General features: G+C 46.5%; 3 protein-coding genes and 1 pseudogene across 5 annotated transcripts; 3 read left to right on the forward strand and 1 right to left on the reverse strand.

Annotated features, from left to right (window-relative positions):
* The first annotated feature begins 3,306 nt into the window (after positions 1-3,306).
* Positions 3,307-35,192, forward strand: LOC144113643 (uncharacterized). Of its 3 annotated transcripts, none has more exons than XM_077646830.1 (13): positions 3,307-3,692; positions 4,833-5,140; positions 12,693-13,102; positions 14,913-15,156; positions 17,516-17,767; positions 20,076-20,421; positions 22,076-22,259; positions 22,352-22,595; positions 25,715-25,966; positions 26,869-27,311; positions 28,839-29,022; positions 29,115-29,358; positions 32,866-33,211. In XM_077646830.1, exons 5-8 carry the CDS (start codon positions 17,739-17,741, stop codon positions 22,393-22,395), a joined length of 603 nt encoding a protein of 200 aa, XP_077502956.1. In that variant the 5' UTR covers positions 3,307-3,692; positions 4,833-5,140; positions 12,693-13,102; positions 14,913-15,156; positions 17,516-17,738; the 3' UTR covers positions 22,396-22,595; positions 25,715-25,966; positions 26,869-27,311; positions 28,839-29,022; positions 29,115-29,358; positions 32,866-33,211. The 3 variants fall into 3 exon arrangements, with proteins under 3 accessions (XP_077502956.1, XP_077502957.1, XP_077502958.1); XM_077646831.1 differs by having other exon boundaries at positions 3,361-3,692; positions 17,516-17,758; XM_077646832.1 differs by lacking the exons at positions 3,307-3,692; positions 4,833-5,140; positions 12,693-13,102; positions 17,516-17,767 and adding exons at positions 34,742-34,925; positions 35,018-35,192 and having other exon boundaries at positions 14,958-15,156; positions 28,863-29,022.
* On the forward strand, positions 35,139-41,930 carry LOC144113644 (uncharacterized). The gene is made up of 5 exons (XM_077646833.1): positions 35,139-35,261; positions 38,391-38,642; positions 39,547-39,989; positions 41,513-41,668; positions 41,761-41,930. The coding sequence occupies exons 2-3, from the start codon at positions 38,399-38,401 to the stop codon at positions 39,756-39,758; spliced, it is 456 nt and encodes a 151-aa protein (XP_077502959.1). The 5' UTR covers positions 35,139-35,261; positions 38,391-38,398; the 3' UTR covers positions 39,759-39,989; positions 41,513-41,668; positions 41,761-41,930.
* Positions 41,931-45,027: 3,097 nt separating this feature from the next.
* Positions 45,028-50,766, reverse strand: LOC144113645 (uncharacterized). Its single transcript, XM_077646834.1, has 6 exons — positions 50,653-50,766; positions 49,154-49,240; positions 48,992-49,069; positions 48,828-48,905; positions 48,588-48,710; positions 45,028-48,462 (listed from the first exon to the last, which is right to left on the reverse strand). The coding sequence occupies exons 2-6, from the start codon at positions 49,212-49,214 to the stop codon at positions 47,705-47,707; spliced, it is 1,098 nt and encodes a 365-aa protein (XP_077502960.1). The 5' UTR covers positions 49,215-49,240; positions 50,653-50,766; the 3' UTR covers positions 45,028-47,704.
* Positions 50,767-60,360: 9,594 nt separating this feature from the next.
* LOC144113583 (uncharacterized) lies at positions 60,361-62,379 on the forward strand (annotated as a pseudogene).
* The last annotated feature ends 8,668 nt before the right edge of the window (positions 62,380-71,047 follow it).

The raw sequence follows: 71,047 nt of genomic DNA on the forward strand, positions 1-71,047 counted from the left end.
CCAACGGACTGACCGAGCGCCTGAACAAAACCATCGCCGATATGCTCGCCATGTATGTCGATGCCGAACACAAAACCTGGGATGTCATCCTGCCTTACGTCGTCTTCGCCTACAAACCACCGCAGTTCAGGAGACCACCCAGATGACGCCTTTTAGACTCGTCCATGGCAGGGAGGCCACGACCACGCTAGACGCCATGCTGCCCAACGTTACAGAAGAAGGGAACGTCGACGTTGCCGCCTACCTTCAACGCGCAGAAGAAGCTTGAAGGCTTGCCCGATTACGGATCAAAGATAGCAGCGGTCCGACGCCAGACGCTACAACCTACGAAGGACGCAACGCGGAATACAAGCCAGGAGACCAAGTCTGGCTGTGGACGCCCATTCGCCCGCCGTGGATTGAGTGAAAAGCTTTTTCGCCGCTATTTCGGCGCGCACAAGGTCTTCGTCGGCTAGGTGAACTGGATTATGAAGTCATCCCTGACGCAATGACTGCATCCCAGCGACGCCGCGTACGGCCAGAAGTTCTCCATGTAGTCCGTCTGAAGCGGTATTATGCGCGCTAAAGGGCCGCTGCATTTCCATGCTCTATTTTCGCAAAATCCGTTTGTTTCTCTTACTAGTCGCATTATTTGTTATAATGCATCGGGTCGATGCTTCTTTCAGAGGGGAGTAATGCCGCGAATATTTTGCAGTGTTTGTTCGTTTTCAAATCTGCCGCCACTCCACCTTATGGCTTTCTATGCGACGCAAGACGCGACTAGATTTATTTCGATTGACCGCAGCCAGGCAGAGCTAATTCTACGTTGTTCCGGAATGTTCTAGTAACTTTGAACGCTTTATCTAGAAAGTTCGCTATCAGCTTTAAACTGAGCACCGGCCGACAGCGGCGGGCATTCTGTTCAACGACCGCCGAGCACGTTTGTCGCTTCGCCGCTGCCGAGTGATTCAGTCCATTTTGGGTGCAAGTCAGCCCAATAAACAGTTTTCTTTTAGAAGACCCTTTCGTCCGTCTTCATCGCTGCTTCGACTGCCGTCACCAATACGTGACAATATTAACTTCTTCATTACATATTGTGCCATCATTGTCGCAATAATAAAAATTGGGTACATAGTAAAGATCTGCAAGCATTGAGGGATTTGTTTTTAAATTCTGACATCATTATGGATGGAATCAATACAAAGTAGAAAAAAAAGTGTAGTGCAGCACATATATGATTGAAAGTGAAAGACGAGTGTTGTTATGTGTTAGCCTATCAAAAGATGACACATACCCACACTGGGCGATCGGCCAAGAATCCGCGGTGGCTATTCACCTGTACTCAATTAATAAAAAAGAAAACCACGGGGAACGCAACACTGGTGGTTGTGCTGAATTTCAGGAACAAACAAAAATATTCCTAAATAAGATTTTACATTGCATAATGAACCATGACTGTACCAAAGCAATGAGACATAAGTGAAGCTTTTCATTCCTTTCGTGACAGAAATGAGTTATGAGTTTTGTTGAACAATTAAAAAATTGATTTTTACACGGGCGCCTTAGCGTTTTTTTTTTATAGAGGAAAAACGCTAAGGCGCCCGTGTTCTGTGCGATGTCAGTGCACGTTAAAGATCCCCAGGTGGTCGAAATTATTCCGGAGCCCTCCACTACGGCACCTCTTCTTCCTTTCTTCTTTCACTCCCTCCTTTATCCCTTCCCTTACGACGCGGTTCAGGTGTCCAACGATATATGAGACAGATACGTGCACTGTGCATGCAAACACAAACACAGAAAATAAAAATAAAAAAGGCGACAAAACATCCGAATTCGGGAAAGTGTCGTGGGGTGGGGGGGGGGGGGGGGGGGGGGTGGGGGGTAAAAAGCATGCTCGGCGCCGGAACAATTATACACACAAACGTACCTGCAGTCCACCCAGCGCGCGAACGACTTTCCACCGGAGGCGAAACGTCTCATCGAAGACCTTCTCAGGATACAGAAAACGTTGCTGCCAGCGCCATGACACTGCAGCACTTGAGATGTTAGGAGGTTATATGGCTCGCGTTGTTCAACAAAAAATTGATTGCAGCAGCTGCACTGCTCTTCTTACTCGACCAGCCTGATCTGCGCCCAGTGACAGTTTGATCCGTCGTCAGACAGAGGAGGCCTCCTTTATCCTTCAGTGTAGTTTGTGTACGTTCTGTACGCCCTGAAGAACGTACTAGCTACATTACTAACTGAGTCATCATCATCACCATAATTTATTGATCTCTTAAGGACCCTTCACAGGGTATTACATAAGGGGAGGGGGGGGGGCGACGTACGTAGGACAATACAAGAACAAAGCCAAAGAGGTTGAATAAAAGAAAAACAAATCTAGTAAAACATGCATATAGACATACAATGAGGGCAATTAGGACAACCGAATACAATCAGTAACATCAAATTAGAACAAAATTAAAACAGTTACAAAAAATCAATCGAGTTGATAAGGACATTTACAAACGAGTTGCTCAAGCACATCAAACTAATGGCGAGAAAAGAAAAATAGACAAATTTACAGTATACTAGGTGTACGTCGAGGTATTGCTCAACAAAAGAAGGTTTTTAGCAAAACCCCTGCGAGCTGCAGTCAACAATGCAGTTGATGCTCTTGCAGAACATGGAGCACTGAAATGTGAGCTTGCTTGCAGTGATCACCACGGCCAGCTATTGAAACTCATCTGCACAAAGTTTTTCGGCCTGTTTTTGTGAACTATGTGTTATCACTGACTGACAGGAACAACGTACCGAAGCCGCTCACATCAAAGCCTCAATCCAGAAAGCTGTTAAAGCTGTGAAAATTTTTTGCGCATGTATGTTTTATTTTATAACTACGTACGACAGTAAAATTTTTTCCATTCATTAATTCATCGCTCACAAAAATGCTTCCTTAATGTTTCTGCTTATTTATTGGATCAGATACGACTTGTTCTTAGAATGCGTGTTTTTGTGCAAAGAGGCACACTAATAATTAGTGTCGATAAAGTTGAAAACTGAGGAATTCATCTCGATACCGCAGCAACGTTCGATCTGTATGCCCGGCCACCGCTTTCATAATTTCTTTGATGAGCAGCTTTTATTAAAGTGCATGTGCACATGGCTTAACAAAAACAACATAGCACTTTAACGATCGTGCCCGCATATAACTCTTATTAAGGAAGAGGAGTATACACAGTAGCAGAATTGCGCGCCGCGTTTTACGGTGCGTGCAACTCCTGCCGCGTCGTCTGCTCCATCCAGGGCTGCGCGCGCCACTCGTCGGCAGCTTCGCGTAGTAGCGCGAACGCCGCCACGGCGTTCCCCGCGGTTGAGCGGGCATGAAAAAAATAGAGGAGGCTCGTGATGCGCCCCATCCAGCGCCTCCTCTATTTTTCCATCTAACCTGCCAACACGATGTAGCGCATTTTGATTCATATGGGCCCCGTCGTTTCATTCAAAGCCTGATCAAAGCGCTGTGCTTTTACTGTCGGCTTGGCGGCACGATCGGGTGGCTCGTGGCTCGAGCCTCGCTCCACCGTACCTCGCGGCTCGAGCTCGCGCTGGAGTTCCAGACTCGGCGCCCACTCCAGCTGGCCACGCTAACAGGCGCTTACAGCCACCCTCGCTTTATCATTTCGGACCGGGCCAACTCCGAAGAAGCTCGGGGACCACCTTGGAAGGCTTCACGTTAGGTAAGTGCCTCGACTACGTTGCGCAGGCTACCTTTCTACCGACCACGACACAAAGAGCAGATCTTAACGCTCGCTGGTGCCCTGTACTCTGTCGACGTCCGTGTGCAAGCCAGTCTCCCCCATGCACCCCCTCAGCAGCCGTCGCCAAGTGGTTGTGCCGAAATGGGAAGCCTTGTCAGCGCCTTTTAGCGTGGCCAACGAGTGAGCGCCGAGTCTGGAACGCCAACGCGAGCCTCGCTCCTCCGTGCCTCGCGGCTCGAGCTCGCGCTGGCGTTCCAGACACGGCGCCCACTCCAGCTGGCCACGCTAAAATTTTAAGGCGCTGACAAGGCTTCCCATTTCGGCACAGCCACCCTCGCTGTAGCATATCGGACCGGACCGACTCCTAAAAAACTCGTGGATCGCCTTGGAAGGCTTCACTTTAGGTAAGTGCCTCGACTACGTTGCGCAGGCTCAGTTTCTCCTGACCAAGTTACAAAGAGCTAGTCTTAACGGCCGCTGGAGCTCTGTACTCTGTCGACGCTCGCGTGCAAGCCATATTCCGACCACCTTACGGATGATTTAATTTATTTACTGCGGACTAGGGCTCCTGGGTGAGGGCTTTACATGAGTGGTATTGCTAAGTAAGCAGTTGCGAGAGCTCGCCTCACGCATGATGAAGCGCGAGGCATTACCCTGAGTGTTGGAACGGAAGAAAATTTAGCCATCCTTGAGACGCCGGAAAGATTGGTGGCGGCAAAGCTTGCTTCCATTACCAAATTAGTACTTAGTGAAAAAGAATACCCTGTAAAAGCATGCATCGCCGCCCCGATCAACTCTTGTACAGGGGTGATCCATGGAATTGCACCGGGTACGCCCTCGGAAAGGCTCATGAATCGCCTGAAGCCAGGATCTTGGCAGCGAGAATGATAGGAAGCTCAAAAACAGCGATCATTACTTTTGCAGGGAGCACTCTCCCCAGGGAGGTGCTATACAAACACTCACCATTCCAATGTGAACCACATCGTCCGAAAGCCTAATTCTGTAATAACTGCCTTCTCTGCCCCACGAAAACCCTGATAAGATGTGGTAACTGCGTCAAACAACTCGAACATGCTGACATGGATCATGGCTGCTCCTTACTCTGCTTTCATTGTGCAGGGAAACGTTCCAATGACCCAGAATGCCTCGTGAGACAGGCAAAGGACCGACGTCTCTCAAGAGGACCTCCTTTCTATAAGTGAAAATACCCCAGGAGAAAGAACGGAGAACTCCGCTGGATTTAATTCCTGCACAAAGCCTTGGAACACCAAGAAACGAGCCCACAAACAGTTCAACATAAGAAACCAGGAACCCTCCCCTTTCTCAACGGAGCCCAGGAAAGCGTACCGGGACACCGCAGCAGGCATCTTTGCTTGGACCTACCCCAATACCTCACCTCCAGGCAACTAGAACTGCCAAATACGCAGGTAAGACTGTTACTCGAAAATGACCGCCTCAAGCCTATCCATTACCAAGGATTCGGGACAGTACCCCGCCAGTGCAGCTACGCCTATCAGCCTAGTGTGTTCTGTTCTGCAACCACTCCATCACTTTCTCTCTTTGTTACGTCAGGAATGATGTTGCCGCACAATTTTTTAAATGTTCAAAGCTATGAGCAACGTTGCGGCAGCCATGTGAACAAGAGGCGCTTGTGCCGAATTCCTCATAATGCTTATGCTCAGCATGCAAACTGGCACCAATGTTTGGACAGCAAGGGTCACAAGTGAGCTTTTACTGCACGAGGCGCATTTAGGGTTGATTGACGGCGGAACAGATCACTGGCCTTTCAAGGCAACAATTTGGTCCAAGGCCCTCTTCCCAATCATCTCGCCCCAGAAGAGCTGAGCACCAGGCTGGGCGAAATCTTGTACCCATTAGAAAGCCAGTGGGTACTCGATGGCACTGGGGTTTGAACCCAGCACCTCACCATCCAAATATCCAGCGCTGCCCACTTACGTGACGAAAATGAGTACACTGCGCTCAGCCTGGCACAGCTGGAGATGAGAAGACTTACCACAGAATCACCGATAGCGGCCTTACCCCTTTCGTCCTCAAGGAATATAGAAAAGGCACTGCACCAAAGGCAACTACATATTTTGAGAGCCAAAGTCGTCCTAGCTAACACCTCCTGTGACAAAATGCAGAGGAGCATTAGCTGCTGCCTTCATTTTTCCTACCCCTCACAACCGCATTATACACACCTTAGGGCACTTTTTGTGACTCTTGAAGTACCTTTACATTAGGCGCACTCATTGTGAATAATGCTTCTGAAAGCCAATCTCATTTCCGCTCCACAATTCTCTGAACGCACACATAGACTGCATAAAGGCTTTATGCCCCACCCGAAATGAACACCTAAGTGAGAGAAAGTGCACAGTTACAAGCTTGGCTACAAGCAGACAAAGAGAGACGGATTATCTGGGCCTCTGTGGATATGGACACGGATGGAAATGAACATGACTAAATTATAAAACATCTTTAAAGTCGTTTTTAGACATCTATATCTCGCACCCTTGCATTCGGCCCAGAAGAGAGTGTTGCCCTTTCATACATCTTTCACGCTGCTGTTTCACAAAAGAACCAGCCCGAAAATGAGAAAACGTGACCTAAAGGAATTGGGGTGAATCACACACTATTACTGCCGAGTCATTGGCATTTTGGTGCTGCTTACACCCCTATACTCATCAGGAAATATGCGTGCAGTGGGTTCATAATTTGTTCCCACTTTAATTACTTTCCTTAAGGGTTCTTTAAATTTACCATTATAATGCCTACAAAATGTAATATACCTGTACTACTGGAGCTCTTCATTGCAGTAGACAGGTTGTGTGCATCTTCGGAAGACATTCATTGATACGCAAATCGCAATACTGCAGAAATGTGGAAATTTTTGTTATCAGAACAAAACACATCCATAAACAAAACGCAAGAAGCTTTACCAACGAATTTCCTAGTGCCATCCAAGGAGCACTAATGCAATAATTTCCATGAACAACTGCACCATATCTGCTTTTATCAGTGTTATGGTGCCGCAAAAATAAGATTCCATTGCACTTGTATCTACCTACTAATTTAACAGTGGAAACAAAATAAAAAATTCACGCTTGGGCAGCATTACAAACCAGCTTGAGGAAGGCTTCGACCGTGACACTTACTGCCAGGATTAAGAGTTCAGATGCATAAGCTTGTGCGCAAACTTAAGGTAGGTTACGCTGAACATCCTAATCCTGACATTATGGCAGTTGTGGAGTTTGAACTGCATTGGTGAGCCTGCTGAGTAGTCATCCTCTCTTGATGAACAAGTTCTCAGCCTCCTCAGAATTTTCTTTGGGGAACGGCATGCATGATGCGAGTCTGCATTTTACACAAAAACAGTAAAGCATTTCATATCAGCTCACATTGCTCAATGATCCTTATAAAATGCCAACACAACTTGCTGCTCATCACATATTCCTCATGTGTGATGTTATGCATGCTAACCCTAACAGAAAGAATAAAATCTGCCCATATGGCAAACAAGCACCAGCTGTTATTCTCTGAACCATTCCAAAGAGGCTATTGTGGTGTCGGAGATAATAGCTCCAAACAGCATTATATAAACAATATTTTAGCTAAAAAGATACCTGTGAGGAATTGGAATGAAGGCTGTCAGGCCATGCAATTAATACTGCACGAACTGCTGTAAGCTAGTGCAAACCACTGGCCTTGCAGGAGAGGATCCACAAATGGCACAAAACACCATGACAACAAAACCGAAGATAATAGTGCACTTCATAATGCTTTAGTTGCACCAACAACAAATCAGGTGTAACATTACTGTGACAGCAGAAAACATACTATCTCTGTCAGTCAGCAACGCAACCCCTTCCATAGCAGTGGTCCGCTGCAGCGCAACACAAAGCATGCATTATTATCCCAAGTATGCGACATCTTGAAAGGCAGGCAACTATGCTAAGTAACATATCTCCCGTGTCTGCAGCCAGTAAACTCAAAGGCATCTAGAAAAATTTGTACGAGGTCACTAAACTACTTCACGGAAAGCAGCCGGACCAGTTGGTGCATGATTCTTAGCAAAACTGCACAGGTAACAGTACACAAAGAAGACATAGCTACAGCACTGATTAACATATGAGGAATTTATTGCTTTGCTCACAATAAATACAGGAGGCATCATCCAAAATACAGAGAAGGAAAGTCATGGAATCGTCATTTTGTCACATCTGTTATATTTTTTTATCCAGATAGTCATTTCTTTTTTCCTTAACATTACTGATGTTGTGCTCACGCAGGCTGAACAATTCTTATGTATGATGTACACTTCGTATATTTTGCGCATGAGCTGTCTATTATATATCCTCAGAATTTTACGTCGTCGAAAGTGGGGAATGCACTTAGTCCGACACGCGTCTTGCTAGCTTGCTGCCATATGCCATATCCTGTCTCAGTGTTGCCGACATGTTCCGTTAGACGGATGTTCACACGCGAACCTTATGTCCTAACATATGACGCTCCGCATGACAGAGGGATCTCGTGAACTAAGCCACTGCCGCATGCTGTGGATTTGTCTCTTTGCTTTGTCATACACTAGGCTGTCTTTGAAGCACCTTTGCGGGGCATGTTGCATACTAAGTTCACACAAGCCCGCCCGACCAGTTTCTTTAGAGCGTGGCTGACATTGTGCACATATGGCATGACAGCGAACTTCTGTTATTTCTGAAGCCTCGTTGGGGTAGATTGGCAAATTCCTTTCATTATCTTGAGGCCAAGGCTGCAGATGAGGTCATCTTGGAAACCAGCTTCACGTAACCGTGTCAGTTGGTCCTCAAAGCTTTCCTGCTGACGGTCAATATACAATCTGCTTGGGGCATTTTTCAGTGCATCTGCGGCCACAGCCTTTTTTTCGACCGTGAGAAATAATATCAATACATGTCAACCTCTCTTAGGTATAGCCATAGATCGAGAAACTGAAGCTGTACCTCCACTGGCATTTCTTTGGTTAGCTCAAAGTTGGCAAGAACATCGAAGAAGGTCTTAAAGATGTCAACAATGCTCTTGTGTTGCCCTGGGTCAGGAAGCTTGTGGATTACTTGGAAGTCGTCCACAAGCAGGAACGTCGTCATCATATTGGTGCATGCAAAGCTTCTTTTAATTGGCTATGTTGACAGGCTAGCAGAAGGTCACTGAGAGTCAGTGAAATGTAGGAACAGGTGGATACTCCTTGCCATTGAGTGTACAGATCATTAAACATTACATAGGCAGAACGCAGATAGATGCTTATCAATTCCAGGAATTATCTGCATTGGTTCTGGAATTGTGCTTCCATGGAATCAATGCCTTCTCTTACCATCTCAAACAAGGAGGTATGTGGCAGCTTGTAATATAAGTCCTTGATTACAATAGAGAAGACACTCCTTCTGGACAGCTGTTCGAGAGGAATGCGGACATTTCTGACTTCTTTACCAGGAAAGGATCTGTCACAGTGAGCAAGGAGAGCAATTTTCGCAGATACCACCTTAAAGGTTGCTGCCGCGATCCATGTTCAGAGACAATTACATTGAAAGGCCAGTTATCCTTGTGTGTTTTTGCTGTAAAGAAGGCATTCAGGCATAGGCCGTCACTCTTCTTCACACCCAGCCCTAGTTTGGTCAAGTTGTTGGCTTCACACAAGTTTTTCGTTCTTCACTGTTTGGCGCTTCACCTTCTTTTGCAGCGTGCAGAAGTTCTTTGCGATGGCTTCATTTGTTTTTGCAGAAAGTAGCTGCACTTAGTATGCAACGCGCCCAGCAAAAGTGCTTCAAAGTCTCAGCCCTGTGTAATATGGAGCACAGATACAAAGTCACGGCATGTGACAATGGTTTAGTTTACAATATCCCTCTTTATGCGGAGTGTCATATGTTGGGAAGTAAGGTCCGTGTGTCAACATTCATCTAATGGAACATGTCTGCAACACACACAGGATATGGCAGCGAGGTAGCAAGACGTGTGTCGGAATGTGTGTTCCACAATTCCGCCGAAGTAGAATTATGAGGAAATATGATTGATAGCTAGCTCATGTATGAGATATACGAGGCCTACATCATACACAAGAACTGTTTAACCTGCATAAGTACATCACCACTTACTTACATTAACAAAAAAAGAAATTGACTATCATATCTGGATAAATAATCACAACAAATGTGACAAAATGAGGATTCCATGACTTTCCTTCGCTGCATTTTGGATGATGCTTCTGCATTTATTCTGAGCAAGGCAATAAATTTCTCAGTTGTTAGCATTGTATCTGTCTTGTCTGTGTCGTGTTACCCTGCGTTCTGTTCTGCCAAGACTGAAATACTGTCAGACATTAAGAGATTGTCTAGATCTGGAAAACGACCCCAAGGGGTTCCAAGCTGATGTTTCCTTTCTGCACCCACCCTTGAAAAAATACAGACACATAAAAATGTGTATTTGGAAATCACAAATGCTAGCTGTGGCAACCTTATGTCCACAACAAACTAGTCAGGCTAATTTTTTACTCAGGAACGGGTTCTGATTCTCTTTCTTAAGGCATACGTGCAGCATGTAGTGAACAAAAGTACAAACTAGATAAATAGAATGAATCATTTTGCAAATATCGCTACTGTAAAATGGTGTTAACGAATGGCCACATTAATCCTTAGGACAACATTTCATCTGCCATTACATATGAAACTTGAAAATACCAAGCAGCCAAATGAGTGCATAAATGTTTCCCAGAAAGTTATCAAGGGTTCACACAGTCATACTACTCCACAGGTCCAGTTGTGTATGCTGCTCAGGAGCAGCAGTATCCATATGGGGTGAATGCGTGCAGCAAAAATTACGGTAGTTTCAAGGCAATATGTTTGCGCACAAGGAGCAAAGTAAACGGCATGATATGGAACCATTACAATTATGCAGGCAGTGCAAATTGCATTCTGCTTACACTGCAATATTAATCAAGGTACAAAAATATCATAAATGCTCCTTCAAACCAGCACACAGTTGGCATTTAAATGTCATTGGGTCATTCAATGCCAACTGATCTAGACTTAGCACTTGACCATCTTCAATAAAAAAAAATGGCTTATTGACAAACATTATCCAAGCTTTTTTTTGGTGGAATAAATTTTTCCGTGTCGTGGCCATCATCTCATGTTTGTAAGCAGTAGCCAAACGTAACCTTGCAAAAAATTTGTAAAAAACATTCTTACACATGACTATGAAACTTTTTTATATAAATAAAAGGCATTCCGCTTCCATATGCAGTAAATTGAACTTATTTTGTTTTAAATAAAACATGGAAGAAGGTACAAAATATGAAAATTTGAAATCTTTTATCAAATGTTATGTGCTTACAATAACTACTGTAACTTCAATTATTGCAGCTATATTTCTAAGCTGTCCAGAAGACAAAGAAGGTGATAAAAATGTTTCAGAGAGCAAAAAGCGTAAGGCATGCCAGCAAAAGAATACTAATATTGAGAAAATTTGCTTTATTTTGAGACATATTCAGCAGTCTATAGCATAATAAGGTGATCTTAATTAAATTGTGAACCACAGAAAGTTGCACTGTACCCTTTAATGGCATTTATTTCTAGAAGTTTAATCGGACCATTTTTTGTTTCAAGTGAGAAAACAATTTTGCTAGTTGTGTCCCTGCATTCAACATCGACATTGCTCTGTGCTTCCTCTTCACTGCAGCACATTTTTCTGTTGGCTGTAAATATACACAAGACCAGCACTCCACTGCTGGAATATAATGGTGTGCTAGGCTTCAATGCCACCAGCTTTGGCAGTACAGAAACAGGCTGAATGCTACGTTTACAAAAAGTAAAAGTGAAGTGCCTTCATGGCAGAATGACTTTTGTTCAACACAAACAGTACTGAGCCTCGCACGCTCTGTGGGGCTGAGGTCGCTGAAATGCAGGCCGGAGTTTTTGCGAGAACTTCGTCGTCGAGTCCGGGAACGGCATCCATCGTAACGTTGGCAAGACGCCGGTGCAAACGTAAACGAAGCGACTGTAGCGACCCCCGATAGATGCCTTCAGCGTGCGGCAGCGGTAGGTTTCATTTCGGCAGCTGCTAGACTGCACCGCTAGCCACCAGAAATCACTGAGTCTGCGTTTATGTCACGCTTCACGTCACTCCGTCCTGTGATGTCATAAGAGCTCGCCGTGATGTCATAAGAGTTCTTGAGTTTGAATCGGAGCAGCGGGAAAAACTTTTTCAACTTCGAATCCAAATTTCTTTGAAATAAATGCATCTTTCGCTCCCGGACAAGCGGCAACAAAGTCATGAAATGCCGAACTATCAGATTTTGCTAACAAAAAAAATTTGAGTTCTCCTCACTGTCCTAATTCTTGACTTTCGGAATGGAACACAAGGCGACGCGACCCAGGCTGCATACAGGAGCAGCGGCTACACGGGACTAAGCGAATGCTGCATCATCATCATTAGCATCAGCCTCACAATGCCCACTGCAGGGAAAACGCCTCTCCCATGTCTGACCAGCTAACCCGTTACTTTGCCAGCTGCGGCCACTGTATCCCCTCAAATTTCTTAATCTCATCCGCCCGCCTAACTTCCTGCCGCCCCCTGCTGCGTTTGCTTTCCCTTGGAATCAACTCCGTAACCCTTAAGGACCAGCGGTTATCTTCCCTTTGCATTACATGCACTACACAAGCCCATTTTTTCCTCTCGATTTCGACGAGGGTGTCATTAACCTGTGTTTGTTCCCTCACGCAATCTGCCCTCTTCAGGCCACTTCTAACAATACACCTATTATTTTTCTTTTCATGGCTCGCTGTATTGCATATATGGACATTAACCCATTATCGCTATCCCAGCAACTGCCATCCGTGAACACACTATCTGAAAACCAGAATGGAAGTGGAAACCGAACTGCTAGCACACCTAATTCTCATCTCGCCTAACTACGCTAATCGGCCATCATTTTTTTTATCTTACCCACTGTAGATCTCAAGATGATGCACGAATTGGGTGGCCTGGGCCACTTCTGCGGCTTAGAAGACCACATTCTACAGCCGAGAGTTTTGCCCCTGGTTGCGACATCCTCTGCGGTAGACCACGTCGTTGCGGCCGTTTTTGCTGCCTGTGTTGCCTTCGACTCTTCACGGCCGTCCACCTCTGCCGCCCAGAGTTCCTTGCCGATCCTCACACAATGGTGACTGGGCACAAAAGCGACTACGTCGTGAACTGGGTCAACTGGTTCCGGTCGGCAGACGATCTCGTCCTCCACCACGACCTGCGAATGCAGATGTTCCCGGAAGGTTGGGAAAGGCTCATCGCAAGTGCCCCTAACGCTGGAATAGACAACTTGTTCATAGCCCGAGGCCTTGCGTCCCTTTGTCTCCAGTTGTCCGCAAGTAAGCATCTATCGTTTCTGACATGCTTGGGCACTGTGCGAAATCAGAACCAAAAAGGAAATCAGGTTTATTCAGGATTGAGTTTTGGTTGCTGCTGAGAAGGTGGCGCTAGCTGCAGGGCCTTGTTAAGTGACGAGAATACGGAGATATGGCACGACGCGAAGATTGGGGGCTTTGCCGCTGTGCGTATACGTAGCAGTTCCTTAGTTGCATACTTTTGCAGTGTATTGGCTAGCTAGTTTGGTTTACATCTTTTTAATGTAATCTAGTTGAAGAACTGACCATGCACAACCCAGAGTGTCAATTTTTTTTTCCACTGGTTGTGAATCTAGATCAACACCCATTATCATTCTTTGGGACAGAAGTGGACAGCTCCCGTAAAAGTGAGCGCTCAATAATACAAGTGATAAAGGAGGCAGAAATTAAACTACGACAATCCTTCTCCACGCAGGCAGTCCAGTTTTGTTGAGAATCCTCTACACCATATCTTTATGCGAGGCGTGAGCATGTAAAGATAAATATATGCCACTAGAAAAACAATGAGTAGAGCATAACGGTGGGTCCTTGGCGTTGTCGAGAAAACGCGAAGCCAAGTCGATGCGGCAATTGCTTCCTTACAGGGCTGTGTGCGATGTGGCGGGATTCGCACGAACTAAGGTCGCTGCTCAGATTTATGGAGACGTAAATTTGTTTTCTGGGAAAATGAGACATCCCAGCAAAAATCAGGAAATGTAGCTGATAATCCACTTTCAGTGGTACTAATTTACTCGGTTTGGATTTTGTGTAGACACAGCGCCGCTGATGAAGTGGTCAGATGCTAAGCATTTGAGCAAATACACCTGCGATCCATTTGGTTTAAAACTGGTTTGGAGTGCATAAACCGAATACCCCTTATGCTTAAAACGAGTTCCTGCTCTTAATGATGTGCTACTTGATAAATGGTGTGCTGCTTGAATGGAGTCTACTTGATAAAATCAAGTTCTATTGGCTGACCTTAACATAAATGATTGAGCTTTGTACAGCAAAGTCCGTTCACCTGCTTCGCAGAAATGCATTCCCTTTGCGCAGTCTGTTAGATTGCTGGACACGGCTGTTCCTCTTTGGCTGCCAAGCACTTTATAAATCGATTCTCATGTCCCGACATGCCCAACGTTCTCGGACAAAAATTTTCAAGATTGAAAAATTGTAAGATACTGTTCTAGAAATATTGAAGGTAATGGTTCATTTTACTGATGTGTAACAGTAGAACGTTAACGTTTCCATCGATCGCATCGAACAGTGAAGACTAGCATTGAAACACAAAAGGGAACGCTTTTGCCTATAGCAAAAGCGGTAATAGGAAAAAAAAAACATTTAAGACTGCCGAGGGGTGGTCGGCGGATATATTGATTGTTATACTGAAATCTTATATGAAAAAATTACGTTCATAAACTTTTCTCGTTTTAAAATGGTTCTGTCCAGAATTGTTGCGTATGGTAGTGGAAGTTTGAGTTTGGACAGAGTGATGTTGAAAAAAGGCAGGATAAATTACGTGTGAGTAAACACTGATAATGCTGATGATGGGTGCTGTGATGCTTCCATTTCTGTAATGCCAGCTGCTGCAACGCTGGCGCCTACAACTGATGCGGCGAGAGTTCCCGCTATCCAAAGTGGGAAAGGCTTCGCGTCTCCAGCCAGGCGCAGTTGGTCGCCATGGCGGGGCCACGCACCTCCGCTAAGCAATGAATCGCACTGATATTTTGCTGAGAACGAGGTCATATTACAACCAGCTCACGTTTAGTGCGTTTTCTCACCATGATGTTTCTTGCAGCTCCGAGAGATGCAGACACCCATGCACGACCTTCTGGAGCCTGATGATCCACTGCTTAACGCATGGTGTTGACCAGACGTCCCTGTTTGCTGACATCGCCAAGCATATTCCTGGGCTTGAGTTTTGATAGTCTTCGTGGTAGGAAGGCCACCGTGGAAGACCAGCGATGTGGAAGACCAGCGAAGTAACGCCAAACGTCATGGACCGCGCAAGCAAGCTGTTCTCGGGTGTGCTACGTCTGGAGGTAAGCCAGTCTCCCAATGTTAGCCCTGCTATTATTGTGTTGGCATTAAACAAAGTGTACACTAAGGGTGTAATTACTTTTTGCACCATCTGTGCTCAGCCCTTCAAATCGTTGATGCACACGGACTGGCCCTGCCATCTGCTAGGCTTTCAGGTTAGCTGAGATGGTAGACTGCCTGCCGTGGACAGGAGGTGGATCTGGGCTCGATCTTCGCGACAGGACGAATTTCTTCAACTACGAAGTTTCGGAAAAAATTGTTCAGCTTCCTTTTGTAGCTGTATGGCGGCGCACGGCTGGATACTGGTGTGGTATTACTTAGGGATTGCCTTATGCAATCAATTAAACTTTAAAGTTCGGGCTTGGACTCCGTTCCAGTTCTTTCATTTGTTTTCTCTTGACTTGCGACCCGTGAGAAAACGACCGTCTCACTCAGCCCCCTACTGGAGTAAAACAGTAAACCAGCGAGTGAGCATGTTGGTGAATGGTCACTGACCGCAAGAACGCCTACGGGAACGGAGCTCTTGCCTTTGGTAACGCAGTTTCAGCCCATAAGTTGAGCGGCAGCGCTGGTTAGATCAATCGCAGACTTCCCCACGTCCTCCCCAAATCCGGCTACAGAATTACGTCACTGTGACAAGGAGATGGAGCTGCAGTGAACAAGGACGGGGTCCTTATGGAGCGACAGCTCCTCTCTATGAGCTGAGACTTTCAAGTGAACAATGTTTCACTTTGACCTTGAGCCAGGCCTCACATGCCTGACGTCATACCACGTGACTGGCCATAGCTGGAGTCGAGCTCCGCTGCGCTGCTCAACGCTGCGCCGACCCTCCGCCATACCAGGTGACATCACCACTTGATTGGCCGTATATGGCGCGCGGCTCGCCGCGCTCACTTCAGTCAGAGCCCTTGGGCCTTGACTGGGCGGAGTGATGGAGCCCGGTCTTTCGCTCGCCACATTAGCTATAACTGAGTTAAAGCTCAGCCATTTTATTTCGATTCTATCGGGGGCGCTACGAGTCGCGTACGTCGGGTTCAATAGATATCAGCTGATAATGATAACTGTTCAAGATTAGGCGAGATTAGGCGAAACAATACGTTTGGGCTGACGAGGCATTTGGTGCACAGGTTCGTCAATTCCCTCCCGAGAAAGTCAGAGATCGAACAAAGAATATATAGACTAATCAAGCATCGCTGCGGCCTACATATATATTAACCTCCAGAACCGTCTTACGCTACGTATGTCATCAAGGCTGCCAGATTCGAGTTTTGCAGTCTCGAATCTGGCAGCCTTGATGCCATAGGTTTCATAAGTGTTCTCGCACGGCTTCCGCCCTCAGCGTTCGATCACATTCCTACGTGGCATCGTGGTAATGCGGGATGTACTACGTACGCCGCTATGGATGTGTGTGGCAATGGTGAACACTCTCAAGGTTAGGTTACACTACACATAAATACCCTCGAAAGCAGAAGATAGGACAGCTGTCGCCGTAGTTCAGGTGGTAGAGTACGGGACGCGAAATTTGTAGGTCGTGGGTTCAGATTCCACCAGCGGCATGTGGTTTTTTCTTCTGCTTTTGTTATTCTCCCATTCATGAAAAACTAGAAAAAAAAGAGATCCCCTGTGCTCCTTGGTCTTGGGGGCGGTTGCTTCTCTTGTCTGCTATGTATATGTATATATATATATATATATATGTATAAACCGAATATCTCTTATGCTTAAAACGAAATCCTGCTGTACATGGTGTGCTGCCGTTACAGGACAGTGTGCTATGCTCCTCTGTAATAGTATAATGTATGCATAAACCGAATACCCCTCATGCTTAAAACGAATTCCTGCTCTAAATGGTGTGCTGCGATTACAAGACAGTGTGCTGTGCTCCTCTGTAATAGTATAATGTATGCATAAACCAAATACCCCTTATGATTAAAACGAATTCTTGCTCTAAATGGTGTGCTGCCGTTACAGGACAGCGTGCTGTGCTCCTTTGTAGTATTATTGTAGCCACGACCATAATATGGTGGCCTTTCCTGGTTACAAGTATGAGCTATCCCATTGTTGTTTTTAATATATGTAGCCTTACTGCTGTTTACAAAACTACAAAACGCACTTCTCTGCAATCACCTTTCAGCCCCTTATGTCCACATAACCTTCAAGTGCCTTGTTTATTTGAGTTTACGACGACATCAACTACATCCACACTGCGGCAAAAGCTGCGGATGAGCGATGCCACGTAGAATAATCAGCGGATGCTTAATACCGGGTCTAGCTACCAACGGTTCCCATCTGATGGTGCACATATTTGGCATCTCACCTAACTACGCAAGCCGACCATCATTTTTTTTGTCTTACCCACTGCAGACTTCAAGGTGATGCACGAACTGGGTGGCCTGGATAAGTTCGGCGGCCTCAAAGACGACATACTCATAAGTTCCCCAAGCCGTGGCAATGGTGCATCTCAGCCGTCCTCGTCTCTGCACCTGCCAGGAGGCCTTGAACTTCAAGATCACGGGCAGTATGCGACCACTACAGCCGAGAGATTTGTCTCTCGATCGTGTCGGCCTCCTCTGCGTCACTCTGCTGAATGCCGGATTTCGGTGCATGGTGCGTAAGGTGAGCACCGGAAGATGTGCTGGTGCTGAACTCTTAATTACTAGGGGTGTGCGAATATTCGAAATTTGGAATACGAATCGAATATGTGTGATGTTCTATTCGTATTCGAAAATTGATATTCGTGAATTTCCGAATATTCGAACATTCCCGGATACTCGCCAGAGATCGGATACTGCGCATACTTTCATAAATTCGACCGTGGCAAAACCACAATATTTGGGCAAATTAGCCGATAATCGAGTTAAAAGTTCCAGGAAAACAATACAGAGGACCTATCCGCTTCCTTCTCCGCCGTTTATCACGTGGACCGACCGCATCCCGACGCAGCAAGGCTTGACCTCGTGAGGATTTCCCCAAGTGGGCTTTCCCACATATCACCCGTTCTGCGAACATGATGGCCGACGGCCCGCTTCGAGCAATCGCAACGCGAAATCGCGTTATTTTTAATCCTTCGGTAATATGTTACACATTTAATGCCCGCATTCGAAAAATGCGTCCTGTCGCCTTCATACCTCTCCGAGCGTGACTTCCGCCATCCCGTTTTGTAAACTACGTTATGCGGGAAAGCCTACTTGCAGAATGCAGCGGGAGCCTCCTGAAGGGGCGCGTCGAGTAGTCACAACGGGGCAAGCGATCCTGTTTAAATCGCGCCTATTGCATGCTGCGTTGTAACTCGCACACCTCTTTAGCGGGCGTAAAAGCAGGCGTGGCAATAATCGGAAGGCCTTTGCTAGGGCAAAAAAATAGCCTGGCTGCGTAGTTTCGGTTTCTGAGCTTCACCGCTGCCCCTCGGCAACTTCAAATGTCGGCTCACGCATTCGCTGATAGTCCAATCTACGCTCCGCGCGGCTTATTTCTTTTTCCTTTTTAGAAACCGCCTCGCCGCTCCGATGCCAGTGTGTTCCCGTCCCCTTGCTTGCATTTGTGTTGTTCTTCCAGCACTCCAAAACGGGTGGCTCGCGATGGAGCCACCTTATAAGGCCTTACTGCATCTTCAGCATTTTCGGCAGCATTTTTTTTTTTCAGGGGGGGGTTGGGGGCAATTCAATAACAGAGGCCTTCGGATGAACCGGGCATTTCTTCTGTTCCCTTGAACTCCGAATGAATGAGGTTTAATAGTCATCATGTTATTTTTTTGTTGCCAGTGTTGTCATTTTATGAATATTGTATTGCATGACCTCATTATAATTTGGATTTTTTATGCTGTCTAATCAAATAGTATACATTTCTGTGCACATCATGTTTTTTATATGGTACTGAGGCAGTCTTGTTTTGTTTAATTTGGTTGCAAAGAACATACACCATTTTGAAAAAAATAAGGGCAACAGCGTTTGCTTGCTCATTCTTTTCTGAAATTTTTTTTGCACTGAACAGATATTCGATATTAGATTCGATATTCGAAGCCATTTTTTCCTCATATTCGTATTCGATTCGTATTCGAAAATTTCAATATTCGCACAGCCCTACTAATTACTGAAGGCAGCATAACTTCATCTTGTGGAGAATGGTCAGCATGAGTAGCTGGCATGCGTTCCTCATGGCTAGAAGCTCACTGTGGCGTACCAATCTCGATTCGGATCCCAATATTAACCGGCCTCCCACCTATATTATGTGTGGTTTTCTGACTATTCACTGGGCACTGGCTTTCACATCACTCTTGTCTTTTTTGGTGCCTTAGCTGCAGAACCTCCATGTCGGTAAAACTTGAATGCCATAATTTTGAAAGCGCCGCGCAATTTCTTGAACGCGGATTTTCTGGCTGCGACGCAAAGTGACGCGGCACAGGGCGCATAGGGAAGAAGTGGCTACACGGGATTATGCAAATGCTGCATCATGATCAACATCAGCCTCACTCCACCCACTGCAGGGCAAAGGCCTCTCCCATGTCTCTCGAATTAACCTGTCCTTTGGCAGCTGCGGCAAACGTATCCCTGCAGACTTCTTTATCTCATCTGCCTACCTAACTTTCTTCCGATCCCTGCATCGCTTGCCTTCTCTTTGTGACCAGTCCGCTGCCTTTAATGACCAGCGCTTATCTTCCTTCGCGTTACATGCCCTACACAAGCTCATTTTTTGCTCTTGATTTCAACTAAGATGTCATTAACTCTATCATTTTTCTTTTCATCGCTCGCTGCATTGCATATATGGACATTATCCCATTATTGCTAACTCAGCAACTGCCATCCGTGAACAGTGAATCTGAACGGCAGAGCCGAAGTGAAAACCGAACTTCTAGGGCACCTATCTAATTCGCGTGTCGCCGAAAAACGCAAACGGACCATCATTTTTTTTCTCTTACCCACTGCAGACCGCAATATGATGCACGAACTGGGTGGCCTGGACAACCTCTGCGCCTTCGACTCTTGCCCGCCGTCCGCCTTTGCCGCCCAGAGTTCCTCACCGATGCTCACGCAATGGTGACTGGGCACAAAAGTGACTACGTCGTGAACTTGGGCAACTGGTACCGGACGGCAGACGATCTCGTCCTCCAATACGAGCTCAGACTACAGACGTTACCGGAAGGTTGGGAAAGGCTTCGCATCTCCAGCCAGGCGCAGTTGAAGAGTCTCATTGCCAGTGCCCCTGACGCTGGAATAGGCAACTTGCTCATAGCCCCAGAGGCCTTGCGTCCCTTTGTCTCCAGTTGTCCACAAGTAAGCATCTATCGTTTCTGACATGCTTGGGCATTTTGCGAAATCAGAACCAAAAAGGAAATCAGGTTTATTTAGGATTGAGTTTTGGTTGCTGCTGAGAAGGTGGCACTAGCTGCGGCGCGTTGTTAAGTGACGAGAATACGGAGATATGGCACGACGCGAAGATTGGGGGCTTTGCCGCTGTGCGTATACGTAGCTGTGCGTATACGAGGCCTTTGCCCTGCAGTGGGTGTAGTAAGGCTGATGATGATGATGATGATGATGATGTATACGTAGCAGTTCCTTCATTGCATACTTTTGCAGTGTATTGGCTAGCTAGTTTGGTTTACGTCTTTTTAATGTAATCTACTAGTTGAAGAACTGACCATGCACAAACCAGAGTGTCAATTTTTTTTCCACTGGTTGTGAATCTAGATCAACACCCATTATCATTCTTTGGGACAGAAGTGGACAGCTCCCGTAAAAGTGAGTGCTCAATAATACAAGTGATAAAGGAGGCAGAAATTAAACTACGACAATCCTTCTCCACGCAGGCAGTCCAGTTTTGTTGAGAATCCTCTACACCATATCTTTATGCGAGGCGTGAGCATGTAAAGATAAATATATGCCACTAGAAAAACAATGAGTAGAGCATAACGGTGGGTCCTTGGCGTTGTCGAGAAAACGCGAAGCCAAGTCGATGCGGCAATTGCTTCCTTACAGGGCTGTGTGCGATGTGGCGGGATTCGCACGAACTAAGGTCGCTCCTCAGATTTATGGAGGCGTAAATTTGCTTTCTGGGAAAGTGAGACATCCCAGCAAAAATCAGGAAATGTAGCTGATAATCCGCTTTCAGTGGTACTAATTTACTCTGTTTGGATTTTGTGTAGACACAGCGCCGCTGATGAAGTGGTCAGATGCTAACCATTTGAGCAAATACACCTGCGATCCATTTGGTTTAAAACTGGTTTGGAGTGCATAAACCGAATACCCCTTATGCTTAAAACGAGTTCCTGCTCTAAATGGTGTGCTACTTGAATGGAGTCTACTTGATAAAATCAAGTTCTATTGGCTGACTTTAACATAAGTGATTGAGCTTTGTACAGCAAAGTCCATTTAGCTGCTTCGCAGAAATGCATTCCCTTTGCGCAGTCTGTTAGATTGCTGGACACGTCGGCTCCTCTTTGGCTGCCAAGCACTTTATAAATCGATTCTCATGTCCCGACATGCCCAACGTTCTCGGACAAAAATTTTTGATTGAAAAATTGTAAGATACTGTTCTAGAAATATTGAAGGTAATGGTTCATTTTTCTGATGTGTAACAGTAGAACGTTAACGTTTCCATCGATCGCATCGAACAGTGAGGACTAGCATTGAAACACAAAAGGGAACGCTTTTGCCTATAGCAAAAGCGGTAATAGGAAAAAAAAATTTAAAACTGCCGACGGGTGGTCGGTGGATATATTGATTGTTATTCTGAAATTTTATATGAAAAAATTACGTTCATAAACTTTTTCTCGTTTTAAAATGATTCCCTCCAGAATTGTTGCGTATGGTAGTGGAAGTTTGAGTTTGGACAGAGTGATGTTGAAAAAAGGCAGGATAAATTATGTGTGAGTAAACACTGATAATGCTGATGATGGGTGCTGAGATGCTTCCATTTCTGTAATGCCAGCTGCTGCATCGCTGGGGCCTACAACTGATGCATCGAGAGTTCCTGCTATTCAAAGTGGGTGAGGAGCCACTGCTCCGCACGAGCGAGGAGGGCAAGGAGCTGCTCATCAAAGCCATGCGCTACCACCTGATGCCCGAGTGGCGCGCCGCCATGGCGGGGCCACGCACCCCCGCTAAGCAGCTGGGTAATGAATCGCACTGATATTTTGCTGAAAACGAAGTCATATTACAACCAGCTCACATTTAGCACGTTTTCTCACCATGATGTTTCCTGCAGCTCCGCGAGATGCAGACACCCATGCACGACCTTCTGAAGCCTGATGATCCACTGCTGAACACATGGTGTTGACCAGACGTCCCTCTTTGCTGACATCGCCAAGCATATTTCTGGGCTTGAGTTTTGATAGTCTTCGTGGTGGGAAGACCACCGTGGAAGACCAGCGATGTGGAAGACCAGCGAAGTAACGCCAAGCGTCATGGACCGCGCAAGCAAGCTGTTCTCGGGTGTGCTACGTCTGGAGGTAAGCCAGTCTCCCAGTGTTAGCCCTGCTGTTATAGTGTTGGCATTAAACAAAGTGTACACTAAGGGGGTTATTACTCTTAGCACCACCCATGCTCATCCCTTCAAATCGTTGATCCACACGGACCGGCCCTGCCATCTGCTAGGCTTTCAGGTTAGCTTAGATAGTAAACTGCCTGCCGTGGACAGGAGGTGGATCTGGGTTCGATCTTCGCGACAGGACGAAGTTCTTCATTTACGAAGTTTCGGAAAATATTGTTTAGCTTCTTTTTTTTAGCTGTATGGCTGCGCACGGCTGGATACTGGTGTGTTATTACTTAGGGATTGCCTTATGCGATCAATTAAACTTTAAAGTTCGGGCTTGGACTCAGTTCCAGTTCTTTCATTTGTTTTCTCTCGACTTGCGACCCGTGAGAGAACGACCGTCTCACTCAGCCCCCTACGGGAGTAAAACAGTAAACCAGCGAGTTGAGCTAGTTGGTTTACGGTCATGACTGCAAGAACGCCTACGGGAACGGAGCTCTTGCCTTTGGTAACACAGTTTCAGCCCCTATGTTGAGCGCCAGCGCTTGTTACGGCAACCACAGACTTCCCCACGTCCTCCCCAAATCCGGCTACAGAATTACGTCACTGTGACAAGGAGATAGAGCTGCAGTGAAGAAGGACGGAGTCCTTATGGAGCGACAGCTCCTCTCTATGAGCTGAGACTCTCAAGTGAACAATGTTTCACTTTGACCTTGAGCCAGGCCTCACATGCCTGGCTTCATACCACGTGACTGGCCATAGCTGTAGTCGAGCTCTGCTGCGCTACTCAATGCTGCGCCGACCCTCCGCCATACCTCGTGACATCACCACTTGATTGGCCATATATGGCTCGCGGCTCGCCGCGCTCACTTCAGTAAAAGCCGACGAGGCATTTGGTGCACAGGTTCGTCAATGCCCTCCCATGAAAGTCAGAAATCGAACAAAGAATATATAGACTAATCAAGCTTCGCTCAGGGCCTACATATATGTTAACCTCCAGAACCCTCTTACGCTACGTATGTCATCAAGGCTGCCAGATTCGAGTTTTGCAGCCTCAAATCTGGCAGCCTTGATGCCATAGGTAGCATAAGTGTTCTCGCACGGCTCCCGCCCTCAGCGTTCGATCACATTCCTACGTGGCACTCGCGGTAATGCAGGATGTACTACGTACGCCGCTATGGATGTGTGTGGCAATGGTGAACACTCTTAAGGTTAGGTTACACTACACATAAATACCCCCGAAAGCAGAAGATAGGACAGCTGTCGCTGTAGTTCAGGTGGTAGAGCACCGGACGCGAAATTCGTATGTCATGGGTTCGGATTTCACCGGTGGCATGTGATTTTTTCTTCTGTTTTTATTATTGTCCCATTCATGAAAAGTACAAAAAAAAGAGATCCTCTATGCTCTTTGGTCACATGGGCGGTTGCTTCTGTTATCTCCTATATATATATATATATATATATATATATATATATATATATATATATATATATATATATATATATATATATATATATATATATATAAACCGAATATCCCTTATGCTTAAAACGATTACCGGCTCTACATGGTGTGCTGCCGTTACAGGATAGCGCACTGTGCTCCTCTGTATTTGTATAACGTATGCATAAACTGAATACCCCTTATGCTTAAAACGAATTCCCGCTCTACATGGTGTGCTGCCGTTACAGGACAGCGATCTGTGCTTCTCTGTATTAGTATAATGTATGCGTAAACCGAATATCCCTCATGCTTAAAACGAATTCTTTCTCTACATGGTGTGCTGTCGTTACAGGACAGCGTGCTGTGCTCCTCTGTATTAGTATAACATATGTATAAACCAAATATCCCTTATGCTTAAAACGAATACCAGCTCTATGGTGTCCTGCCGTTACAGGACAACGTGCTGTGCTCCTCTGTATTAGTATAACGTATGCATAAACCGAATACCTCTTATGCTTAAAACGAATTCCTGCTTTGCATGGTGTGCTGCCGTTACAGGACAGCGTGCTGTGCTCCTCTGTAATAATATAATGTCGTAAACCGAATATCCCTTATGCTTGAAACGAATTCCTGCTCTACGTGGTGTGCTGCCGTTACAGGACACCGTGCTGTGCTCATCTGTATTAGTATAACGTATGCATGAACCGAATACCCCTTATGCTTAAAACGAATTCCTGCTCTACATGGTGTGCTGCCGGTACAGGACACCGTGCTGTGCTCCTCTGTATTAGTATAACGTATGCATAAACCGAATACCTCTTATGCTTAAAACGAATTCCTGCTTTGCATGGTGTGCTGGCGTTTCAGGACAGCGTGCTGTGCTCCTCTGTAATAGTATAAGGTATGCGCAAACCGAATACCCCTTATGCTTAAAACGAATACCAGCTCTACATTATGTGCTGCCGTTACAGGATAACGTGCTGTGCTCCTCTGTATTAGTATAACGTATGCATAAACCGAATACCCCTTATGCTTAAAACGAATTCCTCCTCTACATGGTGTGCTGCCGTTACAGGACAGCGTGCTGTGCTCCTCTGTATTAGTATAACGTGTGCATAAACCGAATACCCCTTATGTTTAAAACGAATTCCTGCTCTACATGGTGTGCTGCCATTGCAGGACAGCGTGCTGTGCTCCTCTATATTAGTATAACGTATGCATAAACCGAATACCCCTTATGCTTAAAACGGATTCCTGCTCTACATGGTGCTGTGCTCCTCTGTAGTAGTATTGTAGCCACGACCGTAATACGCTGGCCTTTTCTTGTTACAAGTATGAGCTTTCTCATTGTTGTTTTTAATACATGTATCCTTACTGTTGTTTACAAAACTACAAAACGCACTTCTCTGCAATCACCTTTCAGCCCCTTATGTCCACATAACCTTCAATTCTTTGTTTTCTTGAGTTTACAACGACATGAACCACATCCGCACAGCGACAAAAGTTGCGAATGAGCGATGCCACGTAGAATAATCAGCGGATGCTTAATACTGGGTCTAGCTACCAACGGTACACAACTGCTGGCTTACATATTTCGCATGACACCTAACTACGCAAGCCGACGATCATTTTTTTTCTCTTACTCACTGCAGACTTCAAGATGATGCACAAACTGGGTGGCCTGAACAACTTCGACGGCCTTGAAGACGACATACTCATAAGTTCGCCAAGCCGTGGCAATGGTGCATTTCAGTTGTCCTCGTCTCTGCACTTGCCAAGAGGTCTTCACTTTGAAGATCACGGGCAGTATGCGACCACTACAGCCAAGAGTTTTGTCTCTCGATCGTGTCGACCTCCTCTGCGTCACTCTGCTGATTGCCGGATTTCGGTGCATGGTGCGGAAGGTGAGCACCGGAAGATGTATTAGTGCTGAACTCTAATTACTGAAGGCAGCATAACTTCATCTTGTGCCGAACGGCCAGCGTGAGTTGCTGGCTTGCGTTCCTCATGGCTAGAAGCTCACTGTGGCATAACAATCTCCTGATCCCATTATTAACCGGCCTCCCACCTATATTATGTGTGGTTTTCTGACTACTCGCTTGTCACTCGCTTTCACGGCACTCTTGTTTTTTTTGGTGCCTTAGCAGCAGAACCTCCATGTCGGTAAAACTTGAATGCCATAATTTTGAATGCGCCGAGCAATTTGTTGAACGCGGATTTTCTGGCTGCCGCGCAAGGCGACGCGGCACAGGGCTACGCGAGATTATGCAAACGCTGCATCATAATAGTCAACATCAGCCTCACTATGCCCACTGCAGGGCAAAGGCCTCTCCCATGTCCCTCGAATTAACCTGTCCTTTGCCAGCTGCGGCAAACGTATCCCCGCAGAGTTCTTTATCTCATCTGCCCACGTGACTTTCTTCCGATCCCTGCATCGCTTGCCTTCTCTTTGTATCCAGTCCGCTACATTTAACGACCAGCAGTTATCTTCCCTTCGGATTACGTGCACTGCACAAGCCCATTTTTTCCTCTTGATTTCGACTAGGATATCATTAACCCGCACTTGTTCCCTCACGCACTCTGCCCCTTTCGGGCCTCTTCTAACATTACGCCTATCATTTTTGTTTTCATGGCTCGTTGTGTTGCGTATATGGACATTAACCAATTATCGCTATCCCAGCAACTGCCATCGTGAACACTCTGAACACCAGAACGGAAGTGAAAACCAAACTGCTAGCGCACCTAATTCTCATCTCGCCTAACTACGCTAATAGACTATCATTTTTTTTTCTCTTACCCTCTGCAGACCTCAAGATGATGCACGAACTGGGTGGCCTGGGCCACTTCTGCGGATTAGAAGACCACATTCTACAGCCGGGAGTTTTGCCCCTGGTTGCGACGTCCTCTGCGGGAGACCGCGTCGTTGCTGCTATTTTCGCGGCCTGGATTGCCTTCGACTCTTGCCCGCTGTCCACCTCTGCCGCCCAGAGTTCCTCGACGATGCTCACGCAATGGTGACTAGGCACAAAAGCGACTACGTTGTGAACTTGGTCAACTGGTTCCGGTCAGCAGACGATCTCAACCTCCACTACGAGCTCAGACTACAGACGTTACCGGAAGGTTGGGAAAGGCTTCGCATCTCCAGCAAGCCGCAATTGAAGTCTCATCACAAGAGCCCCTGACACTGGAGTAGACAACTTGCTCATAGCCCCAGAGGCCTTGCTTCCCTTTGTCTCCAGTTGTCCCCAAGTAAGCATCTATCATTTCTGACATGCTTGGGCACTGTGCGAAATCAGAACCAAAAAGGAAATCAGGTTTATTCAGGATTGAGTTTTGGTTGCTGCTGAGAAGGTGGCACTAGCTGCGGCGCGTTGTTAAGTGACGAGAATACGGAGATATGGCACGATGCGAAGATTGGGGGCTTTGCCGCTCTGCGTATACGTAGCAGTTCCTTCATTGCATACTTTTGCAGTGTATTGGCTAGCTAGTTTGGTTTACTTCTTGCTAACGTAATCTACTAGTTGAAGAACTGACCATGCACAAACCAGAGTGTTAATTTTTTTTTTCCACTGGTTCTTAATCTAGATCAACACCCATTTATTATCATTCTTTGGGACACAAGTGGACGGCTCCCGTAAAAGTGACCGCTCGATAATACAAGTGATAAAGGAGGCAGAAATAAACTACGACAATCTTTTTCCACGCAGGCAGTCCAGTTTTTTTTAGAATCCTCTACACCATATCCTTATGCGTGGCGTCAGCATGTAAAAATAAATATACGCCACTAGAATAAGAATGAGTAGAAGATAACACTGTGTCCTTGGCGTTATCGAGAAAACGCGAAGCCAAGTCAATGCGGCAATTGCTTCCTTACAGGGCTGTGTGCTCCGCGGTGGGATTCGCACGAACTAAGGTCGCTCCTCAGATTTATGGAGACGTAAATTTGTTTTCTGGGAAAATGAGACAACCCAGCAAAAATCGGGAAATGTAGCTGATAATCCGCTTTCAGTGGTACTAATTTACTCGGTTTGGATTTTGTGTAGACACAGCGCCGCTGATGAAGTGGTCAGATGCTAAGCATTTGAGCAAATACACCTGCTATCCATTTGGTTTAAAACTGGTTTGGAGTGAATTATGTGGATGCGTCTACTTGATAAAGCAAGTTCTATTGGCTCACCTTAACATAAGTGATTGAGCTTTGTACTGCAAAGTCTGTTTACCTGCTTCACAGAAATGCATTCCCTTTGCGCAGTCTGTTAGATTGCAGGACACGTTGGTTTCTATTTGGCTGCCAACCACTTTATAAATTGATTCTCTTGTCCCAACATGTCCAACGTTTTCGGGCAAAGATTTTGAATACTGAAAAATTGTAAGATGCTGTTGTGGAAATATTGAAGGTAATAGTTCTTTTTTCTGATGTGTAACAATAGAACGTTAACATGTTTCCACGATCGCATCGAACAATTAAGACTTCCATTGGAACACGAAAGGGAAGGCTTTTGTCTATAGGAGAAGTGGTAATAGCAAAAAAATTTTTAAGACTGCGACGGGTGATCGGCGGATATATTGATTGTTATGCTAAAATCTTGTATGAAAAAATTACTTTCATAATCTTTTCTCGTTTTAAAATGATTTTGTCCAGAATTTTTGCATATGCTAGTCGAACCTTGAGTTCAGATAAAGTGATTGTGAAAAAAAGCAGGACAAGTTATGTGTGAGTAAACACTGATAATGTTGATGTTGGGTGCTGAGATGCTTCCATTTCTGTAATGCCAGCTACTGCAACGCTGGCGCCTACAGCTGATGCGGCGAGAGTTCCTGCTATTCAAAGTGGGTGAGGAGCCACTGCTCCGCACGAGCGAGGAGGGCAAGGAGCTGCTAATCGAAGCCATGCGCTACCACCTGATGCCCAAGTGGCGCGCCGCCATGGCGGGGCCACGCACCTCCGCTAAGCAGCTGGGTAATGAATCGCACTGATATTTTGCTGAGAACGAGGTCATATTACAACCAGCTGACATTTAGCGCGTTTTCTCACCATGATGTTTCCTGCAGCTCCGAGAGATGCAGACACCCATGCACGACCTTCTGGAGCCTGATGATCCACTGCTTAACGCATGGTGTTGACCATACATCCCTGTTTGCTGACATCGCCAAGCATATTCCTGGGCTTGAGTTTTGATAGTCTTCGTGGTAGGAAGACCACTGTGGAAGACCAGCGATGTGGAAGACCAGCGAAGTAACGCCAAACGTCATGGACCGCGCAAGCAAGCTGTTCTCGGGTGTGCTACGTCTGGAGGTAAGCCAGTCTCCCAATGTTAGACCTGCTATTATTGTGTTGGCATTAAACAAAGTGTACACTAAGGGGGTAATTACTCTTAGCACCACCCGTGCTCAGCCCTTCAAATCGTTGATGCACACGGACCGGCCCTGCCATCTGCTAGGCTTTCAGGTTAGCTGAGATGGTAGACTGCCTGCCGTGGACAGGAGGTGGATCTGGGTTCGATCTTCACGACAGGACGAATTTCTTCAACTACGAAGTTTCGGAAAAATATGTTTAGCTTCCTTTTGTAGCTGTATGGCGGCGCACGGCTGGATACTGGTGTGTTATTACTTAGGGATTGCCTTATGCTATCAGTTAAACTTTAAAGTTCGGGCTTGGCCTCAGTTCCAGTTCTTTCATTTGTTTTCTCTCGACTTGCGACCCGTGAGAAAACGACCGTCTCACTCAGCCCCATACGGGAGTAAAACAGTAAACCAGCGAGTTGAGCTAGTTGGTGAATGGTCACTGACTGCAAGAACGCCTACGGGAACGGAGCACTTGCCTTTGGTAACGCAGTTTCAGCCCCTAAGTTGAGCGCCAGCGCTGGTTAGATCAACCGCAGACTTCCCCACGTCCTCCTCAAATCCGGCTACAGAATTACGTCACTGTGACAAGGAGATGGAGCTGCAGTGAACAAGGACGGGGTCCTTATGGAGCGACAGCTCCTCTCTATGAGCTGACACTTTCAAGTGAACAATGTTTCACTTTGACCTTGAGCCAGGCCTCACACGCCTGACGTCATACCACGTGACTGGCCATAGCTGGAGTCGAGCTCTGCTGCGCTGCTCAACTCTGCGACGATCCTCCGCCATACCGCGTGACATCACCACTTGATTGGCTGTATATGGCGCGCGGCTCGCCGCGCTCACTTCAGTCAGAGCCGTTGGGCCTTGACTGGGTGGAGTGATGGAGCCCGGTCTTTCGCTCGCCACATTAGCTATAACTGAGTTAAAGCTCAGCCATTTTATTTCGATTCTTTCGGGGGCTCTACGAGCCGCGTACGACGGGTTCAATAGATATCAGCTGATATTGATAACTCTTCAAGATTATGCGAGATTAGGCGAAACAAAACGTTTGGGCTGACGAGGCATTTGGTGCGCAGGTTCGTCAATGCCCTCCCGAGAAAGTCAGAGATCGAACAAAGAATATATAGACTAATCAAGCATCGCTGCGGCCTACATATATATTAACCTCCAGAACCCTCTTACGCTACGTATGTCATCAAGGCTGCCAGATTCGAGTGTTGCAGCCTCGAATCTGGCAGTCTTGATGCCATAGGTAGCACAAGTGTTCTCTCACGGCTTCCGCCCTCAGCGTTCGATCATATTCCTACGTGGCACTCGCTGTAATGCAGGATGTACTACGTACGCCGCTGTGGATGTGTGTGGCAATGGTGAGCACTCTCAATGTTAGGTTACACTACACATAAATACCCCCGATAGCTTACACTACACATGAATACCCTCGAAAGCAGAAGATAGGACAGCTGTCGCCGTAGTTCAGGTGGTAGAGTACCGGACGCGAAATTTGTAGGTCGTGGGTTCGGATTCCACCGGCGGCATGTGGTTTTTTCTACTGCTTTTATTATTCTCCCATTCATGAAAAACTACAAAAAAAAGAGATCCCCTGTGCTCCTTGGTCACGGGGGCGGTTGCTTCTCTTGTCTGCTATGTGTATGTATGTATATATATATATATATATATATGTGTGTGTGTGTGTGTGTGTGTGTGTGTGTGTGTGTGCAGCGGGAGCCTCCTGAAGGGGCGCGTCGAGTAGTCACAATGGGGCAAGCGATCCTGTTAAAATCGCGCCTATTGCATGCTGCGTTGTAACTTGCACACTTCTTTAGCGGGCGTAAGAGCAGGCGTGGCAATAATCGGAAGGCCTTTGCTAGGGCAAAAAAATAGTCTGGCTGCGTAGTTTCGGTTTCTGAGCTTCACCGCTGCCCCGCGGCAACTTCAAATGTCGGCCCGCGCACTCGCCTATAGTCCAATCCACGCTCCGCGCGGCTTATTTCTTTTTCCTTTTTAGAAACCGCCTTGCCACTCCGATGGCAGTGTGTTCCCGGCCCCTTGCTTGCATTTGTGTTGTTCTTCCAGCACTCCAAAACGGGTGGCTCGTCATGGGCTTACAGGTGTTAGCGCGATGGAACCACCTTACAAGGCCTTACTGCATCTTCAGCATTTTCCTCAGCATTTATTTTTTTCAGGGGGGGGTTGGGGGCAATTCAATAACAGAGGCCTTCGGATGAACCGGGCATTTGTTCTGGTCCCTTGAACTCCGAATGAATGAGGTTTAATAGTCATCATGTTATTTTTTGTTGCCAGTCTTGTCATTTTATGAATTTTGTATTGCATGACCTCATAATTTGGATACTTTTATGCTGTCTAATCAAGTAGTATACATTTCTGTGCACATCATGTTTTTTATATGGTACTGAGGCAGTCTTGTTTTGTTTATTTTAGTTGCAAAGACCATACACCATTTTGAAAAAAATAAGGGCAACAACGTTTGCTTGCTCATTGTTTTCTTAAATTTTTTTTGCACTGAACAGATATTCGATTCGATATTCGAAGCCATTTTTTCTTCATATTCGTATTCGATTCGTATTCGAAAATTTCAATATTCGCACACGCCTACTAACTACTGAAGGCAGCATAACTTCATCTTGTGGCGAATGGTCAGCATGAGTAGCTGGCTTGCGTTCCTCATGGCTAGAAGCTCACTGTGGCGTACCAATCTCGATTCTGATCCTATTATTAACCGGCCTGCCTCCTATATTATGTGTGGTTTTCTGACTATTCACTGGGCACTGGCTTTCACGGCACTCTTGTCTTTTTTGGTGCCTTAGATGCAGAACCTCCATGTCGGTAAAACTTGAATGCCATAATTTTGAAAGTGCCGCGCAATTTCTTGAAAGCAGATTTTCTGGCTGCCACGCAAGGCGACGCGGCAAAGGTCGCATAGGGCAGAAGCGGCTACACGGGATTATGCAAATGCTGCATCATGATCAACATCAGCCTCACTCCACCCACTGCAGGGCAAAGGCCTCTCCCATGTCTCTCGAATTAACCTGTCCTTTGGGAGCTGCGGCGAACGTATCCCTGCAGACTTCTTTATCTCATCTGCCTACCTAACTTTCTTCCGATCCCTGCATCGCTTGCCTTCTCTTTGTAACCAGTCCGCTACCTTTCACGACCGGCGCTTATCTTCCCTTCGCGTTACATGCCCTGAACAAGCTCATTTTTAGCTCTTGATTTCGACTAAGATGTCATTAACTCTATCATTTTTCTTTTTATCACTCGCTGCATTGCATATATGGACATTATCCCATTATTGATAACTCACCAACTGCCATCCGTGGACACTGAATCTGAATGGCAGAGCCGAAGTGAAAACCGAACTTCTAGCGCAGCTAGCTAATTTGCGTCTCGCCGAAAAACGCAAATGGACCATCATTTTTTTTTCTCTTACCCACTGCAGACTGCAAGATGATGCACGAACTGGGTGGCCTGGACGACATCTACGCTTTCGACTCTTGCCCGCCGTCCGCCTTTGCCGCCCAGAGTTCCTCGCTGATGCTCTCGCAATGGTGACTGGGCACAAAGGTGACTGCGTCGTGAACTTGGGCAACTGGTACCGGTCGGCAGCCGATCTCGGCCTCCACTACGACCTCAGACTACAGACGCTACCGGAAGGTTGGGAAAGGCTTCGCGTCTCCAGCCAGCCACAGTTGAAGAGTCTCATTTCAAGTGCCCCTGACGCTGGAATAGACAACTTGCTCATAGCCCCAGAGGCCTTGCGTCCCTTTGTCTACAGTTGTCCGCAAGTAAGCATCTATCGTTTCTGACATGCTTGGGCATTTTGCGAAATCAGAACCAAAAAGGAAATCAGGTTTATTTAGGATTGAGTTTTGGTTGCTGCTGAGAATGTGGCGCTAGCTGCGGCGCGTTGTTAAGTTCGAGAATACGGAGACATGGCACGACGCGATGATTGGGGGCTTTGCCGCTGTGCGTATACGTAGCAGTTCCTTCGTTGCATACTTTTGCAGTGTATTGGCTAGCTAGTTTGGTACTTCTTGTTAATGTAATCTACTAGTTGAAGAACTGACCATGCACACACCAGAGTGTTAATTTTTTTTTTTCCACTGGTTGTGAATCTAGATCAACACCCATTTATTATCATTCTTTGGGACAGAAGTGGACAGCTCCCCTAAAAGTGAGCGCTCAATAATACAAGTGATAAAGGATGCAGAAATTTAACTACGACAATCCGTCTCCACGCAGGCAGTCCAGTTTTATTGAGAATCCTCTACACCATATCCTTATGCAAGGCGTCAGCATGTAAAGATAAATATGTGCCACTAGAAAAAGAATGAGTGGAGCATAACGGTGTGTCCTTGGCGTTGTCGATAAAACGCGAAGCCAAGTCGATGCGGCAATTGCTTCCTTACATGGCAGTGTGCCACGTGGCGGGATTCGCACGAACTAAGGTCGCTCCTCAGATTTGTGGAGACGTAAATTTGTTTTCTGGGAAAATGAGACATCCCAGCAAAAATCAGGAAATGTAGCTGATAATCCGCTTTCAGTGGTACTAATTTACTCGGTTTGGATTTTGTTTAGACACAGCGCCGCTGATGAAGTGGTCAGATGCTAAGCCTTTGAGCAAATACACCTGCGATCCATTTGGTTTAAAACTGGTTTGGAGTGAATTCTGTGGATGCGTCTACTTGATAAAATCAAGTTCTATTGGCTGACTTTAACATAAGTGATTGAGCTTTGTACAGCAAAGTCCGTTTAGCTGCTTCGCAGAAATGCATTCCCTTTGCGCAGTCTGTTAGATTGCTGGACACGTCGGCTCCTCTTTGGCTGCCAAGCACTTTATAAATCGATTCTCATGTCCCGACATGCCCAACGTTCTCGGACAAAAATTTTCAAGATTGAAAAATTGTAAGATACTGTTCTAGAAATATTGAAGGTAATGGTTCATTTTTCTGATGTGTAACAGTAGAACGTTAACGTTTCCATCAATCGCATCGAACAGTGAGGACTAGCATTGAAACACAAAAGGGAACGCTTTTGGCTATAGCAAAAGCGGTAATAGGAAAAAAAAATATTTAAAACTGCCGACGGGTGGTCGGTGGATATATTGATTGTTATTCTGAAATTTTGTATGAAAAAATTACGTTCATAAACTTTTTCTCGTTTTAAAATGATTCTCTCCAGAATTGTTGCGTACGGTAGTGGAAGTTTGAGTTTGGACAGAGTGATGTTGAAAAAAGGCAGGATAAATTATGTGTGAGTAAACCCTGATAATGCTGATGATGGGTGCTGAGATGCTTCCATTTCTGTAATGCCAGCTGCTGCATCGCTGGGGCCTACAACTGATGCATCGAGAGTTCCTGCTATTCAAAGTGGGTGAGGAGCCACTGCTCCGCACGAGCGAGGAGGGCAAGGAGCTGCTCATCTAAGCCATGCGCTACCACCTGATGCCCGAGTGGCGCGCCGCCATGGCGGGGCCACGCACCCCCGCTAAGCAGCTGGGTAATGAATCGCACTGATATTTTGCTGAGAACGAAGTCATATTACAACCAGCTCACATTTAGCACGTTTTCTCACCATGATGTTTCCTGCAGCTCCGCGAGATGCAGACACCCATGCACGACCTTCTGAGGCCTGATGATCCACTGCTGAACACATGGTGTTGACCAGACGTCCCTCTTTGCTGACATCGCCAAGCATATTTCTGGGCTTGAGTTTTGATAGTCTTCGTGGTGGGAAGACCACCGTGGAAGACCAGCGATGTGGAAGACCAGCGAAGTAACGCCAAGCGTCATGGACCGCGCAAGCAAGCTGTTCTCGGGTGTGCTACCTCTGGAGGTAAGCCAGTCTCCCAGTGTTAGCCCTGCTGTTATAGTGTTGGCATTAAACAAAGTGTACACTAAGGGGGTTATTACTCTTAGCACCACCCGTGCTCATCCCTTCAAATCGTTGATCCACACGGACCGGCCCTGCCATCTGCTAGGCTTTCAGGTTAGCTTAGATGGTAAACTGCCTGCCGTGGACAGGAGGTGGATCTGGGTTCGATCTTCGCGACAGGACGAAGTTCTTCATTTACGAAGTTTCGGAAAATATTGTTTAGCTTCCTTTTTTTAGCTGTATGGCTGCGCACGGCTGGATACTGGTGTGTTATTACTTAGGGATTGCCTTATGCGATCAATTAAACTTTAAAGTTCGGGCTTGGACTCAGTTCCAGTTCTTTCATTTGTTTTCTCTCGACTTGCGACCCGTGAGAGAACGACCGTCTCACTCAGCCCCCTACGGGAGTAAAACAGTAAACCAGCGAGTTGAGCTAGTTGGTTTACGGTCATGACTGCAAGAACGCCTACGGGAACGGAGCTCTTGCCTTTGGTAACACAGTTTCAGCCCCTATGTTGAGCGCCAGCGCTTGTTACGGCAACCACAGACTTCCCCACGTCCTCCCCAAATCCGGCTACAGAATTACGTCACTGTGACAAGGAGATAGAGCTGCAGTGAAGGACGGAGTCCTTATGGAGCGACAGCTCCTCTCTATGAGCTGAGACTCTCAAGTGAACAATGTTTCACTTTGACCTTGAGCCAGGCCTCACATGCCTGCCTTCATACCACGTGACTGGCCATAGCTGTAGTCGAGCTCTGCTGCGCTACTCAATGCTGCGCCGACCCTCCGCCATACCTCGTGACATCACCACTTGATTGGCCATATATGGCTCGCGGCTCACCGCGCTCACTTCAGTAAAAGCCGACGAGGCATTTGGTGCACAGGTTCGTCAATGCCCTCCCATGAAAGTCAGAGATCGAACAAAGAATATATAGACTAATCAAGCTTCGCTCAGGGCCTACATATATGTTAACCTCCAGAACCCTCTTACGCTACGTATGTCATCAAGGCTGCCAGATTCGAGTTTTGCAGCCTCAAATCTGGCAGCCTTGATGCCATAGGTAGCATAAGTGTTCTCGCACGGCTCCCGCCCTCAGCGTTCGATCACATTCCTACGTGGCACTCGCGGTAATGCAGGATGTACTACGTACGCCGCTATGGATGTGTGTGGCAATGGTGAACACTCTTAAGGTTAGGTTACACTACACATAAATACCCCCGAAAGCAGAAGATAGGACAGCTGTTGCTGTAGTTCAGGTGGTAGAGCACCGGACGCGAAATTCGTATGTCATGGGTTCGGATTTCACCGGTGGCATGTGATTTTTTCTTCTGCTTTTATTATTGTCCCATTCATGAAAAGTACAAAAAAAAGAGATCCCCTATGCTCTTTGGTCACATGGGCGGTTGCTTCTGTTATCTCCTATATATATACACATATATATATATATATATATATATATATATATATATATATATATATATATATATATATATATATATATATATATATATATGTGCATAAACCGAATATCCCTTATGCTTAAAACGATTACCGGCTCTACATGGTGTGCTGCCGTTACAGGATAGCGCACTGTGCTCCTCTGTATTTGTATAACGTATGCATAAACTGAATACCCCTTATGCTTAAAACGAATTCCCGCTCTACATGGTGTGCTGCCGTTACAGGACAGCGATCTGTGCTTCTCGTATTAGTATAATGTATGCGTAAACCGAATATCCCTCATGCTTAAAACGAATTCTTTCTCTACATGGTGTGCTGTCGTTACAGGACAGCGTGCTGTGCTCCTCTGTATTAGTATAACATATGTATAAACCAAATATCCCTTATGCTTAAAACGAATACCAGCTCTATGGTGTCCTGCCGTTACAGGACAACGTGCTGTGCTCCTCTGTATTAGTATAACGTATGCATAAACCGAATACCGCTTATGCTTAAAACGAATTCCTGCTTTGCATGGTGTGCTGCCGTTACAGGACAGCGTGCTGTGCTCCTCTGTAATAATATAATGTCGTAAACCGAATATCCCTTATGCTTGAAACGAATTCCTGCTCTACGTGGTGTGCTGCCGTTACAGGACAGCGTGCTGTGCTCATCTGTATTAGTATAACGTATGCATGAACCGAATACCCCTTATGCTTAAAACGAATTCCTGCTCTACATGGTGTGCTGCCGGTACAGGACAGCGTGCTGTGCTCCTCTGTATTAGTATAACGTATGCATAAACCGAATACCTCTTATGCTTAAAACGAATTCCTGCTTTGCATGGTGTGCTGCCGTTACAGGACAGCGTGCTGTGCTCCTCTGTAATAGTATAAGGTATGCGCAAACCGAATACCCCTTATGCTTAAAACGAATACCAGCTCTACATGATGTGCTGCCGTTACAGGACAACGTGCTGTGCTCCTCTGTATTAGTATAACGTATGCATAAACCGAATACCCCTTATGCTTAAAACGAATTCCTCCTCTACATGGTGTGCTGCCGTTACAGGACAGCGTGCTGTGCTCCTCTGTATTAGTATAACGTGTGCATAAACCGAATACCCCTTATGTTTAAAACGAATTCCTGCTCTACATGGTGTGCTGCCATTGCAGGACAGCGTGCTGTGCTCCTCTATATTAGTATAACGTATGCATAAACCGAATACCCCTTATGCTTAAAACGGATTCCTGCTCTACATGGTGCTGTGCTCCTCTGTAGTAGTATTGTAGCCACGACCGTAATACGCTGGCCTTTTCTTGTTACAAGTATGAGCTTTCTCATTGTTGTTTTTAATACATGTATCCTTACTGTTGTTTACAAAACTACAAAACGCACTTCTCTGCAATCACCTTTCAGCCCCTTATGTCCACATAACCTTCAATTCTTTGTTTTTTTGAGTTTACAACGACATGAACCACATCCGCACAGCGACAAAAGTTGCGAATGAGCGACGCCACGTAGAATAATCAGCGGATGCTTAATACTGGGTCTAGCTACCAACGGTACACAACTGCTGGCTTACATATTTCGCATGACACCTAACTACGCAAGCCGATGATCATTTTTTTTCTCTTACTGACTGCAGACTTCAAGATGATGCACAAACTGGGTGGCCTGAACAACTTCGACGGCCTTGAAGACGACATACTCATAAGTTCGCCAAGCCGTGGCAATGGTGCATTTCAGTTGTCCTCGTCTCTGCACTTGCCAAGAGGTCTTCACTTTGAAGATCACGGGCAGTATGCGACCACTACAGCCAAGAGTTTTGTCTCTCGATCGTGTCGACCTCCTCTGCGTCACTCTGCTGATTGCCGGATTTCGGTGCATGGTGCGGAAGGTGAGCACCGGAAGATGTATTAGTGCTGAACTCTAATTACTGAAGGCAGCATAACTTCATCTTGTGCCGAACGGCCAGCGTGAGTTGCTGGCTTGCGTTCCTCATGGCTAGAAGCTCACTGTGGCATAACAATCTCCTGATCCCATTATTAACCGGCCTCCCACCTATATTATGTGTGGTTTTCTGACTACTCGCTTGTCACTCGCTTTCTCGGCACTCTTGTTTTTTTTTGGTGCCTTAGCAGCAGAACCTCCATGTCGGTAAAACTTGAATGCCATAATTTTGAATGCGCCGAGCAATTTATTGAACGCGGATTTTCTGGCTGCCGCGCAAGGCGACGCGGCACAGGGCTACGCGAGATTATGCAAACGCTGCATCATAATAGTCAACATCAGCCTCACTATGCCCACTGCAGGGCAAAGGCCTCTCCCATGTCCCTCGAATTAACCTGTCCTTTGCCAGCTGCGGCAAACGTATCCCCGCAGAGTTCTTTATCTCATCTGCCCACGTGACTTTCTTCCGAACCCTGCATCGCTTGCCTTCTCTTTGTATCCAGTCCGCTACATTTAACGACCAGCAGTTATCTTCCCTTCGGATTACGTGCACTGCACAAGCCCATTTTTTCCTCTTGATTTTGACTAGGATATCATTAACCCGCACTTGTTCCCTCACGCACTCTGCCCCTTTCGGGCCTCTTCTAACATTACGCCTATCATTTTTGTTTTCATGGCTCGTTGTGTTGCGTATATGGACATTAACCCATTATCGCTATCCCAGCAACTGCCATCGTGAACACTCTGAACACCAGAACGGAAGTGAAAACCAAACTGCTAGCGCACCTAATTCTCATCTCGCCTAACTACGCTAATAGACTATCATTTTTTTTTTCTCTTACCCTCTGCAGACCTCAAGATGATGCACGAACTGGGTGGCCTGGGCCACTTCTGCGGATTAGAAGACCACATTCTACAGCCGGGAGTTTTGCCCCTGGTTGCGACGTCCTCTGCGGGAGACCGCGTCGTTGCTGCTATTTTCGCGGCCTGGATTGCCTTCGACTCTTGCCCGCTGTCCACCTCTGCCGCCCAGAGTTCCTCGACGATGCTCACGCAATGGTGACTAGGCACAAAAGCGACTACGTTGTGAGCTTGGTCAACTGGTTCCGGTCGGCAGACGATCTCAACCTCCACTACGAGCTCAGACTACAGACGTTACCGGAAGGTTGGGAAAGGCTTCGCATCTCCAGCAAGCCGCAATTGAAGTCTCATCACAAGAGCCCCTGACACTGGAGTAGACAACTTGCTCATAGCCCCAGAGGCCTTGCTTCCCTTTGTCTCCAGTTGTCCCCAAGTAAGCATCTATCATTTCTGACATGCTTGGGCACTGTGCGAAATCAGAACCAAAAAGGAAATCAGGTTTATTCAGGATTGAGTTTTGGTTGCTGCTGAGAAGGTGGCACTAGCTGCGGCGCGTTGTTAAGTGACGAGAATACGGAGATATGGCACGATGCGAAAATTGGGGGCTTTGCCGCTCTGCGTATACGTAGCAGTTCCTTCATTGCATACTTTTGCAGTGTATTGGCTAGCTAGTTTGGTTTACTTCTTGTTAACGTAATCTACTAGTTGAAGAACTGACCATGCACAAACCAGAGTGTTAATTTTTTTTTTCCACTGGTTCTTAATCTAGATCAACACCCATTTATTATCATTCTTTGGGACACAAGTGGACGGCTCCCGTAAAAGTGACCGCTCGATAATACAAGTGATAAAGGAGGCAGAAATAAACTACGACAATCTTTTTCCACGCAGGCAGTCCAGTTTTTTTTAGAATCCTCTACACCATATCCTTATGCGTGGCGCCAGCATGTAAAAATATACGCCACTAGAATAAGAATGAGTAGAAGATAACACTGTGTCCTTGGCGTTATCGAGAAAACGCGAAGCCAAGTCAATGCGGCAATTGCTTCCTTACAGGGCTGTGTGCTCCGCGGTGGGATTCGCACGAACTAAGGTCGCTCCTCAGATTTATGGAGACGTAAATTTGTTTTCTGGGAAAATGAGACATCCCAGCAAAAATCGGGAAATGTAGCTGATAATCCGCTTTCAGTGGTACTAATTTACTCGGTTTGGATTTTGTGTAGACACAGCGCCGCTGATGAAGTGGTCAGATGCTAAGCATTTGAGCAAATACACCTGCTATCCATTTGGTTTAAAACTGGTTTGGAGTGAATTATGTGGATGCGTCTACTTGATAAAGCAAGTTCTATTGGCTCACCTTAACATAAGTGATTGAGCTTTGTACTGCAAAGTCTGTTTGCCTGCTTCACAGAAATGCATTCCCTTTGCGCAGTCTGTTAGATTGCAGGACACGTTGGTTTCTATTTGGCTGCCAACCACTTTATAAATTGATTCTCTTGTCCCAACATGTCCAACGTTTTCGGGCAAAGATTTTGAATACTGAAAAATTGTAAGATGCTGTTGTGGAAATATTGAAGGTAATAGTTCTTTTTTCTGATGTGTAACAATAGAACGTTAACATGTTTCCACGATCGCATCGAACAATTAAGACTTCCATTGGAACACGAAAGGGAAGGCTTTTGTCTATAGGAGAAGTGGTAATAGCAAAAAAAGTTTTAAGACTGCGACGGGTGATCGGCGGATATATTGATTGTTATGCTAAAATCTTGTATGAAAAAATTACTTCCATAATCTTTTCTCGTTTTAAAATGATTTTGTCCACAATTTTTGCATATGCTAGTCGAACCTTGAGTTCGGATAAAGTGATTGTGAAAAAAAGCAGGACAAGTTATGTGTGAGTAAACACTGATAATGTTGATGTTGGGTGCTGAGATGCTTCCATTTCTGTAATGGCAGCTGCTGCAACGCTGTCGCCTACCACTGATGCGGCGAGAGTTCCTGCTATCCAAAGTGGGTGAGGAGCCACTCCTCCTCACGATCGAGGAGAGTAAGGAGCTGCTCATCGAAGCCATGCGCTACCACCTGATTTCCGCACCTCCGCTAAGCCGCTGGGTAATGAATCGCACTGATATTTTGCTTGAAACGAGGTCATTGTACAACCAGCTCACATTTAGCCCGTTTTCTCGCCATGATGTTTCCTGCAGCTCCGCGAGATGCAGACACCCATGCACGACCTTCTGGAGAATTATGATCCACTGCTTAACACGGTGCTGACCAGACGTTTCTCTTTGCTGATGTCGCCAAGCATATCCCTTGGCTAGTTACAATCAACTGCTCTTGTAAGAACAACCATTATTAAAAACCCACCCAACAATATCTGGGCTTGAGTTTTGATAGCCTTCGTAGTGGGAAGACCACTGTGGAAGACCAGCGAAGTAACGTCAAACATCATGGACCGCGCAAGCAAGCTATTCTCGAGTGTGCGACGTCTGGAGGTAAGCCAGTCCCATAATGTTAGCCCTGCTATTATAGCGTTGGCATTGAACGAAGTGTACAGTGAAGGGGTAATTACTCTTAGCACGACCCGTGCTCAGCCCTTCAAATCGTTGATCCACACGGACTGGCCCTGCCATCTGCTAGGCTTCCAGGTTAGCTGAGATAGTAGACTGCCTGCCGTGGACAGGAACTGGTTCCTTGTTCGATCTTTGTGACAGGACGAATTTTTCATCAACTGTGAAGTTTCGGAAACAGCTGTTTAGCTTCCTTTTGTAGCTGTATGGCTGCGCTCGGCTGGATTCTGGTGTGTTATTACTGAGGGATTGCTTTATGCATTCAATTAAACTTTTAAGTTCGGGCTTGGCCTCAGTTCCAGTTCTTTCATTTTTCTCTCGATTTGCGACCCGTGGGAGAACGACCATTTCACTCAGCCCCCTAAGGGAGTAAAACAATAAACCAGAGAGTTTACCTAGTTGGTGAATGGTCATGACTGGAGAATACCTACAGGAACAGAGCTCTTGCCTTTGGTAACCCAGTGTCAGCCCCTAAGTTGAGCACCAGCGCTAGTTAGGGCAACCGCAGATTTCCCCTCGTCCTCCCCAATGCCGGCTACAGAATTACGTCACTGTGACAAGGAGATAGAGCTGCAGTGAAAAAGGGCGGGGTCCTTATGGAGCGACAGCTCTTCTCTCTCCAAACTGAAAGTTTCAGGTCATCAAGGTTTGACTTTGACCTCTAGCCAGGCCTCACACGCCGGACGTCATACCACGTGACTGGCCACAGCTGGAGTCGAGCTCCGCCACGCCAGCCGCACCGCTCGATGCTGCGCCGAGCCTCCGCTATACCACATGACATGACCACTTGATTGGCCGTATATAGCGCACGCTTCAGTCGGAGGCCGGTCTTTCGCTCGTCTCATTAGCGATAACTTAGTTAAATCTCGCCCATTTTCTTTCGCTTGTCTTTCGGGGGCGCTAGGAGCCGTGTACGACGACGGGTTAACTAGATATCCAGGACGGCAAGGTGCACCAAACTGATTAAGCGAGTGTTCAGAGGCAGCATAGCGAAGACTGCCATGAAGGGGGAGAGATGGCACAGGGTACCTGCCAGTGCTCTGTGTACCAATGAGCATACGTTATACTGACGTCGTACCTCTAAACGGAAGGAGTGAACGAGTTTACATGGGCACTTTACAGGTGGTGTTGTACCCTGCTTGAACCTAATATCACGAAGCTCTGTGTGGTTTAAGCCTTTTGTATCTCGTCATTTGCACTTTCTTCTGGAATGGAGCACCTGGCATGCCAGGTGCAGTTTCAGAAAAGCCGAAGGTAAAAAACGAACATCGGCTACGTATTGTCAGCGCATGTTTTAGGTCTATCCAGAGCCTTTCGCCATGGTGGTGTTCAATATCTATGTAGATTTATTTCGACAATGTCTGAGCGGAACATCCAAATTTAACTGGTGAAAGTCAGCTTGTCACCATACCTGAAGCTGAAGCAAGCCCAAGGTCACATTTTTTTATATTTTATCAACGAGCATGCGCAGAGCAGTTTGCACGAGGATTGTACCGCTAATCACAATATTAGCGGAAAAGACTGCCTTCTCCAAGCAAGCCGCAGCTACGTCATCACCCCACACAGTATAAAGTGATAATGATAGCACAAAAGAGAAGGAAGACAGAAGAATGGAAGTATTATAGTTATTTGGATTGCTAAAAAAATTATTACAATCAAATACATGCCACAAATAATGGCAGTCGCCCCTAAAGCTGCTATTGCTGTGTGAAAGGCCTGTATACATCGACAGCTAGAGAATGCCGCATCATTTTGGGATGTAGTTGCACAAAATTTTGGTGTGCTGCCAATTTTATCTGGTCCAACTACAGCATGTCTCTGAGCATATCTACAGTAAAATTCGCACCTTTGGCATTATACTTAGCATAATTCTGATTTCTCTTTGTCACGTTATATTTCATCGATCGCTCTATTTCTACACGGAACAAATCTTGTCATCACTGCAGATGTCTTCATGGTTAAGTAATATGCACAAGGTAGCATAGCTTGGAGATTGTGCTCGCAGCGTTTCGTGCCCTACTGCCTGCTCTTTAGACGGCGCAATGATGGGCCGGCCGATGAAACTGCCAGGGCGTGGTATTAGTCCAAGGGTGTTAACGACCCTCCGCTATCGCTTTCATTAAGCATTTGAAGACTTAACTGCTCCAGAATTTATAAAGCACTACGTTTTAAGGCTCCTCTCGTGGATGTGAAAGAATGCCTGGAAAGCTTTTGATTTCCTCGTGGCAGGTTTTTTTTTTCTCATTAGGGGTCAGTATCATGGTCTGTCTTCAAAGCTTGCTTACTTTTGGCAGCTGGTGATGTGCATTGTAGCTTGTAACTTCGAATGACAACTCTTCCATAATTGTGGAGAGAAAATAGGCGTTCTTTGGAAGTATTGTACCATTAAGAAAGCAGCTTTGCAACTGTGGCGCACCAATCTTATGGTGCCTTCGGCTGACGGCACTCGTGGAGTTTTCCACGCACTCGTGCGGTGCCCCACGTTCAGCTGGATGCCACTTGTGCAGTGCCTTACGCAAGGTAGATGTACACTGGTAGCGAAGGCTCCATAGACGCCCATTGGTCCAAAAAATGGCGGCTCGTGGGCACTCCAGCGCCCCCTGGATTTTGGGGGGCAAACTACGCAAACGTGACGTAGAATGACGTCACGCATACGTATGCTTTTGGCGCGAATTATAAAGCGGTCTTTCTGTAGAATCCGCGTTTTCGAGCCCGTACCTCTCGAAAGTTGCTGCCTTTCAGCGCGCCCCAACCTTTGCCAGTCAAATGTGCTCGAGTTCCTGCTAGTTATGGCCTTGTTAATGTGCAATTGGGAACGCAATGAAAGTGACTGGTAAAGGAGGGGCAGCATAGAAAGGCAGCAACACTTGGCAACACTTCCAGACACTGGCGAAGCATGCATGATTCGTAGTGCAAATACTGGTGCTAGTACTTTTGAGAGCTTTTGAGTACAGCAAGGTATGATGCACAAAGCACTGGCTCAAGTGCACAGTTCGCAATAGAGTGTACGGCAAGTATGGTTTTCATAGTTTCATATTCATTGTTTATTGCAGCAACCAAACAAATACAGTCACAAAGCACACCCTTGGCACACAAACAAAAAATACATGTCACAGGCAGCACAAGCAGTATTGTTTAAGTTGGCTAATCATCTCAATAGTCACAGTGCAGATAGGAAAAAGCCCTGAAGTGCCACGAACGTTGTCAGTTAGGAAATTGAAAAGTATAGAAAACAATGCTACGACAGCTTCAATTGAAGCAAACATAACATGACATAAGTAGGCGCATCAACACAGACCATAGAGCACACTGGGATTATTCTTCACATTTAATTTCTTCAGCTGAAAGAATATAGCAGGTGCGTTTACATCATAGCAGGTGCGTTTACATCTGCAAGGCAATGTTAAAGCCAGCTTTAGCACCCTCAAACGTGCTCAACGTAGGAGCAAATACCATACATTGAGCCGGCGTACCATCTCCAGAGTACTTCTAGTAGTTAGCCGGATCAATTTGAAGTAATTTTACGTCAACAAAAGTACACATGAAGTACAGCGTACAGTGAAGTGCAAGGACATTCGCGGAGCAGTAAAGCATGTAATCAGTGTACTGTATGCTACAATATAGCCAGATAAAAGTCCAGCGCTGTTCTGTTCGTTGCGCTGACAAAGATCCTACTAAAAACTCTGAGATGCAACTAGCCTGCTAAAAGGTGGCCTGGTAGCCAGTGGTGCCGAGTGGTAGTTATGATGACAATGGTTGATTTCATTATACCTGCCAGCACGGAACTGCAGGGGGGGCGAGCAGGTGGAAAAATTAATCCCAGCGCCACAAAAACTAGGTTAATCCATTGCCTAGAAAGTTTCCTTTCAGAGGCATTCGCTTTATCGGTATGGCGTTTTATCTGACAATATTGCACAAGTACATAGGTGACACTTGAACAAGCTGTACATGGCATAAAAGTACCCTAAACGAGTGACATAGTGGAATGAACGATGAAAGATGCTACACTGTTAAACCATTGCCCCTGTGAGCAACCACGTCACATCCTAGCAAATCAAAATACACAAGTAAAAAATAAAAGAATAAAGCCAGGCTGTGAACCAGAAAAAAACCCTTTGCAACCGTTAAACCAGACTAAGCTGATTTGTTGCACAGGCTGCATAATAGCCTGCAACTTCACAAAATATTCAGCCAACAGCTCGGGAATTGCATCCTTTTCATTTGCTTAGCCTCAGTGCTTGCTTCGTGGCTTTCCGTTTAGTAGTTTGACTGTGCAGTTCAAGATTTTTTCTGCGTGCAAGCCAATGCAGCCTCACCCTGACGAACAGGGCAAACAAACCATCATAAACGTCATCACCACACACAGTCAGCGATTTTTCTACCTTAGCATGAAGCAACATGCACAGATCATGCCCTACTTGTTCTTTTCCCACAATATTGGAACTAGATGCGACAAAAACCTGCTCGCAAGCATTGATGAAAGCTACAAACGAGGGTGTAGGAACTGACAGGCTCCCAAAGTCACCTTCTCCAGGATTTTTGACACTTAAGTACAAGAGAACTTGGCTCTGATCGGCAAAGGCGGCATTTTCTAGCCTCACCTCGCACGTATGTGGCCCTGTAACACACCTGTGATCATTCATAAACTTGTAGGCAAGCCAGCCAGCAAAATAGACAATGTTGTTCTCTAGTATTGGAGACTGATAATCATATGGCAAAACTTCTACTGCAACTGGCAAAGATGTGGCAGCTGTACAGAGAGAAGGAGCAGACTTAGATAAACAAACTGGGAGAGTGGCTAGAAGGCTAGACACGTCTTCAGCACAGTTGCTGCTTTCCGACAGTTTGAAAAGGTTGCTAACTAAAAGATGCCTAAATGCTGCTTGAAACTGCCGGCAAGACGAGTTGCTGTTCGATCCAGATTTCGACCTAACAATAGCAAAGGTGTTTTCAAGTGCATCCTGGTTCAGGTGCCTGGTAAGGAGGTATGTCAAACCATAGCGAGAGGCCAGGTGGTTCCATAACAGCAGCACAGCCCTCATAGTTTGGCAGAAGCCACGGATGCAAAGAGGCTGCCGCGCACAGCCTAGAACTTCGATGTTTTCGAAAACTGCAATACACTCTTCCAAAAACTCTTCATGCACAGATCCTGCACAAATTGCAGATGCATACGGAGACTTTCCCCGCTTCTGTGAAGTATTTAGACTGTCAAAGAGTCTATCGATCCTCTCAACAAATCTGGCTGTGTGGATAGCCTCTGATGGCAACTGTTGTAATGTTACCAATGTGCACAATGCAGCAGCGCAATGATTGCTGAATACCTGTGCTGCGAGTTTCACAGACATCTTCGAAGCAAAAGTTAAATTAAAGTGCCGGGCACTCAACTTTGGGATGGACCGAATTTGCATTTCTCGATCCTTCTCATAAGCCTGTCGTATGTACGAGCTTTTAATTGTGTCACTGCCTACCCTGAAGTCATACTTGAAGAGCATATTGCGCAAGCACTTGAGCAAATGCGGTGGATCAAAAATAAAGAAAAGCGGTTCACCATTCACACTTAAGTACGGCTTTTCAGGGGTCACAAGTTTCGAAAACAAACATTTTGGTTCCCCTGATCACAAACCACAGCCACAGGCTGCAATCCAGCTCCAACCAACATTTTGTGGCATTTGAAGAGGAGGTCATACAGAACAGTTGCAGGTGCTGCCTTATCTGCAAAGAAGTAGCCAAGAGGCTGCTTCCACGGCGTACATATTCCTTTGGCCATGAACACAAGCGCCTTGTTTGCAAGATTTGGACCTTGTGCTGCACTGTACTCTTCAAGGCCTTCAAATCTGTCCGACACTGGATTGTACGACAGCTCCTTTGAAACATGCATTTCATCAAAAATTATGGTGCAAGCCCTGTCTTGCCGTGGAAAAGACGCTGCCCGTTTCTCGATCAAATCAAAAACTTCAGGATAAAATCCAACCCTCAATGGTACGCGTGCAAGCCACAGCTGCAGTGACCTAACAGATGGAAGTTTCAGGAGTTTCCTGCAATATCTGTAACCTTTTGGGCTGTGGAAGTATAAACCTAAAGCAAAGGTTTTGTTTTGGCTGCACCATCGACGGCCAAACCTGCTGACATTGTGCATCTTTAACTGAGCTTCAACAAAAGCAGCAACAGCTGGTGTTAAATGCTCACGCAGACTATCTACCAATTCGACAGTGGTCTTCATGCGATGGCGCTGAAGCAGCAGTCCTTGCAGCCTCTTGTTGCGGTTACGCAGCTGCCCGAGCGTGGCTCGAAGTTTCTGCAGTGGCCGCCTTTCATTGATGGGGCTGGTGAAAGATCCTGCAACGTACAGAGTCGACGGAAGAGCAATAAGTTGCTACGTCGGGTTTAGTCATAGCTGCATGTAGTCCTGTAGCACCAAAAAGTGCGCAATATTGCGAAAGCGTTGTAAGAAAGAGGCGAACTGCTGAACGGAGCTCCTGGTGACAGATCAGCACTCGCTGACAGTGTTGCGGCCACCCCTGCCGTGCCAGGTTCCAGAGATGAAGCGCTTGCTTCAGTGCTTGGTCCTGCATATGTGTGGTCAGCTGCGCCCACAGAATATAAAGAACAAAATATAGTGACAGCACAGTTCTGACAGGGAAGCCAGCAACCCAACAATGCACAAATAATAACTAAGCGCCACAGGCGGAATTAACACTTACACTGAACCATTATGAAGCCACTGGCGTGGGAACAAGCTTGGTTCAGCGTAGAACCAGTAGGGCTGGCACCATCTGCATCTGCACAGCGCACAGACAAGGAACTGTAGCATATTTCTGAGCCATACCTCCTCAGGCTGTTCGAGCAGATACGAAATAACAATCACCTTCTTGGAAGAGTAGCAGCGACTGGGACGACCGACTCTGGACGTACCCCTTGGAAACAGGTTCACCGGAGACAGCAGCTATCATAGGAAGCAGTCCAATGAGCTTTCAGTCGTCACCATTTTCAAAAGATTTATGTCAGTTATGCATACAACCCTGCTCACCTGGTTCTCCAGCCCGGCGCACTGATGCCGAAGTTTCGCTCAGAGATTGTGAACAGTCCATGTCGCTGCTGCATTCGCTTGAGGTGTCTGAAATGGCAACATTATTGCGGAGAGAAAAGAGAATTCAGTACCTTTATAGTAAATAATTTCCAAAGAACTATAGCTTCCACAGCATGCGGTTCACATTGTCATCACTCTAGAAAGAAAAATGCTTATCCAATGAAATAAAATTCTGTTTACCACCCTTAATCGTTAGGCACATTAGTTTGATGTCATCAGCAGCTGTGGAGCACCAGTAAATCATTTGCAATTTTCATATGCTATGTTTTACTTTGAAGAGTGCGAAATTCGCCTATCACACAAACAACGATAGCTCGCAAATCAAGTAATGTGCCCCATATTGTTTACAGATTTATGCAGGTCAGCCTATGGCCTACGCAATGAGATGCAACAAGAATGAATTTGTAAGCAATTATCGCAAAAAATAAAAACCTGTACAAACATTGGCTTTCGCTAGCATGAATATTGAGGTAAAAGGCAACAACACAAACAATTATTAGTGCATTTCTATAATCGTTCAGTGCATGCTTTGATACATAACACATGAGCACACAATATGCCGACTTGGGCAAGGTACGCTTGGTGAAAAGCGTACCTTGCCCAAGTCGGCATAAGATTGCATCCTGATAAGACTGAAGATGAAAAAAGAAGCTCTGCATACAAGAAAGCAAAGTTCTGGAGTACTAAAATTCATCAAACATTTAGGAAGGCTCACCCTTTTTTCCCCCTCACTTCTTTTGAGCTATCAAAGGACCTTGGAAGGACGAGAATGCCCTCTGGACACGACAGGGATCGTTCATGAGACAAGGTTTCACGGTGAATATGAAAGATTCAACTCCCACTTGCTGCAAAACATGTAGAGTCGCCTGGTTTCCGTTGCTGAAGTGGCTAGCGGCATCAAACAGCCTGAACCGGAAGACTGACAGACTCACGTTAAGATCCTTTGAAGCCCTTTGCCATACCAGACTACCGAATATCCCACTTCCATTATCCTTTTTACCGGAAATATCAGGCAAGAGTATTCACACCGTCAGTGTACTTTTTCCGCACCCGTGCCTAGAAATTCGCTTGAGCACCCTTCGCCTACTAAGCTTGTGCCATTAGCTTACCACAAGCACAAACCTAATTCTATGCTATGTTGGACATTTGTCACGAACCTCACATACAGTGTACAGTGCATACAAGAGACGTAAAACGAATATTATATATATAATTATATGTGCTCACGTGAAAGCGATACTTCCATTTTAGTTTTCGCTTAGCAGGGTGCAGGTAAAAATTTACTGTAATTTTTAAAGCCACAAGACAGATACATAATTCGTTTTGCAGAAGACGCTAGACTGTTTACGGTTACGACAAAAAGGAAAAATTTCATTTTTTCACAAAACCTGACATTTCAAGAGCGGCGAATGCCTTAAAAGTTTGATAACAAATATTACCGGCAATGCTTGCTCGAGTAGGCAAAGCATCGTGTCGCAGCCTTCCTGACGGCAGATACACAGATGGTTCGAAGTGCCTCGAGCAAATCCTGAGTTCTCGTAGCTGCGACGGCGCCTTCTTCTGCAGGCTGACGTTGCGGCAGAACTGCGCCCACGCTCGGCACCTGGACGTGATGCAACATGCACGTTAGATACAACTGCGCCAAAAGGAATACGCATACTCGAAACGCCAATGCGTCATTATTCCTGTCACTGCTAACTGCAGTAAATTATACTTGCATTACATCTGAACTATGGTAGTAAATGCTCGCGCCAAGCTCTCTGCGCCCCAGAGTGCGGTAACGCTCATCCTCATGCCACGCGGCTAGCTGCTTTTCTAAGCTCAACGAGTGACGAGAGTGAAGTGCGTTTAAAATTACCCTGACAGCCATGTATATGTAGGACAGCAATACCAAGGCAGGCAATAACTCCTGCTGAGCGAATCCAGTTAAAGCCTCCTCAAAGCCGCGCACATACACGAGGCTGAGTTTCGATACTCCCAGCTGCGAGGGGATCCTCAAATTGGCTTCATGGTTTTGCAAAACTAAACAATGTCGTACTCAGAGCTGTCAGGTAGCAAACTTTGTTCTAAATGGGCCTCCCGGTCAGTAGCGCGCACGTGGTTGCTCCTGAGAGCCCGGTGTGAAGTTCACGTTGGTGGTCAGCTGCATGAAACTCACTATAAATTAGAAAAATGTGGGCCTCTTTCGCACACCTCAGCACTGAAAGTGTGTGCCCTGCAGTGTAGTACATAAATATCCCCGAAAACATGAAGGCAAGTACGCACGAACGGGTTACAGCTATGAAACACGAGCGAACAGCCCGGCGAAACCATATCGAAGCTATCGCGCATACCTAGAGCAGACGACACTGTCAAGAGCTCACCTGTGAAAGTCCAGCGGGAATCGGTGTAGCGTGACACCAATGGTACTATCCACGCTGTCGCAGTGTACCACGGAGCATCGTTTCTTCACATGCCGCAAGCTCACCTTGAAATGAAGCGCTAAGCGCTTCAAAAGAAGAGCGCGAAGCGTGCAAAGACGGAAAAAGACTTCGCACTGGCCGCACGCCGAAGGAAACGACAAAACCGAGAAAACTGCCGCAGCGGTGCAGCGGGGTGCAAATCTTACCGAACGGTGACAAAGAAGCGACGTGCAAGGACGACGAAAACTTCGCAAAAGGAGCATGTTGAGACCGGCGAGCTAAATTTATACGCTTTACCAGGCGCGCCATCGCAGACAGCTGGCGATAAGAAATCGCTTCGTAAGCTCCCGCCACTGTGGCCGGGTATCGAAACAAGGCCTGCAAAGACGCGCTGTAATGCACCGCACACTCATGAATAGGGGGCAGGTCAAGAGTGTTGCAAAAATACAAAATTTGCCAGGTTTTAATAAAATGACTTACCTCTTTCACAAAACAAGGTGCTAATATATTTTTTTTTCTATTGGCAGATTACATTCCAGTTTTGTAGCTTTATCATTTCTTTATATGAGTGTTTTGCCCCCCATCCTCTGGTTGTGCTGCAGTCGCGCTAAACCACTTTTCGGCCCAGCCTTCGCCACCACTTTAAATCCGCCTTGCCTTACGTTCGGCTGGGACGAGCACGACACGAGTGCGCGCCACCGTGGAGACCGACGGTGGAGCGCGGTGCAATCCCGTCGTGCAGCTCGCGCTAGCAGACGTCTTAGGTGGACGATGCTGTTGGCGCAGACAATATCACTACACAGTGGCCGATAGGAAGCATCAACGAAGAGGAAAAAACAGAAGCGTCACAAGTGGGCATATTTTAAAGAAATGTTGAATATTGTAGCGGCTGCAATGCATTTATTCGCGCTGCAATCATGCAGCCACCGGCCGGCGAGCGCTGTGCCTTGACCGTTTGAAAAAATTAAAGGTTCGTCAATATTTTTAGTGTGGCGAACGGCAAATGCGGTTCATCTGGCACGCCTGCACTTTATCATACTTTTTGTCAACGTGAGCATAGGTTAAAATATATATCAATACAGTGACATTGTGGGGAGCTGAGATTGAATTGAGAATCGTCGGCAGATATTTTCGGAAGTCACCCTAGCTGCTCTAAAGCGTATGCATCAAAACCAGCAAGCATAACGCCGTGGTGTGTCTGACAAACCTGCACAAGCACAGTCTCAGTATTTCATGAGCATGGTCGTGGTTCCCGCATTGCCCACCGTCGCTATGAACGCCGGTCCTGTGCGCTGTTACTGAAGGGGTTGTTGCTAAGGGCCCTGTCACACTAGCCCGACACGCCGCCGACGCCGACCCGACAAAGACACCAAAGATCGGCCAACCCTGTCGGCCGACCTTGTCTGTGGCAGACCAAGCTGTCACACAAGCTCTGGGATAGATGAACGTCCAAAAAGGTATCATTACTGAGGATCGTTGGCCAAGGTGCTGGTTGAAGTGATAACTACGATACAAGCAAATTTCATCCTATAGCCGCCTGCTGCTGCTGCTGCTGCTGCTGCTTCGTGCGGCTCGCCTGACGTCTGCTAGATCCGCTGCTGAAGCCGTCGCGGAAATCGAGCATAACTTTATTTTATTATGGGACAGGTTGGTGTGACTAGAGGAGTTCCTTTATTACTGCGCTGGCTAGTTCCAAACCTGCCTGAGCTGCGGCATCGATGCGAAACCAGCTAGGCTTAGCGACGAGTACGGCAGCCGGGAAGCAGCGCAGTTCGTCGCCCTGGCGCTCCCGCAGGCATCGTCGTTGCCGAAAGCGCGGCTGTTGCACAGGCATGGTGGCGTTGCTCGAATATTGTTGTTGTTGTTGTTAGCCTATCAAAAGATGGCACATACCCACACTGGGGGATCGGCCAAGAATCGGGTGGCTATTCAACTGAACTCAGTTAACAAAAAGGAAAAGCACGTGGAAGCATAACACCGGTGAATTTTTCGTCATGAACAGAAAAGGGATGAGTGTTTTGATTTTAAAATTTTAAGAATAATAATAAAGAGAGTGAATAAATATTAATGATTTAGTCAAAATGTAATAATTGATAGAAAAGAAAAGGTTGAAACACTTAGCAAGGCAGTCGGTGAGATTCTATCAGGAAATTTTGAACAGCGGTGCAAACAGATCTGTGGCTGAACCCAAATGTGGTGGCGCCAAATGATAGCAAGAGCGGGCTGCTCAAACTAAGGCCAAGATGCTGCAAGGGCTCCTCCAGCAACCTTTTTCTCAGTGAGTTGAATCGGCGACAATACAGCCAAAAATGTTCAATGGATTATGGCTCACGGCAAAATGCACAAAGGGGAGAGAGCGCCAAACCCGACTTGTGTAAATAGAAATTTAGAGGGGGGATGCGGCAGCGTAGCCTCGTCAGTGATACTTCAAGCTGCCGAGAGCAACAAATTTTCCTGTTCCAATAATATTTAAGGTGCTCATAATCCGCCGATGTTAAAAGTGATGTGTCTTGCGTGCTTAAAAACGCACGTCGCCGAAATCTAGATGTTGTAATGTAGGCTGTAGCCGGGATGATTGGCAACACGGGGCCGCTGAGGGAAGCCTTTGCGAGATTATCAGCAATCTCATTTACTGTCACGCTGCTGTGGCCGGGAACCCATACTAAATGAACAAGGCTCAAATGCGGAGGAAGTAGGGATAAGAAAGTTGATAAAATGGGACCGTCAACCTGTGCAGCGAGGGACGAACACAAAGATAAAGAATCAGTAATTACTGCAACTGCTGTAATAGAGGGGTCTAGCTTGCGTAGAGCAAGTACAACTGCTAGAAACTCTGCTTGAAAAATAGGGGTGAAATCTGGAAGGCGCAGAGAAAAGGACCAGTCTAAATGGGAGCAAAATATTCCCACACCTGCTTTTTCATAGCATTGCGATGCATCAGTGGCTATTGCTATATCGGTTGGTAGGGTCCTCAGATGATCTTCTAGAAGGCCATTTAGAATACTCGGTGGCAAAAGTTTTACATTTTTTGGGAATATGTCGTCGAAAACAATGTGGATAGTGGGCCCATTCCGAAGCGCAGGAAGGACATCATAAATGTTTATATCTAAAGGCTGAAGTAATCTTTGCACAAACACTACCTGAGGGGAATTGAAACGAGACCAGGGGACACCAAAAAAGGAGGTCGGCTGAGAACAGAAAATGCTTTGGGAACGGTGGAACGTGAAGTAAACCGAGCCTGCTCGCCGGCAGGCCAGCATTGATCCCGTCCGCCGCCGTAATAAAAATCAGCTTAAGATTGTTTTTGACGTAAGCAATAAACGCTGAGACTGAACAATGTGACAAATGTATCATTTCTGAGGATCGTTGATCAACACCGAGTTGCTGGTAAAAGCAACAACTTTGATAAGAGCAAAATTTCTCGCCAGAATCGCCCCGCAAGCTGCCGCTGGCCCGCCGTTGTGGTCTGGCTCGCCTGTCGCCCGCAGCGGTCCGCTAGCTCCGCAGCCGAAGGTGTCGCGGAAATTGACCATAATTTTAGTTCATGGTGCCATTATACTGTTAACAGCCAAGCGATATTAAGAGATATAGCGCAGGCTACTTGCGAAGTGGCATCCGCTGCGCCAGGCAGCAGCACAGTTCGTCGCCAGGCGGGACCGCGGGCGGTGCCGTTGCCGAAAGCTCGCTACTAGCGCAAGCATGCTTTGTCGCTGCTCGTGTATAGCAGGCGGTCTTTCTGATAATATGGCTATTTTGTCTTTTCTGGTGCGAACTTCAACACGCAGTAATCAGACCGCTGCGGGTGGCAAAGCGTACACTTTGAGCTCGAGTGCTTGAGTCGAGCGGCGCAACGATGCTTGCTGCTGCGTGTGTCCCTGCTTGCAGTGGGGCTGCAATGCGCAAGCAGCGACCGGTGCATCGCGCCGGTCGAGTTTTCGCACATGGGTCACCTGCTTTACTTCTGTCGCGAATGTAACACTGCGGAGTGCTTGTTATCAGCACCTGTGAAGGAGGAAAATCGCTCTGTTCTCCATGGCGTCGTGGGTATGGCAGTAGCTTCGCATTCCAGAGGTTCCTAGTTCCAATCCGCGTGGCCAGAGTTTTTTTCTTTTTATTATTTCCGCCTTAAATAATATCTCCCGTCCTGTTTACCCGCGAGCGACTGAATTTATTTTTCGAGCCATGCCTTTCTGACCCAGAAATAAGTGCCGCTCAGTACTGGGCTGCCCTCAACCTAGGTTCATAATCACGATTGTTAAAGAGTTTGTTTTACTATGGTGGGATTTATTTAAAAGAGTTAAAAATGAAGCGTCCCGGCCCATGAATTTCGCATAGCAGGAAATGACAGAAGAGTGAGAACGAGAAAGGGTCAAGTCGGCGGGAGGTCTCGCACGCTGTCTCGCTAGTGTGACATGGGAGTTGGCGGTCCATCGGCCAACTGCCGTCTTGTGGGAGACATGGCGCCGACGCCGACAGTCGGCCGACTGTTTTCGTCGGCGCAGTGTGACATAGAGCCAGACATCACGACGACATGGTTTTGGCAGACCGAGTCGGCCGACTGTTGGCCTAGTGTGACAGGCCCATAACTGTACAAATTGCTGACTGCAGTCGTTGGCGTCGGCCGCTCGTAAAAATGGCCTCTGAGATCTGTGAGCGTCTCGGAGGCCACAGTGAACAGAGCGCACAAAGAGCAACGGCACTCTGAGAATGTTTTGCACGTTCGGCTGAGGTGCAAGTGGACGTGCCACTCGTGTAGTATTTGACGTCACTTCCTAAGCACCTGCACGGAGGCAGTGCGGCTCAGCCGTAGACACCATTAGGCTCAAATCCGGCATTACTTTATTTTTATATTTGGCGTACAAAGGTCACACACAAAAAAAGGAAACCGCTGTGCTGAGTGTCATATCTTTATTCTGAACAAAACCTGGATTCATATGCCTGGATATAGATCATGCGTTCAATTAGGCCCGAACGAGCAATCAACATGCGGTAGGTTGAAAGGAAAACTAAACTTGACAGCATTCATTAAACAGTCCACCGTTGCATGTCATTTTCTTTCGAGTGGATTTCTTTTTCTTCGTAATTTATAACCCAGGTAGGAAGAGCAAAGCAGCACTCGGCAAGACAGCTCTGTGGTATTGTTTTTTTTCACATTGCAATGATAACGTCAACAGAGGCTGCCTTCAATTACCACATCTGTGCAGCGCTGTACATTGCATTCCTAGACTTGGTCTGGGCTCACAAAATGAGTGCTGTGATTCGTTAAGGACCGTTCGTCAGTGACCTCCAGGAGGATGACGCAGTGTTCTCCGGAACTCTGTCAGTATTTTTGTTGCTTTTCGGAAGTTGTCTCGTGGACCAGTATCTCGTACTGACTGTAACCATATTCGACGCCACCAAAAGGTACGTAAACTGTCTTGCGAGACGGGTGGAACTTGCCGATGGTCAGATTGCCTTCGTGGAGGCCACGGCCAACGTAGAGAGGCTCTTCAGACGAAGTCACTCCCCCTTGAATGGCTCCGCTCGGCACATCACGACCAGGGCTCGGCAGCCAGGCCAGTGAAGCGCTGTCGGAGGCGAGCACCTGCGAAAAAGATTTTGGACGCAGTGTGCATTGACGGTCCTTTCATTTCACTGTGAATTAACTAGAGCTAATTAACAGCACCAAACTTTCTCCCACGCCTGCACCTGAAGTTGTCTAATTTTACACCGAACAACCGCCTTGTGAGTGGACCGCGGGTAACAATCCACTGCGGTGTCAAACTACACAGCACAAGCATCGCCAACGGACCGTACGATTTGCTGCCGCTGAGTCAGGTGTAGTGCGGTCTCTCGCTCGGTTAGGTAATCATCATCAGCCTAACTACATCCACTGCAGAACAAAGGCCTCTCCCATTGATCTCCTAATTAACCTGGTTTCTGTGAGATTTCTTGGTGTTCTTTAGTTGCACCGTTCCTCTGAGTGTTTAGATCCTCAATCATCCGCTGCAACTCTTGCCCCAAGTTAAGGGTGTTTCACCTGAGAGTTTACACAATTTTTAAAAATAGGCTTTTTGAGTTAGAAGAACGCTTTTTTCTGCATTGCATTGTCAGCGATGTAGTACATCGGAATAACACTAAGATGTGCTAAGTAGCAGGCTGGGCAAATGTATTGGATAGTTAACTTTTGAGCTATTACTGTTAGGCTCCTTAATTATTGACAGGCGTGTAGTTCACCTTAAGAGATATCCATATCAGTTTTCAGAATTTTTAAAATGCGGTTACCCTTGACGCTGTGGCCGAGCAAATTTTGGCTACATGGCACCAAAAAACGTGCGTTTTCGAGATGCTTGCAGGTAAAGCAACTTCTCCAGTGCACGTAACCCGTCGAAATAGCCAAAATTTGTTGGGCCACAGCGCCGAGGGTAAACACATTTTCGATATTCCAAAAACTGATGTCAGTATTGCTTATGGTGGGCTACACACCTGCCAATAATTAAGGAGTTAACCAGTCTGCTAGTTAGCACATCTTGGCTCTATTCTGATGTACTAAACCACTGACAACGCTATGCCGAAAAAAGCGTCCTTCTAACTCAAAAAAACCTATTTTTAAAATTTGTGTAGAACCTTAAAGCACCCTGAATAGCAGGGCGATGGATTAAGCAAATCTGATGTCACCAGAGGGTCCTCCATTAACTTCTATACCCAGATCCTCCCAACCTCACCCACTTAAAAGCTCGTGTAAACAAGCGGTAAATGCCAGCAGAGAGCCACTTCTCTGATAGGTGTTTTATCACTATGGGCACCGTGCAGGAACCCAGGGGGCAGCACTCTCGGCGAACAGGCAGCGCCGCCGGAGCAAATCCGTTGGGAGAGTCGCGGCCGCCTGGGTCGGGCGATCGAGCGCCTAGTTTGGGGCGGCCGTCGGAAGGTTTTCGGGATTGTTGCAGCAAGGTGGTGGCGATTTGGGCTAGTTGGAGCGACACAGCGATGGATAAAGAATACACCAGACAGAGAAACATGGTCGAGCCCTGATTGTATGCTGGGCGTTTATTTCCAAGTAGCAAAGCACGAGAAACAGCAGACGACACAAGAAGGGTGCCCAAGAATAAGGAGAAAAACAACAAATACAAGGGGAGAGGATAAGAAAACACGCTGAAAAAAAGTAGAAAAATACAGAACAAGACTTGTGGCACGGCCGCTCAATGGCAACGCACTTGGTGCGGCCCGTCGCGTCGCGCCGATTCTGCTGGGCGAGAGCGTGACGCGAGAGTTTACAGTTTCCGCCGTCGGGGCGCCACTGCTCCGGGACACTTTGCAGTGGGGAGAGCGGCCGAGCGCCGCAGAACCAGTGGGTCTCGCGTGTTGCAGCGTGTTTCTTTTCGATTCACGACTGCTGTATTGTACGTGCGCACGTGTGTGATCGTGTACGGTGTAAACAGATCTTATAGCACATGCAGTGCCATGCCGCGCAACTGCTGTGTGCCGCTGTGCAGCACCAACGCAAGGAAAGATCCGATATCATAAATTTCCGTGCGGGCCCCGCCGCGGTGGCTCAGTGGTTAGGGCGCTCGACTACTGAACCGACGTTCCCGGGTTCGAACCCGACCGCGGCGGCTGCGTTTTTATGGAGGAAAAACGGTAAGGCGCCCGTGTGCTGTGCGATGTCAGTGCACGTTAAAGATCCCCAGGTGGTCGAAATTATTCCGGAGCCCTCCACTACGGCACCTCTCTCTTCCTTTCATCTTTCACTCCCTCCTTTATCCCTTCCCTTACGGCGCGGTTCAGGTGTCCAACGATATATGAGACAGATACTGCGCCATTTCCTTTCCCCCCCAAAAACCAATTATTATCCTCAGCGGCGGGCAGCATGGTTGAAGAACATTTCCCGGGAGGGCCCGGGTGGAAGAGGCACCAAGTGGGAGCCGAGTGATAAATCGCTGGTATGCTCACTGCACTTTACGGACGCGGACTACAAGAAAGAAACGAAACTGAAGATTCTACTTCCGACAGCGGTTCCGACTGTGTTTCCGAACTACCCAAATTACATGCAAAAAGAAAGTGAACAAAGAAGAAAGAAGAGGCCACGAATTGACTGCTCTGCTGACTGCACGGCTAAAAAAAAACAGCCCAAATGTGAGTGGAAATGAACTTTTTGCGGAGGCATGCACAGGAGTTTCTAGTGAAAGTGCCTTGTTAGTCAATAATGTATACCAGCTCACATTAAAAGCCGGCTGCGATAATTCTGCGCTGGTTGATGAAGCTTGTCAGACAACATTCGATATTGCGAGAGTGATAGATGATGCAAAGAAGATTGCGCGCAGGCTGAAAATGAAAATAGCTCGTCAGTGTAAAGCACTACAAAAGCTGCAAGCCGAGCACGACAAATTAAAAGAACGTTTGCAATGGTACGAAGTAAACAAGGAAATTCAAGATTTCAAGAAGGTAATCAAATCATCCGAAGCCGAGGACAAAACAGCTCTCTTCATCAAAAATCAGGTTTCTAATTGCTGCAAGCAAAAATCGGTGTACAATGAACCTGTCTTGAGAGAGTGTGTGTTATGGAAAGCGTGCTCAAGCAAGGGCTATGAGCATGTTCGCTCGAGAAGCCTTTTCAAGCTTCCGTGTCGTACCACACTACAGAAATATGTGGGTCATTCAACAGCACAAGTTGGAGTCACATCCCTCATCAGAGAACGTCTTCGTGTTGAGTACGAAAGCCTGAGTGTGCCGCAAGAGGCTTTCTGTTCACTCATCATCCATGAAATGGCGATTGCACAAAAAGTAATCTATGACCGGGATGCTGACAAGTTTTTTGGCCTCGTAGACGTCCGCTCTACAGAGCATGCTACAACGGTCCCTCAGGTGGCAAATCGCCTGCTGTGCTTTGTTTTGAGAGGGTTGTCGACACCTTACGTTATACCAGTCGGCTATTTTTCACCTGCTGCCTGAAAAATGACAAGCTTCATTCTATGACTATGGAAGTAATGAAAACAGTGGAAGGACTTGGTTTTCGTGTGGCTAGAATTGTGACGGACAACCATCAAACTAATGTTGCCCTATTCAAACATCTTTCAGAGGATGGTGCACTTGCCCACGCTGTACCTCACCCTTTTAGGGAAGGTGATCCACTCTTCTTGTCCTTTGATCCAAACCATTTAATCAAGAATCTCCGCAACAACTTCCTAGAAAGAGAAATGGTAGATGAAGGGCAAGCCATTCGAGGTGGATTCTACCTAAGGAAACTTTTTGAAATTCAAACTCAACTCCTGGTTAAGCCCGTAAGGTTCCTTACACGGGCTCATGTTGAACCAAACAACCTCGAAAAAATGAAAGTGCGCAGGGCCGTGCAAATATTTTCTCCACCTGTTATTGCCACTCTCCAGTACCTTCAAGAAAATTCACAGTGCCACCCGGATGCGCCTGAATTCCAAGACAGCTCTGCAACAATCACCTTTATGAGGATGATAGCAAAGTGGTACGCTCTACACAACATCGCTTCAGTGAAGCCATGGAAACAGCAGGAAGAATCATTCACTGTATCTGACGACGAAAGACTGTCTTGGTTAGAGTTGGACTTCGTGTGCTATGTTGAGGACATTCAGATACAAGGCGGCAGGTCCAAACGAAAACTCACCAAGGAGACATACGAAGCTACGCTCTTGACAACAAGATCAACAGTTGCACTAATTGAGTACCTCCTGGATCACGTCAAGTAAGTGTCTTCTCAGTGGAGCCTTTCACGCCCATACTATTGCATATCATTTAACTGAATCTCTTGTATTTCAGCTTCCGCTATGTCCTGACACAAGCTCTTAACAGCGATCCTGTTGAATCGCTCTTCAGCAGCCTGAGGCAATTCAATGGTGGAAACGACAGGGTCGACGCACGGGCGGCAGTGTTCACAGAAAAACTGCTGGAGGTACCATCTGTAAAAAAACAAAACAATTAGGCAGGTGAGGAGTTACATATTTTGCCATTCTTTATGCAGGTTGGAATCCTGCAAGCAGCAAAGACAGCAAATGCTCCCATGAACTCCGAGGCGAAAGCAGCTGTTAAACTTCCCATCCAGGATGGTAAAACTTATGCCTTGTCAGCTGCCATCTCATCTGCAGCCAAGGAGCTCTCGAGTGAGCTTGAATTCATCACTATGTGGAGTGAGCCGGTAGCTGACATAGAGTTGGCACCAATTGTATACCTGGCCGGTTACGTTGCGCGTGCATGTGAGGAAAAGGTACAGTTGGTTTACAAGTTTAAAAAAATTGGATTAGGCTTGCATTTATTTGTCCTTTGTTTAAATGACTAATTCATATACATATATAAACTGAAATATGCCTGAACTCTTTTAGTACCGTTTTTCATTGTTATGCTCGTTTTCAGGTGGCTTGTGATTCCTGAAAACTCCTTCAAGCAGCGAGGCCAGCTGGAGCAATTTATGGATTGATATGCAACGTTGACGATGGATGGCTGAGGTACCCAACAATGGAAGCAGTTGGCCTGTGTAAGCTTGCATGCACCTTTGTCACCAAGGTCATGAAGTGCTCGGACGTGAGACGAACCAGCAGGCTATGCAACACCTTGACGTCCGCAATACTTCCTCATTTCACACAATGTCCGGCGTTGACTTGTGAAAAAGAGGATCGCAACCACGCTGAGGACCTCTGCAAAGTTTTTTTGAGCAAGCTGATAAGACCATTGTTGACGAACTGGGCTAGCAACCTGAATTCGACAGTGGAAAAACTGCTTACACATAAACGTCTCTCGAGGAAAGTTCTGCGCTTGTAAAGCTTTCAGATTCTGTGTACATGAACTTTGAAATGAAAAGAACTGGACTCAACTTACTGACTTCTGGTTGTCGTGTTTTCTTTTCGACCATTGATGTAGGCTAGTAGTGCCCATTTGCAAAATATTTCCCGCGTATACCCGTGAACCGGCTGAACTGTAATGCTGTAGAATTCTGCGTGTCCAGAAATGTAAAACATCGTCAATCATCGGCTCTAATTGTGAACCAGACTGATCAGAGTTCGGACTTCTTAAAACAAGCATTTTTATGCTAACCAGCTAATATATGCAACAAGTTAATATAGCGAATAACCGGCTTCCTGTGTGTCGAACGCGGTTTACTGAACAGGCGAATGCTCGAAGAAGCGCACCCAACATAGGTGCCTTCCGAGGCAAACTGTCGCTTACAAGCGCAGCGATGCTGACGTACTGCTATCAGTAGCAAATCGCCAGTTGGCATTACCATTCATATTTTGTGAAATACCGCTACACCTCTTTTTTCGCAACAAATCAAGCGCTGACCGCGCGGCCGCTGCAGGCGGAGAGCACAGCTCTCCGCCCGCAACTGTCCCGGAGCAGTGGCGCTGCTGCGGTGGCGATGGGAACTAGACGCGTCACGCCTCTCTCGGCCGACGCGACGGGCCGCACCAAGTGCGTTGCCATTGAGCTGCCGTGCTTGTGGCATCCCCACATATGGTACAACGCGACACGAAGCCAGCCACGAGCACGTCGACGAAGCGGGACGGCCAGAGGGTGAGAGGTGGGGACGCACTTAGGCAAAAGCTCAAAGAGCGAAAAGGAAAGGAACGCTGCGAAAGAAGTGGCGTGGTTCCCGGCGCACATGGGAGAAGTATCAAACACACATCGCAACCGAAACGAGACGGCACACACCAAGGCGCGCGAACTCGCGAACCGCGCCGGCGACCGTCGTCCATGGGACAGCACCAAAGACTGTCTGACCAGCTACAACGAAATTACCAAGGCCCTCTGCCTGGCCCGCCGAACCTTCCCTCCGCCCAACGACAAGCTGGACAGGGCGCACGCGGTGGCCCTCAGACAACTGCAGACGCTCACGTACCTCAACCCGGCACAATACCACAGACTCTACCCCGGAACATACTCGACAAATATATGCAAGATCGGCCACACTGCTATAGCGACTTTACCCCACATGCTCTCGGACTGTAGCAAAAACCCTGACGGTGCTAACTCCTGAACTCTCCCGCCGCGGTGTGCCGCTGCTTTGCGCAGCCCCAGCCTCGGTGACCAACTCTGGGCCGTCCAGCAGGCCAGCGAGGCGACGGTGAGGCAACACCTCGACGTCCCCACGTGGGAGACCTAAGGCCCCGTCGGCGAAAGCTCTGCAGGACTTTTAAATCAAGTTGTTACCAACCAACCAACCAACCAACCAACCAACCAACCAACCAACCAACCAACCAACCAACCAACCAACCAACCAACCAACCAACCAACCAACCAACCAACCAACCAACCAACCAACCAACCAACCAACCAACCAACCAACCAACCAACCAACCAACCAACCAACCAACCAACCAACCAACCAACCAACCAACCAACCAACCAACCAACCAACCAACCAACCAACCAACCAACCAACCAACCAACCAACCAACCAACCAAGGAAGTGGCGGTGGAGAAGGAAGGAAAGGATGCGGAAGAAGAAAATTAATGAACGGAGGGGGAGGTGAAACAGAAGAGAAATGCAAATAAATACCAGAAGCTGACGAAAGGACTGAAAATTCGCGTACGTCAGCAGGCTAGGTTCATAGAAAGCGACATCTCTCGGTCTGTGAGAATAATTGAGGTAACGAACATAGGAGACAAACAATTATTTTCAAAGGTTTCAACTGTCTCCGGTGGGGCGCATTCCACTTCTGATGACAGAACAGTCTTTAAAGGACGGCATGCAGCGGCGATCTCCGCAGCGAGCATCAATAAGATGCCCTTTGATCATTCCCTCCACATCGCACTGGTATGCGCACAGCAGGTCGCTGATCCAGCATACTAGGCAGGCCCTTTACTTACAAATGTTTCGATTGGAACATACGAATTTGATTTTTTTTACTTGCCTTCAAGAAACACCTGACTGAAAATTTTTTGGTTTTCGCGTCTGTATGGTCACAGAGGAAATCATCACAACTATAAAATTTATTATCGTTTTATTTAAAGACTCAGCTATTTTTGGAAAATGGGCACATTTTATCCTGTGTCGAAGCCGAGTGTTTGTGGGGCACTTCCCAGGAAAAAATAGTTACAATCATCAAAAGAGTATAAAAGTACTGACAAAGACTTGCTTTACAATTTGAAGGCAGCACGGTAACAAGACAGGAGGAGGAGAGCGAAGGACAGGTAGGAAAAAATTGAGAAGAGAGAGGGTGAGCTCGTCAAACCCCTCGAGAAGAGAAATGGCAATGGAGCTGGAAGAAAAGGGTGTAGGTGCGGGGAAAAAAAAGAAACAAGGAGTGTAAGGACGCACAAAAAAATAAAGCAAATGGATCTATTCTATGCAAGAAAGAGAAATAAAAAATAACACACTGAAATACATTTATTTCTAAGCAAGAGAGACATCAGGAAATAACGCATTGAAGTACGAGACGCTGATCAAAACCTTACATCGGCCAACTTGCCAGGTTTGCAGAAGAGGCGGCATTTCTCGGTAGATGGAACAATGACGTCTTGTGCAGTAATTTATAGGGCTATGTTGTTTATTTTATTTGTTCAGGTATGACAGCGAAGATTGGTGCCTGACAGCGGCGCCGGCTACTTCTTTTCACATATTGGAAGAAATCACTTGAATTGGCGACCTAAATGTCAAGCAAACACAATATACACACTATGAATCTGGTGACGTGGTTTCCGTATTTCACGGTCACTGCAGCGAACGCCAATGCGCCAGTTCATTACTTTTTCTACATTGTGCTGGTGCTTACGCATGCTATAGCGGACACAGTGACCCGTTTGGAGAATATAGACCAAACCACGGGTTAATTGAGCGTTATGGAATAACTATCTACGTCGGCGCGCGCCACCAGAGGCATTCTGTGGTTCCTAGTGCAGGCCCTTTCCTTCTGTTGGGTAGGCTAAATGGGAACAGAAAATACGAGGGCAACATTGCGGAATAGCTCGATTCTTTTAAGATGGTGAGAAAAAATACGAATGCAGGGGTTTGTAGAGTGTCTTATTTTTCTCTTTTGGGAACAACGTCATGCGGCGAATACTGAAAGATTGGCGGCACACTGCCCGTCGGAACAAGAGCCATCCACTGTTCCTGTCGCTTTTCTTCGTAGCACTTGTTTGCGGACGTGAAAAACATTGTCCCTGGGGAGTTCAAGTATGGGCTATTGCAGACTCCTGCGCAGCAATTCATCTGTGACCACCGAATATCACCAAAACAACGAGCGAAGGAAGAATACGACGCGCTCCCGGGCAGTTTTGCCGCATCTCAGCGGCGCGGACCGGCGCACGTCTCCCACCCGGTCTGCCCTTTCTGCCGCGAGGGGCGCGTGCATCGCGCCGGAGTTAGGGTGCCTCGATGCGCGCCCGGGCACGCATCGAGACACCCTAGCCGCAGTTACTCCTGCACTGTGCCTATAGTCGCTGTGTAGTGTCTGATATTTTCTAACACCTTTGCATATGACTTTTCCATACCGTGGTTACGCAGTGCCTGCATTAATGCTGTTTCGAAATGCAGTTCAGTACGTCCGCTGGCCATTTAATGCCCGGAGTCAAGGATTCACGACATACTATTTCCACCCCTTGTACTCATTACTGCACAGTGCTTGCATACAAGCCTTGATGTCAACGTGCTGGCAATAGCCAGTGCTTCTGGTGAAAACATTTCCCGTCACTTTGAGTAAACTTTGTCAAGAGAAAAAGGGGCACGATTGTGCAACTTTCAGCCAGCGTCCAAAATTTCCTTGTAGCTCATTTTCTGACAGGTTTTGTGAGACTAGTTGCATGACATCTGTTGGACAAAAACGTGTACTGTCGCTGGGCCCTAGAATTAGTGCGAGACCTTCGATTTGGTTGTTCACAGAACTTAGGACTAGTTGCAATAAATGGATCAAATGCTAATAGTTACTAATGGCGACCAACAGATTTCTCAAATTTTAGCAGGATAAAAATTCTGATATTGGGTTTTGAATGTTCGGTTTGGTTTATAGGGGTTTAACGTCCCAAAGCGACTCCGGCTATGAGAGACGCCGTAGTGAAGGGCTCCGGGAATTTCGAACACCTGGGGTTCTTTAACGTGCACTTCCATCGCACAGTACACGGGCCTGTAGAATTTCGCCTCCATCGAAATTCGACCGCCACGGCCGAGATCGAACCCGCGTCTTTCGGGCCAGCAGCGGAAAAGTTGTTGCTGTTGTTCTCCCGACGTCTATTGGCAAAGTGTCAATTACACTGCTTCATATTTTTTACCGACATAAAATTTTATTTCCTCTCTTCATTTGGAGAGCCGAGTACAAACTTTTATTTGATGGCGGTACGCAAAACATGTAGTATACCTTTTCTGGTGGCTTCTTTGGCGTTCTTATTTCCCATATGTGAGTATAGACCGTTGCTAGGTGAGGAATTATAAAAACATAAAACTAAGCAGGGGACAGGACACAGAAGAGAAGGACAGGACTGCGCTCGTCCGGACCACTTTTGTGTAGTTTTAGGTTTTTATTACCATGTCATACCAACTAGCCCCTCATCGCTCACTCCTAGATGAGGAATTTGCATTGTCATTGCTCAATAGCGATAGCACAGGATACAGGTAATCTACGCAGCTGCCGATCTCAAGCCTACATTCGCCGCATGCCAATATAAATCTCATATTGTATGTCTGACCTTCGTACAAATCTAATATTTTATATTATGTAGGATCCTTCAGAATGTAGTTCTTCATTTAATACATCTTATTGCGTCCTGACAGTACGTGAGCGCACAATGAAATGATGAGGGCAACGAAGTCCGAAAATAAATGCTACTGTTGATAACTGTAAATATGAAAGAATAAAGCCGCGCTTATTAATTTGTTAATAAAAAGGCATATGAGCATGCCACTGATACACTGTCTTCCAAAAAATAAGAGAACATGCTAGCACAACAATTATGGGGTGGAAGAAGGAAACCTTAACCCTTTCAGGTCCAGTGATTTCGATCGGAATCATCAAATTTAAAGGTAGCCTGTCGTGACTTGAGTGAGAAAGTCTCGCTTCTTTTTTTGCAGTAGTTCGGGCATTTAGCAATTGGTCAATATATGTTAGCAACTTTTCACCTGACCGACATATGCTAGTAGGCAGGAAAAGGATATAGAAACTGCGTACGCATTGCTGTCGTCATCGCCCACGGCGCTAAGTCCCCCATTGCACCATGTAGAAGAAAGAAAACCATTTTAGTTTTTCTCAAATCACATGGATGGGTACAAGTAAGCCTCATGTTACTCCTTGAAAATAAATTCTTGCAGAAAAACGCATTTATGAGAGCCAAAATATTTTGCAAATAATAATGATTCCGAGTGGAATCATTGCGACCTGGAGGCTCTATGCTAGAAAAAAAAAACAGTGAGGTTGTATTTGAGCTACCTGTGACTACTCATGTCGTGTAAATAACGCCGCTTTCGCAGTCTGTATGCAACAACGCATGTTTAGCCTTCCGAAGAAGCAATGGCGTTAAGCGCGAGCACTTTTCATCTGGAAAGGAAGAAGTTTCAAGAGCGACCCACCACACGTGTTGAGATGTCGATTGGTCCGATGAAGAAAATGACATTCATTGAACGTAGATCAACAACAGCAGCAAACAACAAAGTATAACATAAAAGCAGTGAACCTCTAAGGAATATCGCCGACCAACTCGCCCAACAGCTCGAGTTGTGCGATCAAAAAAAAAGTCATCGCAGAAAAATCCATATTGTGGATGTAACATGACGCGGCTTAACAAGGGAAAACAAAAAAAAATTAATACGAACCCCCTCTGATGGAGGCGAAACGGAAAGGGCGCCCGTGTGCTGTGCGATGTCAGTGCACGTTTAAGATCCCCAGGTGGTCGAAATTATTCTGAAGCCCTCCACTACGGCAACTCTTTCTACTTTCACTCCCTCCTTTATGCCTTCCCTTACGGCGCGGTTCAGGTGTCCGCCGATATGTGAGGCAGATACTGCGCCATTTCCTTTCCACGAAAACCAATTTTCAATTTTCATTTAACCCCCTATCAATGAGCACCTTCACCGTTCGATTACTTCATATAGTTGTGCATCGACTCTGAGAATTTCGCATTACAAATTTTTAGTTTGTGCAGAGTGTAGATGCTGTGAGCTATAGGCTGAAATCTGGATAGTGGCAGCGTGGTCTCCTTGCCTCTTACACGGGACGCCTAAGAAAAAAGAAAACCGGTGCTTCTCTTCTGCGAACTCAAGAATACCGCTTGCACAGGACCGCACGCTGGCCTGCACACAATGAAAAAAAATAACAAGAGAAGTGCAAGCTGTGTGTCACGTCATTCTCGCGTACTCTTGGAAAGAAATGCGGCACCCTTTATTCCAGCAGAGACAAAAGTAGTTTCAAAGCACGTGATGTTTAATTAAATTACGATGGGTTGGGAATTCTTCGATGGCGATCAATGCGATCGGTGAAGAGCCGACGGCCATTGATTTTTTGACCTCTACAAGTTATCCTGCTGCTACACACGCTAGTCTTTGGATAAAATTTTTCATATTGAAACGTTTTCATTTTTGCACGAGAGGATTGAGCAGAGCATGAAGTCATTTGCTTTTTGATAAAACACTGCAAATAAGTAAGTGCGCGTAGATTAAGAAACAAATAGAGCGTGGTGCAGTAGTCACCTGCACTCATAGTATATTGACATCAGAATGAATACTAATTAAAATAACCCCTCCATTCGGCCCATTCATTTGTGTGCTCACTGTTCGCTCATGTACTTTTATTCACACGTTCACGAAGTTCGACGCTCATTCTCTACTTCGTATAGCGGATTTACTCATTGATATAACGCTTGGGAATCTGATCGTTAGGATGGTTCTCTGCCACACCCGCTTGTTCCAACACGGTAGGTGCCACAGGTTTGGACGAGGTACCGATGCGCCTGCCGTGCATAGCGGTAGTCTCAACTACCCATGTTTGAAGGCAGGTAAATTACGATGGGTTGGGAATTCTTCGATGGCGATCAATGCGATCGGTCAAGGTGTATGGTGATGCAGTGGGCAACCAATCGGTATGATGGCTGGAGAAGCGGTGCGAAGAGACCCTGGCATCTTGGTTCATCAACACGCTGCTGGAAAATGATTCATTCGGGACACACTATTTGCGATCGACAGTTGGCGCTCCATTCCCAACTTCGTTTGCAACTCCTCAGGTAAGCTTCGGTATTTGGGCGGAGATGTAAGATCAGGTCATCTCGCCTATTTTCCATGTCCAGATATTCTGGACAAACGCATTTTTCAAAGAGAAATTGTTTACGAACGCATTTTTTTTCATATATAGAAAAATTCCGCTATAACAGTCAATATACAATTAATATACGCGCAGATCTCCCGTCGGCAGGCTGGCATTTTTTTCTATTAACGTTTTTGTTATCGACAAAAACGTTCTCTCATGGTTTCCTGCGGCAGTGTTGACTATTCGATGCGAGTGGTTTACAAATATTAAAAGAAAGGTTTTGATACACATGGGAAGTGTGGGTCATTAGCTTCAATATTTCCATTACAGTACACTTACAATATTCCACAGTCGCCTCACAATTAAAATTGATGTCCAACAATGCTGGACTTGCTAACCAATCGTGGATCAATTTAGAACCATCCATGGATGTGCGCTGCGCCTGCGGCCCGCCAGAAAGGTTAGACTTCGGACCACGGGCAACTGAAAGGCGCGCGATGCGCCTCCATCGGCCATAAAAGGCGGAGCTACTGATAAGTCCCGCACCGCCTTTGGTTTGGAAAAGATTCCACACCGGCTCGGAAAAGAACCTCGAAGCACAGGAGCAAAGTTGGCTTAAAAAAAAAGAAATTTATTTACGAGCCATCTCGAACACTCATACGTGTCCGCAGCAAAAAAAAAAAAGATACAAAGCAAGGGTCATAAAGGTAGCTCTTGTGGTAGTGCAAGAGCTACCTTTGCAGACAAAAGAGAGATGAAACTCTCAACAGCGCAGAGAGCGTGTGACGCCGAGTCGTTCTCCGCGCATATCACGATACTGCGCTGCGTTAACAGCATTCATTCTCAGAGGCAGGCTCGAAAAGGAAACGGGTGGCCGCCGTACGCAGCGCGCGTTAACCTGACTTACATTGGGGTCGAAGGCGGGTACTATGTATCAAGACTTCATCGTTGAATATGGACTCATCGCCATTTGGTAGTCCATTAAAATCATTTCTATAAGGACAGTGTATATCATACATGGCAAACTTGCGTTTGAAAAGTAATTAAATTATATTACTAATTACTTCCCCAGAAATCCCGCAGAAGTAATTAAATAGCATTACAAATTAACGCCCTCACAAAGTAATGACAGTACATTACAATTGCTTTCCAAAGTAATGAAAAGTACTTTTAAATAACTTCTTTAGTTTCGACCCATTGTTCGTGCTTCCAAGAAAATTCCGAGAGTTCTTTGTTCGTGCTGCCACTGGCATTCAAAATGGCGT

The sequence above is a fragment of the Amblyomma americanum genome, chromosome 1, assembly GCF_052857255.1.
Source record: "Amblyomma americanum isolate KBUSLIRL-KWMA chromosome 1, ASM5285725v1, whole genome shotgun sequence".
NCBI classification, from domain to species: domain Eukaryota; kingdom Metazoa; phylum Arthropoda; class Arachnida; order Ixodida; family Ixodidae; genus Amblyomma; species Amblyomma americanum.

Bases quoted from the DNA above. Each gene is read 5' to 3' on its own strand.
- LOC144113643 (XM_077646830.1), top strand. From the start codon at position 17,739: ATGCCGGATTTCGGTGCATGGTGCGTAAG. The intron at 17,768-20,075 runs GTGAGCACCGGA...TACCCACTGCAG, and splicing joins TTCGGTGCATGGTGCGTAAG to ACCGCAATATGATGCACGAA. The intron at 20,422-22,075 runs GTAAGCATCTAT...CTGTAATGCCAG, and splicing joins TTGTCTCCAGTTGTCCACAA to CTGCTGCATCGCTGGGGCCT.
- LOC144113644 (XM_077646833.1), top strand. From the start codon at position 38,399: ATGATGCACAAACTGGGTGGCCTGAACAACTTCGACGGCCTTGAAGAC. The intron at 38,643-39,546 runs GTGAGCACCGGA...TACCCTCTGCAG, and splicing joins TTCGGTGCATGGTGCGGAAG to ACCTCAAGATGATGCACGAA.
- LOC144113645 (XM_077646834.1), bottom strand. From the start codon at position 49,214: ATGGACTGTTCACAATCTCTGAGCGAAACTTCGGCATCAGTGCGCCGG. The intron at 49,070-49,153 runs GTGAGCAGGGTT...TTCCTATGATAG, and splicing joins GCGCCGGGCTGGAGAACCAG to CTGCTGTCTCCGGTGAACCT. The intron at 48,463-48,587 runs GTTCGCCTCTTT...TGTACGTTGCAG, and splicing joins ACCAGGAGCTCCGTTCAGCA to GATCTTTCACCAGCCCCATC.